We start from the raw sequence: 68,426 nt of genomic DNA on the forward strand, positions 1-68,426 counted from the left end.
ATGATTTGGAGCCACCACATGTACTTAGTATCTCTTCAATCAAATGTAAACAAATCATAATTAGTATGATACGCTATCTTTAAAGACAATGCAAAGATACATCCTTTTGCTAACATCTTCGTCATCCCTTACGAGTACCCCATCGTCAACGCAGTTCTGGCACTCGAGCCGATGCTTGCCCCTGGAGGCATAGTCTGCGACGACGAGCATATCGAGTCGGTCTCGAAGCTAGTAACACAGAATGCCAGAAGATGACACTGCAATGATGATTGTTTAGCTTTTCAGCTACCTGCAGTCATCTATGCACCTTCAGAATTGATATGTCACAAAGAGGCCATTCCAGATACAAACGATCACAACTCAGTTCGAACTTTGAGCGCCAAGTGCAATGCTCCCAAATGCGACTGGTATACCACGTTGGACAGTTGTGAACAAGATACATCATCATGCTTTGCGGATGGTCGGTGCTGCTGATCATTGTATGGAAGCTATCCGAAGCTATACGGAAAAGACTGGTCCTGTATGCGCGAGGATCCGTATTGATGTGCCCCTGCATGGCCAGGTCTGAGGCATTATTGCTACTCATTTGAGAACAATTGAGGCCCGCGCCTAGTTCCCTTTCTCTATGAAGCTCCAGGGTGTCCACACGAGTGAGTGACATGGGTCTATGGCACCAAAAGTTGCTGGCCTTCTAACGGAAATATGGACGCTGATTCTAGAATTCGTCGCCTCGACAGAGATTCCAAGCGTGGAACTAACACGGTAGCTTCCAAGACCTTGCAGCTGTATACAAGTAAAGAGCTGGTTCCGCCGATTCTGTGAATTCTGGCGAGACAAATGGCAGCCTCGCAAGAGATGGCGTTGCTACCACATATCCTATCAAAAGCCTACGGCGCAATCCCCCTCAGCTGCCTCTTCTCAAATACTTTCATCTCGACAAGGCTTCTCTTCAGCCCTATAACGACTGCGTTCAATTTCTTTTGGTACTGTCGAAGTATGGCACGCCATCGACAGCCCTAGCTTCATGGTCGTTCAAGTGAAACTATACGGGAGAAGAACATCCGGATCGCTGTTCTTATCCCGGCGGCCATGCAACCTCGATCAGAGGCTGCTATCAGGTAAAGGGCTGAAAATCCTTCATATCGATATCGAGCCAATTTCCGAGCATTACGCTGCTGCGACTATGCATACGATGACGGACCGACTCCAGCTATCCGTCTCTGCTTGGCGATGCATAGGTCCCGAATGCAATGGTCTTGCCCGTTCGAACAGCACAGTAATGCTGTACCACGAAACACTCATGCTATTGTGGAAGCAAGCAGCAACAATCGTTCTGGGCGAGCTCGAAATCCTCACACAGCTACATGATAGCGTGTCATTTCTGTCGATCGACCGTGCGGGTATGGCTGTCACAAGGCTTTCCCTGTCCAGCCGTGCTGGAAGTGCGCGATTCGTTACAGCACGTTCTACGCGGATCAACGTACGACAGAGCGCTGGCTTCGATGGCTCGAGCTGGAACAAGAAAGCGGGCCAAGGTTGCTGCTGCCAACGAAGCAAGTAGAAATTACCTGTTGTCGCCAAGTATGGCGACTAGACCACTATAGCTGAAGAAGTGGATGGAGGGTCACGAGAATTGTAGGTTACATTATAAGTCTGACCAGTGCAGGTCTAGATCCAGCGTCAGTCTTCTCATCACAATTCTAACCAGTGTATTGGTTTCACTCCTGATGTCCGCTCAGTCGGCGTCGTGGGCAAGGATACAAATGACAATATTTGCCTCGCAATCTTTGGCACATGTGTTAGAGGAGGGCGTAACGACGGAGTCAAGGCAAAGGCTGGCAGCAGTGGTGCAGAGGGTGAGGAGTCCGCCTTCGGACATCGAGGAGAACGACAAAAAGCTGGCTGCACTCGTGTCAGGTACGCAACTTGGGTTGAGAAGGTGGCCCGCAGCGCAGGGCGTGATTTCATCTCAGCAGAGCATCATTCTCAGGTGTTGGTGGATGTTGATTTGTGTAATTTTCGCTTTCTCCCGCTCTCTCTCTTCTTCTCTCTTTCGTGTATGTGAAGGAGGCATGTTTGAAATGTCACAGAGGGGATTACTGGCCGTTTTGTGGAAAGGACTCGTGATCAAAATGCCGATCCACAAGCGGCGGCTGAGGGACTTTGTATCTCACACGCATGATTCATGTGACAGTAGTGACGGGCCGCTTTAAGCAAACTCCAAGATCGTATCTCTGCAGCCAGTTTCAGGGTCACACCGTGTACCGCAAAGCCAGGTGGCTGCGAATGTTGCCCGTGATACAGCTAATCAGTCGCTAACAAGCTCATCTAGAGAGCTTTGCATCAACATTGGCATTGACTATACGGTGGTGAAGATTCACTTCTGCAAAGGAGATGTTCTAGGCTGTTTCGCCGAATCGGATTGGTTTCAGCTACCCGAGTATATGACATCGGGAGACTCCTGCGCATGGATCGAAAGTGCTTGTGTATTAACCATGGCATCCTATTCCATTGGTAGTGGAACTATTATGATATCAACAGATCTCAGCGCTATCGTCGTCGCCGTAGCTCTTAGCACGATTCTGTGGTTACACCCGCACAAATCCGAGACTGTTCTCGGCTTTGCTCTATAACTATGCATATGGGTAGTATCGATCAACGGATGCATCTCGTGCGTGCTGATGCTCAAGGAAATGTATCATTTCGAATAACGTGCAGGGTTGTTGGTTCCTAGTAAGTATAGCACCCTGATTTATTAATGTTCCTCTGGTACAATTTAGGTGGAAGTTCTTTAACGACAGGGGCCAGTCGCCAGGGCCGAGCTATACCAAAACATGTACCAGCGCTATATCAGACTGAAATTGGAAGTGCTTGCTGTGCACTTCTGCAGATTTATGGCAACGCAATGCCGTATATGAAATCGAAGGCATTGACCAGAGAGCTGCCAGCACTACTCAAGCCCCGCTGTTTTCTGGCTCAGTGACACATGGCGGCGAGACCTGTCAGCTGGCTGTATCGATGGACCTCTACCCCGACAGAGAATCGGTATGGAGGCCGATCAAGGTGATTTGGGGTGGTTTCCCGACGCGGCAAGAAGAAGGATGTCCCGACAGCTTCCATTCTATTATACCTACCGACTTCCCAAACAGTCGTGCCACTGTTAGCTGGACCTGGTACAACCGTATTGGATGAAACATATGAGCATTTACTGGCGACTTTCGACGGCATACGTAGCACCTATAGTGACATGCTAACAGATATGAGCAATCGAGAGACATACTAAAATTTTGCCCATATAGAGGTCACCGGTTGATCAAACTCACGCGACTACTTGGAGAACTGACGGGCAGGTATATAGTCAATCTACCGACTACACAGTGCAAGACTGTGGAGAACTATAAATCTATCATTCCTCACGACGGTAGTATCGTGGAAACTCTTGGGCTGTACGAGAAACTTTGGGCGGCGGGACCGGCTTGCGAAGCTATTGCAGAAGGTCAGTTCTCTCAAGGGAACCGCTCTGGCAATTCAGTACCGATGATGGACACGTCAGCCGACAGTATCAGCAATGGAGTCTCTGTCACATCGCCTCAATTGAGCAGTTTAATGCCGCCACAGCCCATAGTGACCATGCCAGGCTCTAGCACAGTGTTGAGCAAGGCTCAGGTGCCAGACGGTGTCGAGGTGTCGGACGATTTGCGATTTGAAGAATTGGTGCCCGGACGGACCAATGATGTGTAATGGACCGAAGCAGTTTGGCTTCTGTCTTGAGGGAAGCGTTATCTGGCAGTCGGTTGCACAAGGCAGCTCATACATTATTCATGCCATCCGCGCGCCACTCAGCGATTCTTAGACGTAGTTTCTGCTGCGTGTCTCCTTTGCTCGCGATGACTAGCAAGTCTTTACTTTCCACGTCTACTGGTTGTTTGTCCAATGCTTATGCTAAGACAGGCATTGGGAGCGCAAGGCGCCTAAGGCCTCGCGTGTACGTTCTGCCATGACCAACGCCAGTTCCAACTGATCTGTCCGGTTTTGGCGAAGCGACTTGTTTCCACGAGTGTCTAGATGTATAGTAGGTCTCCTACAGCAGAATAATGACCTTGCGGCCTCTCGCATCACGCCTGTGGCAGATCACGGGATCTGGTCGGTACTTGCAAGCATAAAACCAGAGAAATCGCACGTCGTACGGCTCTCGAAGCTGCTGCCTAGGACGTGTGATCAAAGCTGCTCTACAGCAAGAGCTCTACGCCTTGACGCAAGAAAACTTGGCGTACTACGTATTGTCCCTGGATACAGAAATCGAAAACACGCGGATTCAAAATGCATCAAAGCGGCTCCAAGATACCGTTTACTACGATAATAGCTCCTGCAAGTCCAAGTCCTTGCCCATCGATACAGTAGACATGACTTCTTCCATAGACCAGGCCGAGATACTGGAACTACAACGTAAGATCGACGTGCTTGAATTTGATATCCAGGGAAATCATACCATGCTCAATCAGGAGCAATGCAGGAGACTGCAGCTGGAGGAACATATCGAAAGCGCAAAGGTCCCACAAGATCAAAAATTACAAGTACAGCAGAAGCGACTGGGCGCCTTGCAGCACCAGGTTGATCATCAGAGGATGCCATTCCATACAAAAGAATTTTTTGAGATTGAGGAATTGAAATCGGACCTTCGTAGCATGCAGCAAAACTACCAAGGGGTGAGATTTGGCTCGTACCACGGCAAGGCCGATACTCATGTCACGAAATATACGCATAGCATGGGCTGTATGTCTCACATAGAGGTCTGGCACGACGTAGGTCAATGTCAGACATCCGGCGACATTGACGGGTTAAGCAAGCAGCTTGTTTAACTGGAGAAGTAACAGGCAGAGATCATAGATCTAGCAGGTACAACAAGATATAACTATGGTTCTCCAGATGCTCATCTTAACTTGCACATACCGTCTTTAAATATGCAAGATTTCTGAAACATCGTGAAAATTCTGTCTATTTTCCAGTGGTAACGTTCAGATTCTAAGGCGCAAAATAACATCTTTGAATCTACTACGACCCGCCTCCGAGAGCCAAAACATACAAGTCTCGTACCGGGACGATCTGTAGAATGCCTAGCACCTAAGTGATTGCCGGTGGGGGTCGCAGTGATAGACGGCTGGCCATATCATCGACCTTTCGTGTACCAATAACAAATTGCTGACATCCTTTGGTCCTGTACTTTGCAGCTTTGCTAATGTGGTCGCTAGACTTCGATACCAGTTTGCAGAGATCCCAGAATTATGTCGAGTAGTAGACCTTTGGCCCCAATTCTGCTGGACTGCACAAACCGTCGATGGCGATTTCAATGATTCTGTCCTCAAACGTGCGGCTAATGCCTTGAGATGCCTTCGTCGATGGGACCGAAAGATTGAGACCAACGCATAGATCGTCGAGGTTACAGAATTGGCTGATAGTGCAGGACACGTTCTTGTCGCAACACGATATGACAGGAATGTCTACATGGCAGTGTGGCCTCAAGCTGCGCTGGTCTGTCGCAGATATCGAGAGAATCGAGCAGATTAAAAATGCCGTGTCGAGCCTCCCAGACGATATCATGTTGCAAGGTGGTACTGCTTTTCAGTCGAGCAATTGTATGCGGCACTCGTGCTTCTCTGGAATATCAGATGGCAAGGCTGAAAAGCCCTTTATTGTCTACGATGATCCAGATTTGGACCGTTCCGGCGATGAGCATTGAATTTGATCTAGATGCATGTAATGCTGAGGCTTGTGGTGGAGCTGGGAACGATCGTCCATGTCTCGTTCGGGACATTTCATGCAACGAGCAAGCCATTGACAAAGCTCAGCTGAATTAACGCCACTGTCACTCAAGAAAGGCCTACACGCATCTAGCAATTGACTTTGATCATAGTCGCTGAAACACAAATCAGAGGCTTGGTTCACGTTGGCAGCTGATGTCACTATATCATTCTAAGTAACATGGAGTATAACCTGTGAGCGATTCAGAATCGTGCTATTGCCGACTTGTCTCATTATTGATAGTGTTAGAGACAGCTCCGACGAGCTCGCACCACGAAGTCCGTCGAACGATAGCTTGGTAAAGAAGCGTGCCATTCGTGGAGACCAATATTGGTTAACCTCCAAATACGCACTGCTTGTTGCTAATAACGCCATGGGACAATGGAAGAAGATGGCCAAACATGACCTGCAAAAAGCTGTCCCGCAACCGGCACTTGACATCGAGAAGAAAACTTCGCCCGAAACTCACATGCCGCTAGAGCTCATGCAGGCATAGCCACCAGCTATGCCTGCCGAGTCGGCTCGGACTACCACTGCCGCACGCTCTACTCGCTAGGGCACACAAGGGTGTTCGACGACAACCCTTCAGCCGATGCCAAGCATGGACAGCCGTCGGTGTGCAAGAATGATACTGTTGCTGATAGTACAATACGGTCCGAGAACTTCGATCCAAACGCTGCTGAGCGGGCTGCGTTCACCGTGCAAGTCGTGGCGTATTGGACGAATATGAACAGGCAGAGTCTGGAAATGCAGGCTCATTTTGTTCTTGACAATCTTTGTCAGACGATTGACACGCGCAACATGTGCGGTAGACATACATTGAGATCTCTGATTGCCTCCCATTCCGCTGAGACGTTGTTGAGCAAGTTTTGGGAGACTAAGAGCATGATGACATTGGAAGGTCTCCTCATAGAGCTCGTTGTGAGTGTCAAAGCTTAGAGAACCTACTGCGAACGTCAAGCTAAGGAAGACTCACCGCATGAGTTTTCGTGCAATGCGTGTTGACATAACCCATTGGCCCGAAAGGTAATTTCTAGCCGCATGCGCTGGCAATTTGATCGTTCGTGATGAAAGCCTCTTGTTTCGGCCAAGGCAGCAAGTGCGTTCTCGTTAGACCCAACAGTCTTGAAGCTTCCAGCAGCAGCACACCACCCGAAGGCTAGAAGATTACTCCAGCGCCTACTTCACGTCGTACCGTGCCATGCGGCTCCTTTGTCCATATTTTGATCGGACGCGAGTATGTGAGGAGGTAGAGTTGGTGTGCGGAGTTGCGTGATTGTGGCCTCGTCATTCGTCTGGTAGGCAGTCCTACTGTAAACCGGCCTAGCTTCGTAAGTCTTAGAACGTCCCGATTTTCGCTCGTCTTCTTCCTGCCATCCTACACTCATCTTCACTGCAGCTTGACTTGAAGAACCCTATGGTTCCACTCGCCGAACTTGGCTTCAATGCGAACGACGATGTTCCGGACATGTTCGATTACAGGGAACAGCCTTACGAGCACACTTGTCTCGTTAGCAGCCTCGAGCGGGCGTCCGCAAACAACGATCCTCCGGCGCTGAAGTCGCAGCCGCTCATGTTGGAAGTGCGACGCTATCGCGAGCCAGAGCAATCGTTCAGCTCCTACCGCAGTACGGATGGCCCATAAACGCGGCCCTCAGCTTGTCAGACTTCCCAGCACTTGCGTAGGTCAATCTTGGTAGCAGGGCAACGGCCCCTACTCATATCGATCACAGATACGCGTGGGAGACTTGGAACTGACCACATGGCTCCTATCCCATAGGGCCGATCCAGATGCTTCCTGTCGGCTCGAAAAGACGCCTCTGTCGGCTGCAGTTCAGCGTGCCCACTTCGATGTAATCCGAACACCGTTCGCGTGTGATGGAAGCGTTGGGCAAGCTCAGCTTCTTCATTGCGCAATCTGGCGCAACAACCCCGACCGCCTGGCTATCGTGAATTACATGATACCGCAAGGCGCACCTATAAACCCACTGATATACCATCAACATTCCCGCTGATTCAGACAGCGAGGGGCGGCTCGGACCGGGCTTTGTCTGTAGTATGTTCAGTGGTAGCTCGAAGATTTGAACAAAGACAGAACAGAATGTCAAATCGCGATGACGACGGGCAGTTCTCGGTCAGGGATAGGCCTTGCAGGAGAAGTTGCTGGGTTGGAGAGTTCTGGAGGCTCCAGGCCGCGGCAGATGTTGCCACGACACTGATGCCCCCCTTCCACATCAGTCCAGATCAGAAGCTTGCGACTAAATATGGTTATGTCTCGCGACTTTTCTTTGACAACTGATGCTTCAGGTGGGGGGCCTGAGGCCAACTTGAATTGTAGAAGAAGGGATCTGGAGATTGCAAAGTGGTCAATGAAGTGGTCAGTGTCTTCAAATGGAGTGGGAATACTTCCATCGGGTGAGTTACGATGCGACACTTGCTGAGACGGAGGCCTGTTGAAGGCGGCTGGGATGGACGCTTGCTGAGAAGGAGGCTTGTTGAGATGGAGCGTTGCTCAGATGGAGGCTTGGTGAGAAGGAGGCTTGGTGAGATGGAGCGTTGCTGAGAAGGAGGCTTGCTGAGAAGGAGGCTTGCTGAGATGGACACCTGCTGGGATGGACGCTTGCTGAGATGGACACTTGCTGAGATGTAGCGTTGCTGAGATGAAGACTTGCTGAGATGTAGCGTTGCTGAAAGGTGCGACAGGCATCGTGAAGGCTGTAAAGTTGATCAAAGTAACGAACGTGATACGTTGGAAGAGGTAGGTGTGGTGCGACTTGCACAGCGCAGGCTCAACATCCACGGCGGGTGGCCAGTCCGCCGCAGAGGAGAGACTACGTGGCAAGCAGTGAAAGAGGTTGTGTGTATGTGTGTGTGAGATGTACTCAGCTCTTTCATTTCCAAGTCCAAGTAGGCCGGAAGAGGGTGAGAATGTGTCGAGGGTACGTGTCGTGTGCAAGCTGCAAGAGGTGTCTTCGATCGTTTGCTGGATTCGGAAGCAGCTCGTGCTGTCGAAGTGCGCCGGCTCGAGAAAGGTTGGCTGAATTCGGAAGCGGCTCGTGCTGTAGGAGTGCGTGAGCTCGAGGAAGAAGGTCACTGCGCAGGTGTTGGAGGGTGGATTGGTGTGGCGATCAGTTCGGCGGTCGGGGTGATCAGGCCTTTCCGCCTCGACCATCATCTCGCCGAAGGAGGTGCTGTTGCGGGTGGCGGTCAGGGAAGACTCAGCTTGACGTGCCTGACGGCATTGACTGGAGAGCGGTGGTCGCGAGGGTGCCGCCGCCCTCGACTCGATGCGTTGGGGAGAGAGTGGGCGTTCGCTGCCGCTGAAGATTGGAGTCAGTCCGCTGCCACAAAAGACACGTCGGCGAGTTGCTGTGGGGGAGGTGCGCAGGGCGGTGGGAGAATCAAGTTCGCCGAGAGGGTGATCAGGCCCCTCAGCTCCCCCATCTTCTCCTCCGTTGCAAGGTCAGGAGTTGTTGTGAGCAGGTGAGACTTAGCTTTGAGCCATGTCGCCGCCCGAGTTGGGACTGGCCTGGCCGGCGCCGTCGCCGCGGTGATGAGGTTGATGGCAGCGAGGTCAAGTGCAAAGTCACGCGGCGATGGACGCCGGTGAGTGCACGGAATGGAGGGTGGCGGAGGTGGGTCGAGGGAGAAGGAGGATGGAGGATGAAGAAGGTGATGAAGCTGGAGGATGGAGTTGGAGATGAACAAGTGACGAGTCAGCGCGCAAGTCAAGTGGGAAGGAAGTGCGTGACGCGTCGCGTCGGTGTGGAAGGTAACGTTTGTTGTTTACAGCAGTCGCGCTGTGGGCGCGCGTCAAAAGAAGCAAGAGGCAGGAGGCAGGAACCAAGCGCGCACGCGGTCGACAAACACTTCTGCAATTCAAAGATGCGCTCTGCTACACATCTTGGCGTCTCGCGCGAGCATGACCACTGGCAAGTGATTGACTGCGAGGAGGTTTGGGGGCCCGATACCACGGGTTCCATCTACTACTTCTCCCGGAGTTCTCTCGCCTCTGATTGCCTGTGAGCCTACTTCATTTTAGTCACTGACTTCGCCATCAGACTCTTCCTCAGCACGCGGCTGCATAAAGCTGTCGCCAGTGCGCCGTGTGTCCGTGAACAGCATGCTTCTGTCCATCAGCGTCTCGTTCTCATCACGTCCTTTGATATCCTACTTCTTGTTCAGCACTCGGCTGCTTTGGGTCGTCGCCAGTGCCGGCGCCAGTGCGTTGAGTAACAGACTCTTCCGCAATGCCGCCTTGCTGATCGTTGTCCTCTTGATTGCCGCCGGCTCGACTGGCGGCTTGATCGCTCCGGCCATGGGTCATCTGTGTGCCCTGAGGTTCAGGCGTGCTCCGCAGCATGGAAACAGGATCAGACAGTAGCTCGTTCATGTTCAGCTCAAGGCCTGCTTGTGTGCGGTCCTGCATGAGCGTAGCGTCAATTGAGCCGTATGCTATGTTACTACGTGGTGAAGACGAAATGTATTGCTGACTCTGAGGACTGCGAGGCCTCGAATGCTCGTCAAGGCAACGGTCCATGTCATCTCGTCGTGCCAGTCCAACTGTGCCTTGTGTAGATTAGTAAAGAAGGTATCAGGTAGAATATCGCTGTATAGAAGCCACCTGTGAGAGAAGCAGCGCACTGTTCTCCATCAGTTATTGCTCTTCGATTGCTAGGAGAGAGTGACCAATCCATGCTTCAGATCACATTGTCGAGCAACGTAACACGCTCGGAGGGACAGTTTCTTCGTCTTGGATCCACCTAGTAAAGGCCCAACAACACTGGCGATGCTTTGGATCCCGCCGAATAGAGTCAGGTCGATCGGATGCTGCTTCTGTGCGTAGCTGAGCCGGCGGAAGCCGTGTCGCACCGCCATTGCATCCCTCGAGCCGGTGCGCACAATGGTGCATGTGGAGTTCCAGGTCGAAAAGTGTTGTCGGATGCACAGGCATGATATGCTCGGCCCCGAAGCCTTGCCAATGCAGCTGGCCAACCTCCTGTTGATGCACCGCGAACAGTAATTCGGACCAGTGGGTTCCGCAATGAATCTCTCCCGCCCGGACACACGTCCGCAACCAGCTCCTCGAACAGCAGTCCCAGGGACGGTGAATGACGGCTTAAGTCTTGCCATGCATCTTGCCACATCTTTGTCGTAGAGCACCGTCCGATCCAAATAAGCTCGCGATATCGACTCCGATCGCATCATTGTGCAACGTAGAGAACTCCAAATCCAGCAATCAACCGGGTCATGACGACCTCATCGTGTCGCCTTTTTTTTCGTTTTTCATCAACGCCTCTCTGTAGCCAGCTCACAACAGAGACCCGATTGCCTGAACCTCAAACCTGTGTAAGATGTCTTCTCTACCCACAAGCGCGCTTTGACGCCTCGCCATTCTGACTTTACAACAATCGGAAGCGGGCTATAAGCACAGCCAATATGAGCGAAGGATGTTTGTCAAAAATGGTGTTGGAGGCGCGTTGAAGGCAGGCAAAAATGGGTATCGATGTGGTCGGCATCGGCGGGCCTCATGGCGTTGGCGAGGATGAGCAGATGGTGCTTCTCGGTGTGACCGACTGTGACAGATCGAGCGATTGTGGCGAGTCCATCGGCGTACTGCCAGCGCATCGGAGAGTGGCATGGTACCTCGTTCATCTTCGTTCTACTCAACAAGGTGCTACCTGGATCGTAGACCTGTTGCGGAGTATCCGAAGGTGGCTCAGGAAAAACTGGCGATGGCACGATGTCTCAATATCAAGCTGCTTGCCACATAGATCTGTGGGTCGCCTGCGAGCGCCAATAGATGCACGTCTTGCGTGGTGAAGCCCGCTGTAATATCAATGCTGTCATCGGAGCAGCACAATGAGCAGCAGGAGCGTCGTGGAATTACCCGTGCTATGATGAGCCGAGTCTCCTGGTGTTGCTCATCAAGAGTACCCACTTCATCGCCGACTCTACTCCGTGTATTTATCCTCTGCCAATATCCGCTGCACGTTCTGTGATGACATCTTCCACTAACACCCGTTGCAAGTCCAACTCCGTGTCGTAAGTCCTCCCCCCTCCATTTCCATCTCTATTCATGAAGACACCTTCCCGCTCCCTCACTTGCATGTTCTCCTTGTCCTATCCATTCCATGTGCTGTGAAACGGTAGTCATGTGAGGAGATTGCATGTCTTTCCGTCACCTGATCGTCGACTTCATGGTCTCTGGTGAGGAGATATTGTTGCCTACTGACAGCCTCCACGGAGTCGCAACGGCATCGCTGATTCATAACTTAGAGGCGACCCTCATCGCAGACAGGTTGGCTGGCTGGAAGATCGGGGTTCGTTCTGTGGCAGTCCGTCGGCAATCATGAGGGCCAAGTCGAGCGGAGGCTTTGTTCGTTGTAGTGTGGTAAGGTTTCGGTCGTTTCGTTTCGTGGCACGTGGATACAGTGGCAGACTTTGAGGCCAATGCGATATGATGAGAGAGGGAGATTCGCAGGGTCTTTGGATCCCACGCGATGCGCCGCTGTCCTGCGCCTGGTGGCCTTGCGGTGTGTTGCGATGTCGTGGGGTGTGAAGTGGGAAGACTTGCCATCTGAACAATGCTCGGAGCGGAACTTGGCAAGCGGGCCGGGCTTGACTTCACCTCCTAAACCAAAATGACCGTGTTGCCCGTCCTTCTGGCCACCTTCCGCGCTGCACACTATCGCTTGACGGGCGTCGACAATGGGGTGATTGGAACGCCAGTCGCCAACCGCGAGCGGAAAGAAGTGTATAACTTGATCGGGTTGTTCGTGTACCTGTAGTGCATTCGCATCGAAATCGATGCGCCAACACCACATTGCACACACTAGTCGAGCAGGCCCGGGATCGGGTGGTGAGATCCATGCAGCACCAGGATCTGCTAGCAACGGGGCAGCGCCAAACAGTATTATGCAATAACTTCTTGACCAGAGGATCTCTAGCAGGTTTATTTGGGAGTGGGCTGCCATGTGTTCGTCTGCGACGAGGAACTACATCGCGGTAACGTTGCTGCTCTCTGCCGTTCCGACATCTCCTATCTCTGGCGAGCAAAATGACTACGGGCACTAAGAGGTCAAAGCGAATCTGCTGGCTTATTGCTAAGTCCCACCTGCTTTGCGTGCAATCACCGACGACGTAAAGCCTTCACTCTCTCTATCTGTCGAGGAACACTCCAGACGCTTTCTGCAATTCCGAGGAGACGAAAAGGCGCCCCAACGACTCTCTCGGATAACCGGAATATCTTGACCACTGCGCAAGATATCGAAACTCAAATCGGGGAGGATCCTGTCCGAGGGGAATCGAAAGACGCTGCCACAAGACCTGTTGACTTCTTTCATTCTCGAATTTATCTGGATTCTCCATGGCCGCAGAGAAGTACAGCCGTTGAACAATCTCCCGTTGGCCTAGCATACATTTCGCTGCCACTACTCGAGCAGTTCCAAGGGACTTCCGCAGGCCATTCCCCGTACAAGCTTTGGGTACTTCTGAACAGGTGTTACAAGCATCGTGGCATGCTGCGCACGGGCAATGGTCTCCAGCTCGACGGCAACACCTCCTCAAAGCTATTCTGTGCTTGTCAATACGTTAGCACTCCGTTAGGTTGCTCGACCACTTTTCTCTCCTGTCGTTGTTGAGGCCTTGCATTTCCCAGTCATTGTCGCATCATCAGCACCCTCTCGACACCTTCTTTCGCTATGCAGAGCTTGAAACAACTTCAAACACTGTCATGGCTTGACCTCTGGGAGTCCGTCAACTTCCGACTGTCACTGTCGTGTTGCAATTTTGGTCAGGACCCTCGGCTGCAATCTATCTCACCCACTGTCGACAACCGTGACACTTACAGTTGTGTGCTCGGCTAGCAGCCTTCTCAGACTGCACTCGATTCTGAGTCTTTCTGAAAGCAAGTATGGACGCGACCCGCTGAAACGGGCGGCGATTGATACCATTCTCATACTCGGAAATGCTGCAATCACCAATGTGTAATTTGCCTTCACACTGGAACTGTCTATTGGGAACGATCGCCGTCACTTTACTTTTCAGCACTGCCCTGGAAATGTTTGGATTCGTACTTGGGAGCAGTAGGTTTTATTCCTTCATCCGATGGTACCTCCCCATGCTCCTCTCACGATGGCATCATTGTTCGACTGCCGCATGTTCGTCGTCCGGACCCTCGCCAACGATGAGTTGATCGATGGTGGTGCTACTGCCCTCCATAGCTGTGACTCGTCCACATCCCATGGACAATACCCTCAGTGCCCGTAATCACGCTTTTTGCTGCGCCATTCGCATTCGATGCATTGCAAAACCTTTCCTATTGTTGGGAACAAGGACCATCGAAGGCCTGGAAATCAGCGGATCTCGCTTGAGCATTCGAGTGAGCTGTCTCACGTCCATGAGCCTCCGTGATCTCCTTCCAGCTGATCCATGATACGCATGCCTCTGATCACGGTCAAAGGTTGAACAGCGAGCCATCCTCCAGTCAAAACCTGCCGTGGGCTGACTGTAATTCGGCATCCTCTCGTGGCTGCCGCGCTACTTGTTAAAGCACGTATGCTTCTCGTTCAAAGAAGCAACGATGGCCGGTCCCAAGTTGGAAAGTCGTGGCACTACGCAGAAGTTGGAACGGGCCACACTCCTCTAGGTGCACTCCAACAAGTATCTGCACCAGGACTTGTTGGTCAATCTGACTTGGGGATTGGCGGGCGGCATGCTGCCACTCTCATTCGATCAAGCTTGTCTGCATGCGTCCTGATCGATCCAGCGCTTGTTCAGAAAGCTCCACGTCTCCTCGTTCCGTCTATACATCTTGCGTAGATCGAAAGCTGCTATGTACTGCACGGTGTCGACGGGTCAGCCGCAGTGACGCGGCGACGGTGACGGTGAGCACCGTGGTGATGGTGAGAAGTCTGATCCGTAGCTAGCTGAAAACATGATCGACAGAGTGAAGGAACAAGAGAGCAATGCAGCTAACGTAGAGCAGATTCGCCAGCTCTCTATAAGCTACAATACACCTCTGTAGCTTCAGACTATGAGAGCAGACGCCAGTGTATCATCTACGGACGTCCGCAGAATAGGCACGCTTTTGCTTCAGCTGGTCACGACCGATGGGATTCGAAAGCGTGAACACTAAGGCATGAGACATGACAACACGCCTGACCGCAGCAACTCCAACATGAACGCAGCCGGCTTAGCTTCCAAGCTCAGCTAATATTCACATGACATGCAAAAGTGGCAGGCTATACAGGAGACGCCTTGAAGGGAGTCGGAGAACAGAAAGGCAAGGCACTGTTCAAGGAACGGCTTGAGTTATTCTAGTAGAGCGAGCTTAACTTGCTGATGTGCACTTGATCCCGTCAGGAGTAACGATGCACGAAAACGAAGGGCGAAAGCGACCGAGGAGACAATAGAAGCCGATCTTCGGGAAGAGATTGGCGCTTCTCCGTAGGCTATTGCAACAGAACGTCGCTTGCCTTGGAACAAACGCGTCACTCCAGAAATACATTGATGCTTTGAGTCTGCAATGCCACGCCTACTATTAAAATTCTCAAGCAACACTCCTCGGATGCAGTGCCATGGCGTCGTTCAAGTAATGGTCGTCAAGCGGGTCGATGTTGAAAGACGTTTTCGTGGAGGTTCGCAATGAAGTTAGCGCCGACATTGCAAAAGCAAGGAACACGAAAGCCGCTGTATCCTCGTCTCTGCATCTTACGTCTCCAGGTCTCAATCAAGCAACTACACTGCCAGATCACATGCTCCAACCCAACGGTCTTGTGCACTTGTAACTTTGCCGTCTCTGCTACTGAGAATTACAATGGCCGCTTTGGGAGCTCCCAACGCGACTGCGCAGGAATGAGCAGCACAGTCGCTTTCTACAGACGGCAGAATTCGCTCACCAACATTGATTGTAGAAGCTTCTCGTCCATCCTCCTAAGAGTACAAGAATGCTACGTTTCCTCTGCCCTGCGAATGCTCTCTTGTAGTCACGATCAGCCATTCCGTAGCACATCTGGGCATTGTCGGAGCATATGGTTGATGGGCGCGCGAAGTGACATCGGGTGGTTCAGGCTCACGCTGTCAATGGTTATCGAGCGCGGTATTTGGCTGTTGTCGATGTTCATCCTTCCAAGTGAACGAACAAGCAGAAGTACAATACGGACCGAAAGGATATGCAAGATGCCAGCAGTCCAGATTTCGCAGTTAACGCTGATCTTGACACTACCTCTGGGGCTGACAGAGTCGAAACGGTGTACGAATCGCCGGCCACTTGGCAGAGTATCGTTGAGCTACGTTGGCTTGGCCATCCAAGGGCTTTGCTCAGGCAAGACAGAGCATAGCCTTCCTCGAATCCAACAACATCGAGACTGGAGAAGCCATCATCAGCGTATCGAAAGGTATTGTCGATCAATCGCCATACTCGTATTAACACCGCTTCCAGACATCGTAAATCCACTGGAGATTGTGCATGCTTGATTTGGGGTTTTGCGTTTGCGCCATGTGATACTCGGTCTGTGTTGAAGTCTGGCTCGATTTTGGTGCTTCCATTCCCCGATTAGCTACAGAAGCAGAATGTTTGAGCTTTTCCCATTAATCTATGGGTTGCACTGAGTAATGCGTATCATGCATCGCGCGGTCGTGTCATGGGACAAGACGAAATCTGAAGAAGTCAATACGGCCATGAAAGAGCATCAGACATCGATCCTTGCAATCACATCAGCTTCAACGGGAACATGAACAAACAGGTAGTAATGGTTGTAAAGGCCCTTGTGCAGGTTCGCTCCCGAGACTACAGGATTTGGAGCTCCATTTTGGTTGTATCTGTGACCACTGTCTTTCGTACGTGAATGAGGAGTATTTCGCAATCACCATGGAAGAGAACACTATCCTCGGCAAGAATATCCAGATAGCCTAGGCAAGCTACCCAGATGTGAAGCCTTGCCAGCATGAATTCGTCACCGGTTCAAACGAGGTTGGCCCGAAAGTTCCGATTCGATGATGGCAATAGCTCGTACCTGGAGGCCTATGCTCGACATTTGCTTTGCACAGTGCTTGATACAACAAACATGACCTGGAACAAGTGAGCAACGGACCGTGCTCCTCAGTGTTACCGAAAGTCCACATTCGCCTTGGGGCCAAGCATGGATTCCGATTCAATGGAGGAAGCGACTTGGGAGATCCGTGGCCAAGTAGCGGTCGTGATACCCAGCGATGGTCTTGCTTGGCGGGCTCATATTCGTGATACTATGTTCATCAGAAATACAAATGGTGTTGCTATTGATCTTGCTCTGACGTCGCAAGAGACTGTGAAGGCCCCGACCATTACAGAGCTCCAGCTTTCAGACTTATTTCAGCTTCAGTAGACCGGCCCAGCTCGATTGCAGCACCCCTCGAAAGACTTGCCAATCGTCCAAGCAGTCTACCAGAAACAATAGCCGTTTGTCCATCGTTGCTCCAGTCACGCCGATCTCGTGCATGGTGCTGCACTTCATCTTGTCCTGGCTTTTCTCGCTGATGGCTTCCACCTTGTGATGGAACCTGATCGTGGCGAGGCGCGGCATCATTTACAAACGGGGTGTGTTAGGCTTAGGGACAGCCGATTTTGTGGCAGTGCTGCCGTAATGGGCGGCTGAGTTCGAAAGACGCATCCTGCATACCCGGCGCCCAGGGCGCTGATGCACTTTCAGGAAGTTCACGCAAGTGGAGGCGAGATCTGGAAGGCTAGTGGGCATGGGATGCCCATGGAAGTGATACGTGTCGGGTGATGGTATTGCGATGGTGGGCTAGTAGCTAGAATGCATGTGGAAGGCAGCTGCCAGCATTATATTACCGAAGTATGCGGAGCAGAACGTTGTTGTCGCAACACTCGTTGAGGTTGAGGGGCTCGAAGACAGGCCTTCGAATAACGAGTCGTGCTCGCGCTCGTCTTGCACGTGAATTAAGCTGTCAGAGTGCCGGCTGCTCTAGGGGTCCGCGGATCGTTGCTGTACGTGGCGATGACGGATGGCGAAGGCGTGTTGTCATGCTTAGTCCTCGACCTAAGCGATTGATGGCGTCCGTCAGGTTTAGGACATCTGTAGCTGCACATGCTGGTACTGGAAGATTCGTCGAAGCGTAGCTGAGTGCAGGCACTATGGGCGACAAACACATGGTGTCGCATCTTTGATAGCACTCTCGCTCAACGACAAAGCGTAGCTCTTACCCTTGAATCACTTCTTCATGCGAAGGTCTTTGTTGTTAATTGTCCATTCTTCGTGTCCAACTTCCCGGCATCTCCATTGCCTTGGCCGTTCCCTGATTCCTTCTTTATTGTACGACTTGGGGTCATTCTCTGCGCGATCGTTACAGAACTGCTGGAGCGTGCCTGCACACGCAGTGCAGACATGAGACTGGTCCCGCACGCAACGTGTGACGCGCAGCGGTTTCCTGCCCGAAACATTGACACACTGCAAAGTCTGGCTCTATGGCAGCCGACTGCACACTCTGCAAGACCACGTCAGTGAAGATCAAATCTGAAAAGCCAGTAGGTCGGGGATGCGACAGGTATCTGATGCCGGCGTTGCGATGGTGTGCTAGTGACCGGGCTGCGTGTGGAAGGCAGCTGCCAACGTTGTGTATCAGATGCGGGCGATTCGCATGGCTGAAAGATGGGGAGGATGGGGAGCCTCGAAATGTCTAAGATGGCCAGATGAGCTCGGGTCGGCGTATCGAGGCAGGGAAAGCGGTGATCGGGAGGCGCGAGGCAATATGAGAAGGACGTGACGTTGGGTGGCTCCGCGGCGCCGTGTCTGCCCCAGCCGTTAATGAAGGGGTATATCGGATCTTCATTTACATCATTGGTTGAAATGCCTGCGAGCGAACATGAGACTTATCTGAAGTCGGTCCATCCTCGCCTTATAGCTGCACTCTTTGCGCTTCCCTCTCCTTCTTCTAAGCCATATCGAATGTTCTTCTCTTCTCCGCTATTACCTGCCATGACGGATCCCGCGCATGTCCAAATTCGCATGTCGCCCGCCAATTCCCTTCTGCGCGGAACATGGTGCCACCGTACCGTCCATGCAGTCCTCTTTCTCTCAGCTCACGAAGGTCCGAGACTCCTGTAGATTCTCACCCAACATCGCGCTTCCTTCTCTGCCGTCCATGCAAAGCTGGTCGTTTCTGACTTGCACGCAGCTCCATGAGCGGGTTTGTCGCAACGTTGTTGTCCCGCGGATTGGTCTGCCAACTCTTTCCACGACCTGACCTGCGCCCAGACTTGGTCCATAGCTCTCGTCTGCAGCTGCCGCAAAAGCAGCACTCCCAAGTCTGCTCCTTCGGTGGCATTTGGTGTCTGCTGCTGCCACTGAGCTTGGAAGTGGGAACTCTCGACGGCGATGCGTAGCATCTCCCACAATTTACTCGCGCGAAGGAAGGCGAAGTCTACTGGGCCGAGCGTGGTCTCGAGCGTCTGAAAATGCAATCGGCGGCTCGAGTGGTATGCTTCGGCTTTCGCAAGCGCCAGGTCAAGGGCGGGATCGGCGTGGGAAGAAGACGGTGCGTCGGAGTTGCTGTAAAGAAGCGATGGAGCGGAGCGGAGGAGGTTCAGCAGAGTGCGTTCCCAGCGCAGGACCTGCAAATATAGCGCTGTGGTCCATGCTGCCGGGATGGGAGGATGGGGGGCGTTGGTGCTCTTGAGATTGGTGATGGCAGTGGTCGTGGCCGCAGCGGCGAGCTGGGTGTCGATGAAGGCGAGTTCGACGCGCAGATCATGGCCGAGGGTGGAGGATATGGAGAGGTATGCGCGCAGAGCGGGCGAGTCGGAGATGATGGTGTCGAAGGCGGCGAGGACCGTAGGCTCGTCGGGGACTGCGGTGGGCAGCATGGTGTCGCTTGGCACGCTGCGATAGGCGGGCAGTGATCGGCATCGTTCGGCGCGCAAGTGGTCCACCACGTCCCAGTACTCCATCCTGTGAGATACTCCGCGCGCAAGCATATACAGCATCGCCGCCATCAAGACCATCAGCACCACCATCACTGCCGCACGCGTCCGCGTGGCCACCGTGCTACGCTGCCCGTGCACGCGATCCCCGCCGCGCCGCCAGGTCCGCCTCTTCGCGCGCTTCTCCTCCAGCAGCTGTATCTTGGCCCGCAGGCCATGCGGCTCCGGCGGAGCGCGGGGCAGACGGTGGAGGAGGTCATCCCCTGCCACGAATGTGACGCGGCGCGGGAGGGTGGCAAACTCGACGGCAGTCGACGGAGGCGCTGCTTCGGGCATCTCGGCGAGAGGAGAAGACTGGGGTGGAGGCGGGTGGACGATGACAAGAGCGAGGACAAGACAAGGGCGAGGGCGGACGATTGGAAGGAGTGAGGGTGACTGCAAACAAGGCGGGCGTTGGTGAGGGAGGGGGTGGAGCATGCTGTGAGCGGGATGGTCGTTTGTCGTCCCCCCCCCCGACTACGAACGCTATCTCGGATCAAGTCCTCAATCCTCCCACTCGTCCTCGCGATCATCGTCGTCGCTCTCCTCATCATCGGCATCACCGCTTTCCACCTCATGGCCGTCACTGCCCTCCTCCTCCTTCTCATCGCTCTCCGCCTTCGCCATGGCACGACGGTGCAAAGCGGCGGCGGCGGCAGCCAGCTGCGATGCGCTCATGGCGTGCCGGAGACCAAACGCTGGGCGCACGCGCATCTCGTGCTCCTCCACATCGTCAGGCTCTCGCACATCTCCGTCCCAGTCGTGCTGAAGCCAGCGCTTGCTCCACTCTTTCCACGTGCACACCCAGACCCGATCGCTTCCTGGGACTTCGCGCAGTGCTTGGTTTTGGACATTGTTGCTCACGTGGTAGTCGATTGCCCGGAGCACTTTGCCGCCCATCGCCTCCCACGCCCGCACCGAAGCATCGTGGGGTGCGTCGAGAGCATGAAGGAGCGAGTTCAACAGTGCAGGAGTGGGCTTGTTTCGTGCCGAGACTTGCTGTCTTGCGCAAAAGGCCTGGATCGTGCGGATGCTGCGAGTGGAGAAGCGGATCGCTTTGCCCCCGCCGAGAAGGTCTGTCTTGGTGAGGTTCTCAAAGTACTGCAGCGCTCCCGTCAGTCATTGTTGCACACGCGAGGCGCTCGCTCGGCACCCACCAGTTCAGCTTGCGACCACTGCATGGCATGGTGGACGTCCTGAGCGCTCTCGTCCACGTAGCTGCCCGAATCGTCGTCGTCGTCGAATTCGCTGCCGTCAATGGAGTAGATGTCGAAGTCGTCCGATGCGATCGAATACTCCGACTCGGAAGTTGCGCTCCCTGCTTGTGACATGATGTGTTGCCGGACCGCAGGAATACGGCTTGTTCTGACCACAGCGCCGACTCCCTCTTTCTTTTGGTTCCGTGCCGCAGTACAATCGAAGGTGCTGGCCAAAATTGCAGGACATGGGCCAGATTCCACCCGGAGCATGGTACGACCCACAGATGGGTGCCTTGAGCATGGTATGACACACAGACGGGTGTCTACCATGCCATGGGCCATGACCCATGCACGGGTGGCCACATGTGCTGGCCATGCGTGAGACCCAGTACCCCTCGTGTCACGACAGGACAAACGACGATGCCATGGCCTTTGGTGATGCTCATATCGTCTTTCAACGTTGCCGGCGACATTCGTGTCATATGCAAAGATCGCCAGCGCCGCTTTGGTCACACGTATTGCACTCTGCACCCGCATCTGCGCCGACCCTACACTTTTCCTTCGTGCCAACCACGCCACGCCTGCGATCCAACGGACATACGAACTCAAGATGCCACCCAAAGCAAGCTACAAGCCATACCTCCCTCAGATCGAGGCCTTCTTCAAAGAAAACGAGCTCAGCTCCCCGTACGACTTGAACGCCACACTCTTCAACCAGGCCTACGATCTCGCTCGACTCGCCCGTCCCGCTTCTGACAAGCAAATGGCCAACTTCTTCAAATATCTCAACACCACTTTCCGAAGCGACGCTCAGGTCTCTGGCAAAGGCAAGCTGGAGGCCGAGCTCATCAAGGAGAGCCTCGCATCCTACTCTGCTGACGCCCCAGCCGCCTCCGCGGTCGAGAGAGTTGCGGCACCAGAGCCTGCTATGCCCATTTCAGACGACTACGTTGATGATGACATGTCCGATGCCCACGACCTTGCTGGCCACGGAGATCCCCTTGAGCCTCAGCATGCTGGCTTTGAAGCCTCGAGAATGTCCTCTGTTGAGTGCGAGGCCAATCTCAAGCAGAAAGAAAAGGCCCTGGAGCTGGAGGTTAGCGCCCAGATCGCACACTGGAAGCAGGAGGTGGAGCAACAGAGATCAGAGAATCAGGCTCTGAAGAGCAAGACGGAAGCTCTGAGCAACGCAAACGCCGCGTACAAGCAGCAGGTCACTGTCCACCTGCAAAAAGTCGCGAGCCTCACCGATTCCAATGCCGGACTTGTGCTCGAGATTTCTGACCTCACCAAAGCAAATGATGCTCTTTCCAAGCTGGCCGCGGAGAATGAGAAACTCACCAAGGCAAACGCTGCCATCACCAAGCAGAAGCTCGAACTTGCGGAGAAGGCCACCAGCCTGGTCAGGAAGCAGGCCGAATCCGACTCCAAAATTGGCACGCTCGAAATGAATCTCGCATCCGAAGCTGCCCAGCTCTGCTGCCAGCGCGACAAAGCCGCCACCCTGACGCGTGAGAAGAACGAGCTGCAGCAGGCTCTCGAGCAGTACCAATCGGCTGTCGTTCTCCCTGCTTCCTTCATCCCAGCGGCGGTCCGCGAGCACGCGCAAGAGCTTCGCGCCCATGGCAGCGAGGAAGCGAAGCTCGAATTCCGACAGGCGTGTGAGGGCGCTGCGAGCGGCATGGACTGCAAGGCTTTGCAGAGTATGCTGTTGCGTGCTCGAGCCGGCGTGGATGGGGGGATGGTCTTTCAGAGTCTGAAGGAGATCAAGAGCATCGCTGACATGCTGCGTGGAGCTCTGCCTCTTCAGGAGTAGCGCGCGCGACGCCATGGTAGGACTAACATTCACAACTTTCGCTGCCGCTCACAGCATGACGAGGCAGAATGGCGAGCGACAAGATACCATCCGTTGAAAAGCGCCAAATGCACTCACGCTCTGCATTCGGTCATGCAGAGGCATGATGTATTGGCATGGTCCTCGTCTGCAGGGTCATCTACATTCCTCAGACGTAGATAGCACACGGACACACATTCACTTGTTGACGATTCTTGTCACCACTCCTGTGCAGATTTTCTTTTTCCTTTTTTTCCCATTTGCTCGTTGAGAATCGCAATCTCGCTTTGCTTGCTTCCCGTCGGACAATTTCCACTCCGGACGCCAATCTATGAGACATATCACCATCCAATGGTCCCACATGCATGGGGCCATGCCATGGCCGATGGGCGATGGAAGACATGCTCCATTCTATGTGCGATGAAAGGCGTGCTCCGTCCTATGTCGGATGAGAGACATGCCCCGTCCCATGCCCGACGAGAGGCATGCTCCTTTCCGCCTACCAGACGACGCCAATGTGGCGGCACCCCTGTCCTTTGATATGATCTCCGCCACCATCAATCCTTTACAGCGAACTGCCGGCAAGAAGGAAAAGAACAAAAAAGAAAAGAATCATTCTCTCTGTTGCCAAACCCACACCTCTCCTGGGACTGTCTTCTCCCATTCACACTTTCCTCTCCCTCGCAACCTTCACCACCTCAGGGGAAAAAACTCCCGAAGCCCATCATCATGACCTGGACTGGTGTGTTCGAAAACCTTAGCGTTCAAGACCTCAGTCGTCCACATTCCCGCATCAGCTGGTCCGCCGGCACTCTCAAGGCGATACTTTCGTTTTGCGCCGAGCACCAAGTCTCCGATCGGAACCGTCCAAGCCCAGAGCAGCTGGTTCAACTACTCAACAAAATTGACGCGCCAACGAGCGATGTTGATGCGTGGAAGGCGGCAGGCACCAAGACTTTGGCTTGTATTGCTTCGCGTACGGCGCAGCTGGCTAAGGCGGGAGATGTGTTGAAAGAGGTGAAGAGCAAGGATGGAAAGTGGGTTTGTCAGTGGGCGCAGTATAGCCTGTTGTGGACGGATAAGGAGTGGACGGGAGAGACGGTGGTTGTGGAAACTGAGCTTTCGCCTGCCGAGGCGAAGATGCTGAGGGAATTTCGCCCTGTAGTTGCTCGTCGCCATGAGTTGGGACATAAGCGTCTTGTTGATGCTGCTGCGCATGTCTACCAGCAACGTCTCAAGGCTGGAGAGGCATTTGCTGCATTGGTGAAGGAGGAGGACAGCGCCGGGCTGACGATGAAGAAGAGCAAGAAGCCGAAGAAGGATATTCATCTTCGCAACAACAGCACACCGTCCAAAACCGATACCAACGCCGGCGTCAGCACTCCAAACTCCACCTCCAGCAGCCCGGCTGCTGTCAAGACCCCCGTCCTCCCGTCGACTATGGTGGCCTTGCCACGCCCACGCCAATCGCCAGTGGCCATCCCATCGCCAATTGTTACGGATTCCGAATGCTCCTTCACGGACTTCATCGAAGCATCAGTTCGCAAGAACGCGAAGCTGAAGAAAGCGGCAACCACTTCCACGTCCATCGATCCCATCAATATCCCAGCTCGCAAGGAGAACGAAGCAGCAGCCACCACCGCCTTCTCCTCCGTCCATTTTACCGACGTCCCAGCTCGCAAGAAGACCAAAACGCCTACCTCTGAGAAGGGACTGACCCCCCTATCGCCACCAGCAACGCCTCGACCATCTCAGTCACCACTCTTGCCAGCAGTAGCTACAGCTCCATTGAACGCGAGCGTCGTCGACAACGATGACTGGTTGAACATCTGAGCAAACGCCAAAGGAGCGGGAAAGATACCGAAGACCAGTCTTTTGGTTGCGTGGATCGCTCAGAAAGCAAAGTTGCGATTGAGGGCATTCTATTTGCCACACGGACGTTTAGCCAAAGACAAAAGAACGAAGAAAAAAACAAAAGACGCTCTGACGCAACGACTCGAATTGCTACTGTCGAGCCATCTCGAAGGTTGCTTGTTCTGTTAGCTTACCAGGGCATTTTGCTACAAATCATAACACGTTGATATCTTTACTCACAGTCCGTGTCCAAATCCGTGTTCACTCGCCGGGCCTGCAGGCTGCAGGGAACGAAGTGAAGCGTTCTGTCGCCGCGATATTCCCCTGCTCTGCCTACAAAATATCGACCTCTTTGTCATAGAGCCCAACTTGTATCCTTTGTTCTTTCGTCGTAAGCAAATGTATTATGCATGCTCTAGACTTTTCTCGCCATGTCAGTTCGAAGGAGACAGAGAGACAGGCCTGATTCCAAGACTGAACAAGCAGCTTTGAGAGTTGCCATGAGTTTGAAGAATCCTGCTGAATTATAAGCGGTACGGCGGATCGATCAATCAAGTAGAACTCCTCGCATAGCTGGGGCGTGGGAGACACGTGCCCATAGTAGCGTGAAGAGGACAATGCGCCTGTAGTGGACCAGATGCAGTAGATCTTGCTGGGTATGTGTCCTATTGCTGTCTTCGAAGACCAAGTAGTCGAGCCCGTCGCGCCAGTCTGCTGTCGTGGAGCACAACGCGCAGGGGTCTCATCAGAACACGACGCTGGTTACGGCCAGATTCACCACCTTCTTCGGCTTGAAGACATGCTGGCGACATATTGAAGGAGCTCATTCTCATTGACTTCTTGACCATGGCCATCACCTGTGTTTCTCGTTCGTCATGGTGTAGTGCCCCATGCACTTCACAATTCACTCGTTCTTTGCCATCGTGGCCGAGTCGTTCGCGCTCCTCAGAAGGGCTCTGACCATCTTGGACGTCTACTACGTTGCGAGTCTGATCAAGACGCCGTACACCAGCGTTCTGATCCTGTCTCCCAACTTTGACTGCGGCGTGGAGCGACCAGGCCGGCCCGTCAGGTGGGAGCGTCCGTGATGGAGCTTCGCGCTGTGTTCCGTCAGCTCACCGTCGCTGCGTCTGCGAAGTTTCTGGAAGGTAGTGGGTTCGCCGCGACGGCCGGTGGGGAAGCTCGTGAGTCGAGCGTCTGAGGAATATTCAAGGCTGCTCGTCGAGGTCGGCGTCTTTCGATGCCGTCCAAGAGGCACGCGACTCCTTGCAAGCCTTCGATCTGAAGATTGGTGCGTGAGAGGGAAGCTGAGGGAAACGTCCAGCAGGGCGGAAATTCGACTCTCGATGTTTGCTGCCGAAGACGGTGACTGGTGCGCGCTGGTCATCACCGCTTCCACATCAACCTCATCACCGCCGCTTCCACATCGACTTCATCCTCACAACACCCCCAGCAACTTCGTCACCACTTCATCACCGCCACCCCCCGACTACCGGTGCTCTCTTCGCAAAGCTCAGCGCCCACGTCACTACCACCTTCGCAAAGCTCAACGCCCACATCACTACCACCTTCACAAAGGTCAGCGCCTACGGAAAAAGACACCGCCATCCCTCGTTTCGAAGAGGTCGCCAACGCAATCGGCAGAGAGCTGAGAAGGATGGTCGGCACCGCATGCGAGGCCTTGGCAGGGATGAAGGGTAACAAGGAAGAGAGTGGCGCAGCGCTGCAGCCTGAGCCCTCGCACAAGCTCGCATCTGCAACCGACTGCGACTGGGTCCTGATCACAAAGAAGCAAAACGCTCCAGCTGCACTGGGCGAGAGCGCAGACCAGAAGACCGGATGAGAACAGAAGAGTGGGTCTATCACAGGTCGCTTGAACGGCCGCACTGGGTGCGTTTCCGAAGGTGTCGACATTGTCCTGCACAATGTTGCGCTTCTGCCGGTCTTGTTCGTACAGCGATAGATTGATGGCACGTCTGGCGGCATGTCCAGCAGCGATGGCATGTCCGGTAAGCTTCTCTGTATCGTAGCGAGAGGCCATTAAAGTGTTTGGTCAGCGAGTGTCACAGATAGCCTAGTGTCGCAAGCCAAGATTGCTCGATTTTCGTACGTGCGGCATAACAACGTAAGGACGCAAAGCTTCGAGAGATGTGCCTTAGGAATTTCGTCGCAAAGAGAGGAATTTACTCGCAAAGAGGGAAATTCAGTCGCAAAGAGGGGAATTCAGTCTCGCAAAGAGGGGAATTCAGTCTCGCAAAGGGAGGAATTCAGTCGCAAAGAGCGGAATTTCCTCGCAAAGAGAGGAATTTAGTCGCAAAGAGAGGAATTCAATTAAGAAAGGAATTACTGCCTGCGTTGCTAAGAACACAGGCACGAGTCCGCAGGGGCATGACTTCGAATGTCGATTCGTAGCTCGAATGCTTTAGCTATCCTCTTTGCATCTCTAGAAAGATTCAGTCTGCGGAGGATAGAACTTTTAGCTAGCCTGCGGAAGACCGTCCAGGATGAGGGTGGCGTTCAAGAGAGCTACATCTGAAGAGCGTAATCTTTTGACGAGATGGTTGGTATTGTGGTCGAGATGAGACAGGACGAAACGTTGCGAATTCACGGCGATTGGTGGGGAAAAGTACGAAAATTGAAAAGCATATTGGCAAGGGAATAGAAAATTCCACGCTGGTATTCCTCGGCCAAGCTTCCTGGTCTCTGTTTGACATCCCTATCCTTGCTCGCGGTCTCGACATATCGATCCGAGCCTCTTGGCTGAATTGTACAACAATGGTCACAAGGGGATCGAAGCATTTAGCTGCTACGCCGACACCCTATGCGATGCACATGTACGTCCGTATGATTGCCATTTGTACAGAATTGGGCAGAGGTGCATGCACTGGCAACGTGACCTTTAGAACGCTTCAGTAGCCTTAGGAGAGGTCGATGCAGATTTGGAGCTCTAGAGACTGTATCCTAGCTGGTTCCAAATCACGAAGCGGCATAGCCAATGCGGAATATGGACCGGATGACCGCCACGGGGACAGTGTGCAGAGGTTAATCTCCTAGCAACAAACTTTGCGTGCTTTGGAAAGCGGATGAACATCTTGTGTTTCCTTTCGGAGACGACCATCATGAGCTGACTGGTCACGGCGGTCGACGGGGATAAGCAATGGCTCAAGGAGAAATCTCAAGCTGCGTGCGTTGGGAAGACATTTAGGGCGCTGCGGGATAGTAAGACCTATCCGGTTTGTGAGACGGAATGGAGGAGATGCGCCAAAGGCGGTGATTGCGGCTACGAAGGAGCAGACAGGGTAGTGGTAGTAGAAGTGGTGGCTGGAGATGGACGAATGGCGATGCGTACCATGGCACGTGAACGGCACTTGACCGGTGGCTGTCGGGCTGCATTGGCGGCGAGTGGTTGTTGCAAGCTATGGAGTACAAAGTAATGTGGGCAGATGATGCGAATGACCCTTCGCTGAGCACGTTGCCGGCAATGCCTCGCGCTCAATGACATGAGGGTGTCTCCGCGAGAATGCTGCGCAGAAGCCTCGGGTTCAGGTCGGCGAGAAGGCGTGAGATGTGCTCTGAGCGGGTCGCAAGGGCTGACGTCCTGCCGGTGGGGAAAACATTAGTTCGCTGGCAAGAGTGCTGGTCGGTCGTGCTCTGGCTTACCTGGCATCGTTGCGTCGTAAGTCGTGATGTTCGTACCGCTGCATTTGTGCGGTGGTGTGCTTCTGTGCTGTCCAAGATCTACGGGAGAAGAAGAGCAGCGCAGGTGATGGTCTCAAAGCCGCGCCGGCAGTCCCGCCAGCAGCAGCTCATGCACCTTGCCCAAGCCATCCAAGGCCGCGTAGGTGCGTCTGTCGCGTACTGCAGTGGATATGGCACGCACCTGCTCCTCCACCGCAGCGACATCGAGGCCTTCGCGCGCCGCCGCCTTGCATGCCTGCTGAAATGCCTTCTTGTCGCTCGAGCTGCCCGTATTGCGCAATTGCTGGATGTACACGCGGTGCCCTTTGGGAAGCAGATCGAGCTGCTGCTCCTCCTCTTGCTGCTGCTCCTCTTGCTGCTGCTCCTCTTGCCGTTGCTTGTTCTGCTCCTCCCATCGCCGCTGCTCCGCCAGGAGCTGCGCGCGCTCGACATCCAGTTTGTCCTGCAGCTCTGCGGCGGCGACACGTTGCTTCTGGAGTCGGCGCTGCTCCGCTTCCACGAGCGCTGCGTGCGCTCGCAACTGCTCTCGCCATCGTACCAGCTCGCGATATACGTCGTGGAATGCAGCTGCTTCGTCGCTCTCGCTCGAACTGGGGCTGTTGATGGGGTGTGGGAGCTGCTGTGCAGCAGCAGGACGAGTGAGGATTTGGGTGCTGTTCGGACGCGTATGGGGGCGATGCGATGCTGCCGTTGTTACCGCTACTGTTTGATGGTCCATGGCGGCGGTGGAGATACGTGGAGGATTGGTTGGGGTGGTCATCCGTTGTCAACTTGGGTCTTGGGGATGCAATGACGATTCCGGAAGAAAGATGAAGCGCAATCGGCGCCGACATCATCCTCCGTCAGGTACCCATTGCCGCACCGCACACAACGCACAACATGTGATTCGCCTGGAGCAGCCAGGATGAATGCATAATTTCTCGTCTTGTCGCCGTTCTGGGCTCCCAAATCACTGTAAAGGCAGGCAGCTAGCAGGCCACCACCAGACACTCCATTGCCATCGCCATCCGCAGCCATGGATCCGCGTTCGCCGAGCATGAAGGCTTCTCCCACGTCTGCACCGGCCATGGACATGGCTGTGGCCCAGTCTCCGCACGCTGAGAGCACGAAGCTGGAGCAGAAACCCACATCTTTCCAATCGCCGGACATGAAGATGGACATGCCACTCATCTCCACCACCGCAGCGTCACCATCCATGAAGAATGAGCCCTCTTCTCCTGCTTTCTCCGCAAAATCACCAGCCATGAAGGCCCCGATCGCAGCTACGGACAGTCAACAACAACACGACGCTATGAGTCCGTTGCACCTTCCAGCTCCACGTTATGCTGCTCACAAAAACAACAACAACAACGATAACGCGGCACCATTCGCGAGTGCACCAAATCTGCCGTCTAACAACAGCACATCCCACCCGACCACAAGCCCTGAGAAGTTGGAGAAGATGTCTGACGCAAGGCGATCGATTCCCGCACGCATTGGGCTCATCCTTCGCAACGCAGCTCTATCTCTCTTTGCTCTCTACACAATCTCCACCTTCGTCCCATGGAGTTCGCAATGGGCGCGCGCGACGCACAACCCAACCACACAAGTGCCATGTCTCGCACCCGTGAAAGAGTACGCAAGCGTGAGCATGGAAGAAGATCCAAGTCACTGGCTCCTGCGCCAATTTCCCGAGCATGCAGACATGGCAGCGTGCACGAATGCGGAAACCTGGTGCCAGCTTCCATCATCATCCGCGTCCAACTCCTCGACCACCAACGTATTGAACTCGGCCATTCTCGCCAAGGGCTGCGCATCAATGGAGCCCTTACTCCTCCTCCTCAACATGCACCCTGCACTCGTCATCAACAATCACAACACCTCCTCAGCAGTCCCGTCCGGCTTCGACTGGACGCAAATCGGATCAAGCGACCAAGAACTCCTTCGCTTGTGGACAGCTCTGCTCGCTCCCGACTCCTTGCTTCCGAGCAATCAGCAAAATCAATGCGAGCGGGCGATTCTGCAGGCCATGAGAGGGCTTTTGTGGTGTGAAGATTTTCGATTTGCGCGTACGAGGTAGTACACGTCGTCCTCACGCGACTTTCTTCTAGATGAAAAGTGTTGTGTTTGGGGGCAAAGAGGGAAAGGCAAGGAACCGAGCGAGCAGTGAATCAATGGATAAATGGATGATGAATGCCTGGATGGGACGAATGAATCGATTCCCATTTCCATTTCTTTGGTAGCCAAGTAGTATTGGCCAATGAACCGCTCGCGAAGAAAGCAGGAAAGGAAAGCACAGTGGTACTTACTGTACCACCACGCCAATTGAATGTCATGATATCCCGTCCATCTTCAGCTGATGTATGATCGCCGCCCAATCCATCTCCGCGCTCCTGTATCTTTTTGTTTCTTCGACGCGCGCCATTCCCGCAAAAGCCATGGCCTTGCCGTTCGGCCGCTGCTTGACGTGTGCACGACATCAAATTCCTGCGGTTGGGAGTGGTAATGTGCTCGAAGAGGAGAAGCGCAGTAAATCGCAGAGATACATCGTCTTTGGTGTTTTGGTGGGTGTTTCTTTTTTCGGTGGCTTCCGCCGACATGCTAACAAATTCATCTTTGGCTGCAGATGGCGGGAGAGCTTTCAGGCATAGCGGGCGATGTTGTGATGAATGGCCTCAACTTCGAACAAGATGGCAGCGTGGCATGCCAGCCACTGCGATTGCGTGAGGTGGGATGCTGGCGTCGAGGAATTGTACAGTGCGGACCAGAGGGTCACGATAGGATCCATGTCGCGTAAGTAGGCGGTGTGCGTGGGAGGTTGGTGTGGTGGTGATGGTGCTGCTGGTGGGATCATGACCGGACGGGTGAACAGTAGGGCGGTGGAGCAGGAGTGCAGCGTAGCTGGTGGGTCCGAGTCGTAGGAAGAAGGAGAAGAAGGGCGAAGTGGTGGTCGGTGGGCCAAGAAGACAGCGGCGGCAAGTGCGACAGTCGAAAGGATGATGGCGGCGACAATGAGACACCAGAATGCCGGCGGAGGCTGGGAGGGAAGTGGGAGACGGTGGTCGACTTGGACCGGGGAGGATGAAGCTGGACTTGCTGGTTGTCTTGGCCATGTGTTGCGGCGGCGGCGGTGGCGGCTGGGATGCTCGCGCGTGACGAGAACGAGGGGCAGCGAGAGGGGTTGGCTATGTCGGCGAGGGCGTGGAGGCAGCCCGTCTGGCAGCTCATTGGCCAGCGTTGGTCCGTGGGAGGCTCGTCGCGCGCGAAGCAGCGGAGAGGGCGAGGTGGAGAGGCACGACGTGCTTTCGTCGGGAAGCCAGGCCGTGTTCTTGACTGCACCACGACGTTCGGCATGTGTATGTTTGGCGGCGGCGGCGTTGCCCTCTTCAGGGTGCAAGGCGGCGGTCGCCGGCGACAGCTCCAGCTCTGAGGCAGCGAGCACCATCTCGCCCTTCTGCTGCGAGATGGCCGTCTGTCGCATCTGATGGCCTGGTGAAGCAGCACGATGATTGTTGCTGCTGCGCGAGAGCGATGGGCGCGCCCCAGGTTGCACCCACACTGTTTGCTGTCCCTCCATCAAGCATTCTGATGCTGGGTCCCGTTCTTCCTCCTCCACCTCCTCCTCCTCCTCCTTCCCCTCCCCTCCCCTCATTTCTCCGACGCATGGCTCACGAATGTCGGGACATCGACGGCTCGACGTGTGCTCTGATCCAACAGCGCCTGGCGGAGCAAGTGACGCAACGCAACAACGACATTTACGAGCTCGAGCTGCAGCTCCAGACGGCGCGTGCCGAGACGGCCCAGGCGCAGCGGGCCCGGGGCCACAGTCGGCGAGAGATGAGCCGACTGGAGCATGATCAGGCGGAGCCCATCGCAGTCAATGCCAATCCCGCCCCTCCGCCGACCAGCGGCGTTCCCACCTCACGCTCCGCCCTTCTGCACCTCGCCCGTCGCTTGCTCATCGACCTGCACACCGCAATCGCCGACCGTGACAAGTGGCGCCGCCGAGACGCCTTCAAAATTGCGCGCATGAAGCTGTGGCGCGAACGACATGGCGTCGAGTGTGCATTGCGCGACGACGTGCTGCTGGACACCAATGAAGCCGTAGCAATGATGGTGCCATCTCGACGTCGCGCGAGCGTGTGAAGAAAAAGCGCGCAATCTCGGGCACCTGCAGCAGCAGCAGCAGCAGCAGCAGCAGCATCTACCACCACCATCGCCTGTCGTTTTTCGTGTTTGGCTCTCAATACGCACCACCATACCTGGAAAAAAAAAAAAGACATTCCTCCGCACCCTTCTCCTCCTCCTCCCTCTCCGCCTTCATGGGCCCTCGACCGACCAAGCGCGCGCGAACCTCGCAGCAGCAGCAACGTGGGCCCCCACCATCAACAGCCGCTATGATGATTCAAACGCTCCACGAAATCCTCTGGGACAACAAGTTCGTCTCTGCATGCTGCGCTCTCATCCTCCTTCTGCTCTTCGTCTGGTATGCTCGGTCTTCTGTCTTTGCTAGCCACAACGCTCCATCCACACCTCCCTCTCCTCACATCGGTCATGCCCATCAGCCTCTTTGTCCCTCGGTCAAGTCGAACGGAGAAGTCGTCACGGCCGATCCTGTCCGCTGTGGCTTCAGAGTGCCCCCGGCATCATCAACGTCACTCTGGGACAACAGGAAAAGAGAGTTGTGACGGGCAAGCGGCATGGTAATGGCAGGAGAAAAACGGACAAGTGTACACGGAATTTGAAAGCTTCTGCGGGCGACAGAAGCATGCAAGTGCCCTCTCATCCGCTCTTGCACTTTGCAAATCAGAAATATGAGTACCGAGGAGTAGGTGCCTCACGAGGAACATGAGCGAGATATTCAAGGGTGTGTGTGATGGAAATGCTCACAAGAACGCAGCTTCTCCTGGCTAATCTTCTCAGCCTCGTAAACCACGCCGTCACTCCGCTCCTGCCATTCCTCACGCCCCATCGCTCGCACATCTGTAGAGTTCCGCTCTCTCAAGACCCGTGCTTCCCACACCCAAGGACCTTTGGATCATCGAGATTTGTTGTTCTAAGCGGCTCACGTTGCTACTTTTTGAGCTTGATCGTTCATCATGAAATTCCAGCTTCCTTTCTCAGCTCTCTCTAGCCTAGCCGGTGCCATCTGAGCTTCTCCGCGAATGGCGTGGAGCTGTCAAAATGACGCGTGTGTCGCGGTCAGAAGGTCGTCTCGAAGTTGTTGTTTGAGTCTGTCTATCTGTGTCTGTCTAGGGTAACTACCATCTGAGGCTGAATTCCTGGCCTCCCGCCTTCTTAACCTGTCCATCGTCTTCATTGCAGACTTCTGCTGCTCAATGCATGTGATGTGTCGGAACTGGCTGAGATATTCGAAGGCCACCGTTATCCTCATCCGATGAGAACTCCTTCAGGAGCGCTGCTGGGAGTGTGAGAACACGGCCAACGCCACCCTTTCTCGCATAGTCCGATGCTTGTGGCTCTGCTCTTACGACGTTTTCCAAAGAGAAGCCGCAGATATAGGCGTTGCGAGATCAGTATTGCGTGAACAGCGAGGGCAGGCTGGTCGTAGAAAGTAGCTCTGCCATCCCAAAGGTCTTCACGGCAGCCTTCGTTGCAGAGTTAGCAGAACAAGGGTGGAGGTGAACGCTAGCATGCGGCGATATACAGAAGCGCGAGCAATCTCATATGTGTCGACGCGAGTATTTTCCAAGGAAGACTAGCCCTATGTACCCGGCCGTGTTGCCGCGCCTCCATCGAATCGTGACCTGTAGTCGGGGTCGGAAAAAGTCTGCAATGGATGGAGTTACAACTGCTTGGCGATCCCTTCGTCAGGCTGCGTGAACATAAAGCCCAATCCCATTTGTGCCCCGCTCGTCGTTCTCTGCTTCTATAAGTAGCAGTCCGTGGACCCATTCCTGCCTAGCTGAGGTAGGGCTGACTAACCGCAGACTGAGAGTCATCGATAGCGAGACGCTCGCGGTCAGATGGGCGAGGAAAGCACAGTCGTTTCGGGACCGATAGTATTTCGAAGGTGAGCAATCATGCTTCGACGCACGAAGAAAAGCATGTTCGAGAAAGAGCTCGTTTTGAGCTCGCCCGAACGCAGTCTCAAATGCATATCAGCAGATCTGCGCACCGGGAGTCGTCGGTGAGTGTTCCGGTGTTGTTCTCGCATCTGCGGCGGGTATGCTGCCACCCTCGTTTGATTCAGAAGTGGAGTTGTTCGGGATGGGGCAGTACTATCGATAGACTCGATGACCTTGGCCGCTCGTCAAGTGCCAGACACGGTGCCAAATGGGCATCACTTTCAGAAGCGCCATATTGCCAGACGCGGACACCTCGGGCGGAGGGTTGAAAGCTGGCTGGCTGAACAGTACTGCGACTTGGTCGACGCCGACACCAGGTACCAATACGAAGATTCTAGTCGTTCCTCAAAACGAAAGTAGGATGAAGGTTTATGGTTGTCCTGATTGTTAGTGAGGACTGGGTTGAGGAGAGCTGGATTGAAGAGAACTGGTAGTGACGGTTTGGGATAAAAGCTTTGCGGATCAGAGACACTGCACAGGTGAAGAGACCAGGTCGAAACGGTCATGCGCTGAGCTGGAAGTTTTTCGTAATGCAGCATTCGATGCAAGTTTGATCCAGCAACGTGGAGAGATATCCTTCTCATTGGACTGCTCTTGCCAGAGCTCCAGGGAATGAGCTCTGGTGGATCATCCTCCGTGACAGCCGTTATATTTCTGGGCGATTCACCGACGGCAATGATCTCCCTGCAAGCGACGGCCGCAGCCCACACAATAACCTCCACAGTCCCTGAAGTGGCTGTTCGCCAGGAGTATACGCATCTAACATTCAGAGAATTTCGAAATCATGATATTTTAAAGATGTGGTCAGGTCGAGGATGACAACGCTGGCTTGACTGCAACTTCGTGGCTTGCAGATTGTCCATCGGGAGTAATTGTCGTTGTCGGATGGCTCGTTTCGATTCGTCAAATTCGAGGAAAGTTTCGTGCACATAAATCTACGGATGCAGCCCTGTTGTCACTATACCTACTGAGCGATTCCAGTCGCGTCACTCTGGTTTCGGGCTGGGGAGATCGACCACCAAACGAGACCAATCTGAAGCCAGGGAAGGTTGCGCTCCCCATAAGTGGTGGCCGGTATGAGGGCTGCCCGGGAGCCTTTAATCTTCGCGCAGGCTTTCACTGTCCGCTGTGCAGGAATCGCTGTCGTCCTCACCGGTTGTGCTGTTTCTGGCCGCGCTTGTGCAGCTGTTTACGGACCGCTAGTTCGCATGTGTCCAGTCAATGCCGTAGTCATGTAGGCACCTGACCTCTCCCTGCAGCTCTTCATCGCTGCCTTGGCTGGTCGTCAGGTTGGACCTCGTGCATCGTGACGCGGATGCCGGAGAAGGAGAAGGCGATTGACGAGATGGTGGACAGTTTTCGATGAGTGCGGGAATTCGCAAGGTCGCCGTCGCGACGCTGAGGCTCGGCATCGTCAAACAGGGGAACGAATGGCGCGCGTTCGTCGCTGCGGTATCCTGTTCGGGAGAGTCGGCGCCGTGCTCGTCGTGTGATGGAGGTGCGAGTGTTCTTGGGCGCAGACGAAGTGCGAGGGGGGAATGAGAGGTGTCGCCAAGCTCGGGCCGACTGGAGACTCGACAGCCCAATAAAACTCGAGCTCAAAAACTACAACCCAATCAAACTCAAGCTCAATCTTCTTCGAAGCGATAGAAGACTTCTCACAGTCCATGTCCTTCGGAAGCTGCGCAAGTACTTTGCGCGATGCCTTTTTCTTGAGTATCCGACTCCTCCCGCAACTTGTCCCGGTCTGACTTTGTGGGGCTCACATCATGATGTGCCTTCTCCACCTTGTCGGTGGCAGCTCGAGAGCTCGAAGAGCAGCAGTGTTGGCCCGATACTACCAGGTGCTCTACGGGACTGTTCAACTCAGACGCGCAGATTTGGCACTTCAGCGGGGCGGGACGGACTGGGAAAGACGCTGCAAGCGTGCTGTGAAGAGCTTGTGGACGGCACAAGACTTCCGGGACTCATCTTCTCCTGCCGTCTTCTCCGGTGCACTAACTAGCGGTTTGTGGTCCCATTGGCTTTGCGATTTTCCGACTACTGAGATTGCTCGGACATTGTCTAGAATGCCTTGCCCGCGACTCCTCGATCGCAGGCCGCTGCTGTCGTCCATGCTTAACATACTAGCAGGCTTCGCTCTCGTAGACTAATCCACAGAGTTGATCTCTCCTCATAAAGCCGTAGTGCTTGAGTTATCGTCTATGGTAACCGTGTTCGATGAAGATCAAGAGTCAGGGACCGGCTCATATTCTAGAGAATTTTGCCGCAGTCGATTGCACTTTGCAGCCTCGTACACAATGCATAAATGTTGATTAAGCTGAAAAAGCTCATCTGCTTACCACTCTTTGGCAGTATCGTCTCAGGAGGACTGGGGTACGGTCAAGCAGGCATTTCCAGCGAGAATTGCATGATGCCACAAGTTGCGTCAGCTCTTGCATGCTTGAATGCAGCCAAAGTCGAAGTAGGAATCGCTCATCGAGCAGGAAGTGGGTTTGATCAAGGGCATGATCCGTCCTCATTCCAGAGCCCGTATGCATGCGACTTTACCGAAGCGTGTTCGTTTGTCCTTGTACCCTTATCAAATGCACGTGCCTCGTTAGATTTGCAACTTAGATTGTAACTGTTTCTAGAGCTGGTCCACAGCCCGACGCGGCCGCGAATTGAATGGGTTTGCGCCGCCAACGGTTACTCTCTTCAGCATCGTGTTCGGTGCACGATTGTTCGATGGATCGTGCCCACGTCTCGGCCTTCCAAGAGTCCGTGGATGCATCCTCGACCAGTGTACCGATTGGGGGTATATTGAGCAAGCCACGCACTACGCGAGAGCTCAATGTGTATCCATCATCACTGAAAGTACCCATCATCAATTCTTCTGGGTGGGTTAAGCTAGTGAACGCCAATAACACACCCTGGTTCGATACGCTTTCCTTGACCTCCTGTGACCAACAGCCACACGTCCAGTACTCCCAAACCCGGTAATCAAACTGACTGAGCTTAATTGCATGGGCCACAACTCGAAAGTAACTGTCATTCGCAACTTGGCGTATCACGAAGGTAAAATGCCCAGCTTGTATTAAGATGTCCCCTGGCTTGACTTCAGGCCACGCGATCGCAGACACCGTGTCGCCCGTGTATATCTGAGAGGGTTTTTGTTCGTTGCTAAAAGGCAACGCTGTGGCATTCGCGCCATCCATCTGGGCCGCAGACTTCAGCAGACGACTGACCTCGGTCGCGGACTCCACCTCTTCTTCTTCTGCTAGCTCGAGGTCAGCAGAGAGCCGCCCAAGACAGTCTTGCCGCAAAAGACAGATGCCACGAGGTTGATGTGGCCACAGATACCAATCGACATCCACCGGCTGCTTGAGATGTTGCGACGCTTGGTACTGGGCAACAAGATCGCGCGTTGGGAGTTTGCCGAGCTCTAGCAAATCGATCACAATCGCTGCGCTTACTGGATGCTCATCGCGAGTATGCGACATCAAGTGAAGCGCCAGATCGAAGACGGAGGTCTCGTAATTGGGCTTGGGCTTTTGCATACCATTTCCTTCCCAGTCAAAAATCTCAAGGACGCCGTAGACGCGATCACGGACATCTTCACAGAGGAATTGCCCCGGTATGGACCAGAAGTCACTAAGATCCAATTTCCACGGCCCTCCCCCCCTAGAAACGATCAGATCGTTCAGAGTAACAAGCCTTCCATCGTAGCCGTGCTCGCCGACCAAATCGGGCTCAAATCCCCAACTGGTAAATCGGGATTCCAGGGCAATGATGTAATTCCAGTCCATAAGGGAGTCGCCACATAAAACCAGTCGCTCGTGGGCACTATACAACTCTTGTATGATCCATAGCCGAGAGAAATATCTGCGCGCAGAGAAGGTCTTCCAATGCTCGATCACACGATTCGCTGTTTTGGCTCCTAATAACAGCTCCAGCATTTCCCGCCGCTGAGGCATAGGTACTTCGTCGCTATCTTCGTATAGTGGAATCAGCTTAGAATGAGGATGAGAAGCTTCATAAATTAAGTTACTAGAAAGATCGCTTGGACCTATGCATGCAAGTACTGTCGCGGCGCTGGCATATATCCTAGCCATTATCGTTACTTGTGCAGTCTTCTCTGGCAGATCTGTCTGATTAATACACACAGAATCGATCCAAAGATAAGATCCCGGAAAATGTAGCCTGGCTTGCCAGAGAGCGTATCGAGCGTTCTCTCGCACTCTGACACGGTTACAGTTAGCGACTTCAAAACTATATCCCCTAGAAGAAGGTGTTATCGATGTAACGTTAATGAAAGCCTCTGGATCTGGCAAGCCCCAAGCGTAAGAGATTGCTCGATATTCTGGTGCGTCTTCGAGATCCTATATAGACACGGTACAGCGTATATCGTCTTCTTCGTTGTCGGGATGAATCCAGAGCAGTCGGATTTGAGAGTTCGAGTCGCTCAGAGGAGGCGGTTTCCAGGCGCGTGGAACTTGGCGGGTCATCTCCATCCTAGCTGCAGAGTAGCGACATGTGCAGTCAAGATCTCTGGATCGGAGGTCGACAACAGCAGAGAAATGTGGTGTTTGTTGCGCAGCTTCCGCGGGACGGAGAGCTACATACGGTGTGCTCAACTGGTCTGAAGTACCTCCTACGCAAGGCTGAGCTTTGCACAGCCCGCAAGCTATGCAGCCACCCGCGAAGGTGGCTTCGCACAATACACCTGAACGACGTCCGCTGCAGGCGGCTTAGGGCACAGAGGCTGCGCGAGCAAAAGTGCTGCCTTTGGGCGGGCGAGCTAGATCCGGGAGGAAAAGGCGAGGAATGCTAATGATGTCTTTGCTGCGACAGCGGAAGCAGAAGCAACGAAAGCAAAGAGAGATGATAAGACGAAAGATTTCAAGCTTGATCCCAATTGACTAACTGTTCTGAAATTTTCAAAAGACCATCAAAGCCACAAGCCACCCTTCCCCTAGCAGAGGTAATATCTAGGAACACGCTATGCGTGCGGTGCCGCTTCCATCATGCCTGCGACGTCGCAGGTTTCCGAACTTCTTTCTCGATTTGACGCTGCCAGACCTCAAAATATCCCAGAAGTAGTGCAGCCTCGAGGTTGGCAGGTGTCCGGTGCATCTAGTTGTGGTGCTCAACACATCTTTCTGGTAACAGGAACGCTTCTCCAAAGGATTTTCAGCCAGCGTGTGCTATATCGTGTTTCATCTAAGTAAGCCTGTTTGTAGGACAGGAATGCCATCTTCGCGATAAACGTAGGAGTGCTTGTCTGCAAAGCTACCAGCGCATTCGCAGTCGCAGTCGGTCGCGCAAAACCCTACGTATTGACGCTGAAGATGATCGGAGCCGCTGTGGTGCCGCTTCTGTTCCTGCGACGACGCAAGCCTTCGCAGAGTTCCCACACTGTAGAATCAGCAACGTAGCTTGACGCACTTCCTGGAGCAAGGAATGCACTTTGTGAGAGAGGAAAGTGCAAGATCTCTCCTTCCTTGGTGACTGGTCCTCTATCTCCAACTCATGAAGATACGATCGACAAGGATTCCTCTTCCCACGAATCGAATCTGCCGCGCAGCTGCATCTGAACCAGAAGCGAGGCGATATTGATCAGAGCCGACGCAAGGCGGTGTATGTCTGAGACTCAGATCGACAACGGCATGACCGGGCAAGAATTCGAGAACACTCCAGGGGAACTTTCGGTCAGTAATCGGCCGCTATCTACGCAGCCCGCTTTTCTCGGCAGCCATAGACTGGTGGCGATAGAGTGGTGCCATGACCACCCGACTCGCCGTGGGAATGACCCGTCACCCACCAGCCGGTCCTTGGGCGGAGGGGACAGGAATTGAAAGCGTAGAGCGTGGGCCATCGAAAGCCACGCTGGCCATGCACTTTGGGCGGACTCGGAGAAAGTGCCCAGCAAAATATCGTATTTGGCGATCTGTGTCCCGTACACAAATCCTCGTATCCTTCCCTTCTCACTTGGAGTTGTTCAGAATACGATGGTACAGTCTTAGTCGCATGTATCTGTAGCGTTCATTGAGCAGACGCGGCCCGGGATCGCCGACAATGAGATTTCGGATTCAAGCGGTGCGTGCTAGTGGCATGGTTGACACCAACATGGTCTTCTCCTTGTAGAATTGGGCCAACGAGCGACGGGATCATAAGCTTTGCTCTCCTTGAAGATGAAAGCGAGGCGAGGCCACATCTTCCATCAGCCTGTGTCCACAATCTTTGTCCGCTTCGATCTTGTCAAGCGAGAGGGAAGGCCGGGGCGAGGTGGGTCCGCTGGAGTGGCACCGACAACAACGGAAGTCCGGTCGGGTGAATATTCTGAGGCAGAAGTAGTGCTCCCGAAGCTCTGGTCGGCTGAGGCAGGTAGAGGCAGGCTGTCAGTCTGTTCGGACGGGCTGCTCGTCGGTTCGGAGTCCTCGCGTTCATGCACCCCAAGGACAGCCGTGGCAAAGAGGTCGTCAACTGCGCTTCCCGGTGATGGCCTGTCGCAAAGGTCAGCAGGGGAATTTCATGCCGAAAACAGGATCGCCACGTCAAACTTACGGATTGCGGAATTTGTTAGCTTGATTGATCACGTCTCGGAACAGACGAGACGGAAAGGTGACATTGCCTACAGCGTCACTCCATGTTTGGAAATGAGGATGTTTGGCAGAGACATTCCACGGCACAAAGTCGGACAGACGAAGCGTAAAAACCCAGTCTCGGGAGATGTCCTTGGGACCCCACTTTGCAAGACCATACTCTCCATCCCGAAAGTAGCGGCGATAACGCAGCACTTTCGTCGGCGGCGCCGTTGTCTTCTCCACTGCAGAATAGTCGGACGAGATGCCTAGTACAGTACGTACGTCGGTCGTCGTGTCCAGCACATATCTCTCCGACTTCTCCTTCAAATGGCGGAGCTGTTCTGACCAAGCGAATTCGAGTACAAAGACGGCTGTCTTCGCGTTGCCAAAGGTCCACGACTTGTCAGGACTGTCCTTGCCGCCGGCGGAGAGTACTGTTCCTTCGGAATAGCCGTGCTGCACATCGGCGCTGCCTGTGCTGCAGATATCGGTCGTGAAACAGTGTAAAGCGCGTTCGCGATCCTCTGGCGGCAGTGGAGAGTTACGGATGGCGTCGCGCATGTACTTGCGAATCTTGCGCTCGATTGATTCGCAGATACTCTCGTGAAAGGCGCTCACCATGCGGAAGCGCAGTTGCTTCGTCGCAGCGTTGTACTCCCAGCGCGTTCTTTCCTGCACGTTGTGCCACGTCTCGGGCTCGTGGGCTCGGAGGTGGTCGAGTGCCTCGGTAAGGACTGCGCGTTCGACGTCGTCACGCACAATATCGTTCTCGGCCCTCGCGTTCCCGTGCTGGCGGAAGAGACGAACGATATCTCGAGCGCTGTCGGAGGTAAGAGCGGAGAGCGAGGAGGATGCGGGCGGCGGAGATGGAGTGATGGTCAGCGGCGGAGAGATGGGCCGCGATTGCGTCGGAGCGGAGCACGCGAGATTGGGCGACTGCGGTGGCGGTGTATGGGGGTTGATGTCGGCGGTAGCGGAAGAGGACATTGCTTGGAATAAGAGAGTCACATAGTTGAAGGTCGACTGAAGACTGAAGTGTGGTTACTAGAAGTGCGCGAAGTGGACATGGTCACGTGGCGCAGCGAGGACGGACGGGACGCAGGTACTAAGATAATAACTATAGAGGTTTGCTTCCGAACTAAAGACGAGGGTCTACTTATTCGTTATTCCTCCTTATACCTACCGCGCTCCTATAGTGCTCCGCTAGTTAGCCTATATATAGTAGTTCTACTATAAAGAATAGTAGAATAATTAGTATATAGTACTATATTAAATAGAATTTTAATCTATAGTAGAGTTCTTCTAGTTATAGGCTATATAGTAGAAATTTCTACTTCGCTTTCTTAAATAGAGTACTTTAGATATATAGAAGTAGAGTTCGATAAAATAGTATATATTATAAATAGAAATAAATAAAGAAAATAAGTAAAGTTATAATAGATATAGATACTATAAATAGGCTTTATAAATACTATACTACTATATAGGTAGCTTATAAAGTAAGTAGTAGATATAAGAGTATATAAATACTATTTTAAAATTATAGTAATATAGTAGCTTTAGATTATATATAAGAATAATTCTATTTCTTTCTTTTTTCTTTTTAAAAGAAATATATAGAAGTCTACTAGAAGTCTACTAGGCCTCTACTAGCTATTTATCTTTTTATTTAAAGTTCTATAAACTTTAAACTTAAGTCTATTAGAGTACTACTAGAAGTTTCTAAAAGAATTACTTTTCTTTCTATTTATTTAGATTATTATATTAATAGAGATATATCTACTAACTATCGAGACTCTCTTTATAGTAAGCTAGCTATTTCTTATATAATAGTTACTTTCTTTTAGAGCTAAGATTCTTAGAAGTTTTACTAGAAGTTTATTTAGAGTTATTTACTTTCTTTATAGAAGAATATTTATTATACTTCTTCTAAGATTTATAATCGAGCTATTATTAATAGACTATAGAACTTTATATCTTCTAGCTAGTTATATTAGCTAGTTTCTTAAAAGTATTATATTATAGTTTCTAAATAGAAAGAAAATTAAAGTATAGTAGTATAATAGTAGAAATATAGTAGTATTACTAGTAGTAAAGTAAAAACTTCTACTATTATTCTACTAGTAGAGTATATAGTAAATATAAGTAATAAGTTTATAGTTATACTTAACCTATATTATTTTCTTATTTATATACTTATATATATATATCTATATATCTATAAGAGCTAGAAGTATATAGCTTAAAAAGTATAGCTTATTAGGCGTTAAAGTATAATAGCTAGTACTACTTATACTTAGTATAGAATAAAAGTATATAGAATATATATAAACTAACGAAGTAAGAATTATTTTTAATATTTCTAGATAGAGAGTCTAGAGGCGCTTAATATATTACTATATTCTACTCTTATAATTATAATTCTTCTACTTTATTAAGAGTAGCGATCTATTAAAGCCTATTATACTTATATAAAATATATCTACTTAGTAGACTAATTATAATAATAATATACTAAATAATAGATAGCTATTAAGCTATATTAAAAAAATATTAGAATCTAGAATAGTATAAGCTAAAAAGAAATAGAACGAGAATATAAATAATACTAATAATACTAGTAATATATATATAATATATAGATATCTCTAAGCTAAAAATAATATATTATATAAATAGCTAGAAATCTATACTCTTAAAGCTAAGAACGAACGCTTACTAAAAGAAGTATAAATAATTAAATTACTAGTATAGTTAAGTATAATAGTACTAGGCCTCGGATAGCTAATACTTTAGTAAAGCGATATATCTATAAGTTATATAAGTAGTATATATTCTAAAAGTAATAAGTATAGCTTATATAAGTCTATTAAGCTATATATACTTAAGCTCTTTAAGAATAAAACTATAAAGAAAGTATATAAATTTATTTATACTTTCGAGGTAAACTTTATAGCTATACTAAAGAGGTTTCTAATAGATTACTAGAAAGTAATTATAAGTATTATATATCTTATAAGTAAAGTATAAAAAATATAGTATAATAAATACTTAAATATTCTATTTATAGGATATACTTAGTCTTAGTTCTATTAATTTCTATATAATATTATTAGAGATTAAGTAAACTATATACTTCTTATAACTATAGAATATAAGAATATATACTAGAGTAAGAGCTAGAATATATAATAGATCTTAGTAACCTAGAGTTTTAGTTAGATAATTATACTAAGATATAGCTAGTATACTAGTTCTTTATAAAACTAAAGCTATTACTATATAAGGATATTATTAAGAACTATATTATTTCTAATAAGTATACTAACTTTATTACTCTAGTAAGATACTTTAAGTAAGCTAAGAAAACTATATCTTATAAGCTATATTATAGTAATACTAAGAATAAGTAGGCTAAGTATAAGTATATCGATAGTAATACTTCTTATAAAGAAGCTTCTAGTTCGACTAGTAACTAATATAATACTTATAGTAGTAAGCTAAAGAGTAAATATAGAAATAAAAGTAAAAGTAAAAGTTAGTAACCTATATACTTTATATATAATAAAGTTAGCTATATTAGTTCTAACTACTTAAACTCTAGAAAAGATAGTAATAAGCTAGCTATTTATAGAGTAACTATAGTAAAGAAGTAGTTTAGAGTAAAAAAAGCTAAAGTACTAGAAATAATATATAAGTTACTAGTACTAAACTAGATAGTAATAACTCTCTACTAGTTTAGAGTATACTAGTAATATATATAGAAGAAGAAGTCGAAATATAATTAGATAGTAAGCTAGCTACTTTTCTTCTTAATAATACTATAGATATTAATATAATATTAAGAGCCTTTATACTATAGTATAACTTACTAATAAAGCCGAATATAGCTCTACTACTAGTTACTATCTTTATAGGTAAATTAGAGTACTATTATAGTATATACTATATATATATATAGATTATAGACTCTAGTAGTAAGAAGTAATCTATAGATAGTATCTTCTATATATATAATATACTAACTTCTAATATAATCTTAAGCTATTTATAGTAACGTACTTAGTATATACTAGCTAGTAGTACTATAGATAAATAGCTATATAGTAACGATTATTTTAGTAAGTTCGAAGTCCGAGAAGCTTATAAGTTCTTTAAGAATTTTTAGAAAATACTAGTAGTATTTATAGTAAGCTTAAGTAAAATAGATAGTAAAGTTAAGTCTATTTCTAAGAAGTTCTATTATTTTAATAATATTCTTAATCCGATAGAGAAAATAAGAAGTAAGCTAGTTAATAGTATAGAGTATATAATTAACTTATAGCCTAGAACTATACTACTATTCTATCTATTATATTACTAGTTAAAGTAAGAACTAAATAAGTTTAAGAAATACTTAAAAATAGAACTCGAGTATAATTAGATCGAGTATTCTAATAGTAAAGTAAGTATACTTATTCTATTTATACTAAAGAAGAATAATAAGCTATAGTTATATATCGACTACTATAAGCTAAACGAAATTACTATTAAGAACTAGTATCTACTACTTCTAATTAGTAAAATACTAGATAGACTTATAGAAGCTATATAGTTTATATCTTTAGACTTAGCTAATATATACTACTATATTCGGATTAAGCTAAGTAACTACTAGAAGACTATATTCTATATATACTATAGCTATTTCTAGTATAAAGTAATACTTTTCGGCTTAATAAATATACTAGTAATATTCTAAGTATATATTAACTATATACTAGTAGAGCTAGTCGATATAAGCTATATAGTATATCTAGACGATATTCTAATTTATAGTAGAATATATAAGAAATATATATAAGATATATATACTATACTTAAAAGGCTCTATAAGTTTAGACTCTATATATAGCGTTCTAAGTATAAGTTCTTCTAGAAAAAAGTCGACTTTCTTAGATTTATAGTAACTACTAGTAGTATTATAATAGATCTAAGTAGAGTAGCTATAATTACTTTATAGCTAACTCTAACTATACTAATAGAAATTTAATTCTTCTTTAGATTTATAAACTTCTACTATTAATTTATTTTCGGATATTCGAGAGTTATAGTATCTTTAATAGCGCTATTAAAAAGTATAAAGGATAGAAAGAAACTAGAGCTAATTAAGTAGAAAGTAGCTAAGAAGTAAGTATTCTATAAGCTAAAGAATTAATTTTAAACTATACTACTACTAAGGTACTTTAACTTTATACTATACTTATAAGTTAAAACCGACGCTTCCGACTTTATAGTAGCTAGTATTCTAAGCTAACTATTCGAAGTAGAATAGTATCTAATTACTTTCTTCTTATAGAAGATAATTAATACTAAATATAACTATAAAGTTTATAATAAGAAACTACTTATAGTAGTTAAAGTATTTAAAGTATAGTAACTATATTTCGAAAATACTATATATAAAGTTAAGGTACTTATTAATTATACTAACTTTAAGAGATTTATAAACGTTAAGTAGTTAATAGATAGATAAGTAAAGTAGATAATATTTCTTACTTTCTTTAATTTTACTATTAGCTATTAAGCTAGTAAGCTTAATCTAGCTAATATACTATCTAGATATAGTAACTATATATAAGAGATAAAGGAAATAAATAACCTCCTACTATTACTATAGTAGAAACTCTAAATATAGAGTACTATATTTATAAGTAGCCTAGTTATTATCTATATAAAAGCTATATACTAGGCTTAGTTAGATACTCTAAAAGTAGTTATAGTAGTAGTTAAGAGTAGAGAGATAGTACTATCTAATAGTAGATATATTATAATAGTAGCTAACTATTTAGTTTATTAGTTTAGCTTTACTCTACTTTTATAAGTTACTAGTACTATTACTATATAAGAGTAGCTATATACTAATATCTTAGATATAATTTTTAGGTATACTACTATATTAGTATAGCTCGATCTAAAAGTAAAAGTACTATATAAGTAGGCCGAATATAAAGATATAGTAAGCGAGAAATATACTATTAAGAATAGCTATATATACTATAAAGAAGCTCTATATCTACCGAACGACCTAGTATTATAGATATAAGTAATCTATATATACTATAACGATATTCTAGTAAGCTATTTTAGTAAGAATAAAATAGTAGAATTAGTTAAATAGAAGTACTAGTAGTTAGAAGTTAGTAATAATATAAAGTAGTATATCGAGTAGTATAGTAACTATTAGAAAGTAAAAGTAAAGCGCTATTATCTCTATAGTAAGAAAGCTATACTTCTACTACCTAACTATTTTTAGAAGAATTTATTTATAGACTTTATTATAGATCTTCTATTTAGTAAATAGAATAGCTATATTTTCGATATAATTCTTATAATTATAGATCGTTACTCGAAGATAGTAACTTTCGTCTAAATAATAAAGTACTATACTAGTATAGAGCTTATAAATATTCTAATTAATAAAATAATATAACTATATAGTATACTAGCTAGTATTATAAGTAATAGAAGCTTAGTTTTTACTAGCTAGTTCTAGTTAGACTTCTACTATAAAATATATATTAAATATAAGCTAAGTACTATATTCTACTTATAGACTAATAGTTAAACTAAGTATATAAACTAAACGCTTAAGTAGTATCTATATATCTATTATAGTAAGTAATAGAACGACTAGGCGTCTATTCTATTATTAGTAGAATTTATATATAATAATAGTATAAATACTATACTTAAAATATTACTATTTCGAGTAGTATATAAGTTTAATCTAGACCTTTCTATAGAAATATATAAGAGAGATATAAGTAAAGCTCGAAATATACTTCTTCGAAGAAAAGTACTAATAGTAAAGAATACTATAGAAAAGTTAAAGTAGAACTATAAAGAGCTAACTAAGTACTAGTAATAAGTAAACGAATCTTAAGCTAAGTACTTTAATTAGAAGTACTAGCTAATAGAATTTAAGATTAGCGACTTAGTTCTATTATTTATAAAGAACTTCTAGTTAAAAGTACTATTAAAGAAGCTAGTAAATAAATTTACTAAACTATTTAAAGTTATTAATATAGTTAGAAAGTAGGCGTACTACCTAGCTCTACTAACTAGCTTATAGATTTATAATATCTTTTATATATTCTCTTAGAACTCTAGTAAAGTAGTAATATATAGAATACTAGCCTACTACTTATAAATAAGTAAAGTAAATAGAAAATTAAAAGAATACTAGAAAGCTATATAAAGAAAGATATAAAGAAGTATTTAGTTTAATAGTATAAATAGCTAGAGAAATATAATATTTAGAAGCTAGTAGAATATATTAGAGATTATAAGATATTTAATATATTCGAAGTATAATATAAAACTAAATAGCCTATATATAAAATAAAACTATAGAAGAAATAGTAATACTAGTAGTTAGTAGAATAGTAAAGAATTCTAAGAATTCTAAATACTAAGTATTACTAAAATATAAGAACTACTAAAATATAAGAATTTAGAAAACTAAAATATTATAAAAGAAAAGAAAGTATTTATTTATAGTATTTATAAGTATAGTATATACTATATATAATAGAAGTATATAGCTTAGAGCTAGCGAGATATAAGAGTACTATAAGAGCCTAGTAGAAGAAAAGTATAAGGTCTATAGACTACTTACTATCTATATTTAAGTCTATATTATTATTCTTCTTTTTACTTTTCTTTTTATTATTTATTTCGAGCTTAGAGAGCTCTTCTTTATTCTAAGTAAACTAGCTAGAGTAAATAGAAGTAATAGTAAGATCTAGAGCTTTACTAGAAGTACTAAGTAAATAGAGCTTCTATTATATAAATTAGTACTATATAAAAGAAGTAAGTAACTAGTAGAATATAAAATATATTTTATACTCTAGCTCGAATATACTATACTAGATAGTAAGACCTATACTTATTACTATAAGCTTATTAGTAGAAAGTATACTAGTAGCTAGTACTTTACTAGCTTTTTTTAGTATAAAGAAAATACTAGTAGATTTACTTAAGTTACTCTATAGATACTTAAAAGTAGTAGCGATAGTTTTACTTATATTATTAAAGTATTAGTAGAGCTACTATATTTAGGATCTAAGTAGTAAGACCTCGATACTTAGAGTTAAGTAGAAGTAGCGCTTCCTCTAGCTCTAAGTAATATCTCGCTATATAGTACCTTGCTACTTAGCTTAATTAGCTATATTAACTCTACTATATTATTATAATCCGCTACTTATCTCTTAGTTCTAGAAGTATTATTATTATATATCGCGCGTTTATACTCGTCTATACTACTCGTCGTATTACTACTTATTATATTACTACTCGTTATATATTCGCTTATTATATATTCGCTTATTATATATTCGTATACTACTCGTTATATACTACTCGTTATATACTACTCGTTATATACTACTCGTTATATACTACTCGTTATATACTACTCGTTATACGTTATATATTATATATTATATACTACTTATTATATACTACTTATCGTACGTTATATATTATATATTATCTACTCTATATAAAACTTCTATATACTATCGAGATACTTTTACTACTATCGAAGCGGATATTATCCGCTTACTAAGCTTTCTATAAACTAGATATCTTCGCTTTAAAGTCTATCTAAGAATATAGTATTAATTACTATAGTAGACTATATAGATATCTAGATAAATAACTAGAAACTCTATTAGTAGAGTTTATAGTCTTATTCTTATTAAGTCTATTAGTCTACTAACGATAATACGATTAATTTTACTAAAAATAATAATAAAGTAATTAAGTAGAGATCTTAGTAAGTTATAGCTTCTAAAGCTAAGGAAGATAAAGAAGTCTATTTTAGAATATTAGATACTAATTATAATATTTTCTATATTTCTAGTATATTTAAACTAGTAAGTCGAATAAATTATCTATAGCTTTAGAAAAGAAAGTATTTTTAGTAAAGTCTCGAATAAGATAATAATTAACTACCTACTCTATTATATTTATAATAAAAGTAGTACGCTTACTCTATAGTTCTATTAGCAAAATATAAGAATATTTTAGGTAGATTATATACTTCGTAGAGAGCTAAGAGATAGTCTAGAGCGTTCTTAGAAGTACTATAGATATTATTATTTAAACTAAAATATATACTTAATACTATAATATATATATTATAGTCTAAATATAATAAAGTCTTAGTCGTAGTAAGTTCTTTATCGAGCTTATAGTTAGCTAGCTTCGTTATATTAGCTAGATATAATAGATTATATATAGTATTTAAGTAATTCTTATTATTTATAAGCTAATAAAGCTAGCTCTAAGCCGACTCGAAACGGCGCTATAGGTCGTTATCTATAGAGTCTAGGATCTTATTAATAAGATCGAGTAGAGCTATTATATAGATAACTTTCTTTATAAGGCTAGTATAAGTACTTTCGACTTAGATAATATACTATTTAGCTAGCCTCTTCTATAGCTTAGATTACTTATAGAAGGTATTCTAAACTAGTAGTATACTTAGTATTCTAGGAAGTTTAGAGCTACGTATATACTTATATAGCTTTATAATCTAATTAATAGCTTCCTTATAATCTATATTACTTTTTCTTTTCTCGATACTATTAGCTTTACTCTAGTTATACTTACTTAAAGTATCTATACTAGAAGTAACTCTATTTTAGATAAAGTAGTACTTATATCTAAATACTCTAATCTAGATAGCGAAGTAGTTCTAGAGATCGGCGATAACTATAGAAAGATATTTTAGTTTAATTTTCGAAGTACTTATAATATTTAGATAAAAGAACTCGTTATAGAAGTTTCTAGCTACTATATTATATACGATATTAAAAACCTTAAAGCTAACGTTTCTAAGAATCTTTCGCTATTAATTAGAATCTATACGCTTATCTCCGAGCTCTTATAGCTTATCTATAGTTTTCCTAAGTAGTTTTATAATCTTATTTTATAGTTTAGGAAAGTCGTACTTATATTACTCGACTCTTAATCTAGATACTTAATTATAAAAGGTAGCGATCTCTTTTCTATTAGAAGGAATACTCTTCTAGTAACTAGAGCTAGTAAAAACCTACTCTTAATAGTAGTATAGCTTAAAGTCTTTCTTACTATTAGCGATAGGCTAGTTTATAACTATATACTAGCCGAGCTAAAGTAAAATACTTTTATTTATAAAGAGGTCGAGATATAATTACTCTTACTTCGAACTCGATATTAGTCTATCTAGCTTTATAATAATTCTAAGAGTATAAGCTTCTATTAGATTATACTAGTAGTAGATTATTAAGATCTTATATATAGCTAGATCGATAGTAGTAGGTATTACTACGAGAATAATTACGCAATTATTAGCAAGAATCTCGGTATATAGATCTTTAATAAACTTAAAGTTATTTTTAGTATAAATATCTATAGTTATATAGATTAGGCCTAGCAAATCGAGTAGTAAGAAATAACTATATATCGGGCCTATAATTTTAATATATAGTCTATATACTAAAAAAGTATTATAGCTATTATCTAATTTCTTTAAGCCTATCTATAAGGTTACTTTATCGATTAGTTACTAGAAGTCTTTAAAATCTATAAGCTTCTTATCGAACTTTATAAGCTTCTTATATTCTACTAGAGTACTCTTTAGGCTAGGTATAATTTTAACTATAACCGATTTAAAATCTATATTATATAAAGTAATCTAAGTAGCGAATTATATATAAATACTCTTAGCTTATAGAAATAGGACTTAAGTTAGTCTAGTAAGTAGTAAACTCTTACTAGCTAACTAATCGCTATATATAATAATCTCTAGTAGCTTTAGTAGATCCTCTAAGCTATAGGTCTAAAGCTCGTTTATAACTTTAAAGCTTTTATATACGTCTTTACTTTAAAGTCTATCTAGAAAGATAGTATCGATTACTATAGCTAATTTGTTATTAGCCTCTTCTTTATAAGTACTATATATCTTACTATATACTATTTAAGTAAGGCCGGATAATATTATATACGCTACTAGATTATATATTACTATATCGGTAGATAAGAGGCTAAAGAAAAGTCGCTTTAAAGTCGAAATAAACTATAATTAATAGATTATTAAAAAAATTTAAGTAGATATAAATAGTAGAAGCTATTTTATATACTAGATAGTTAGCTATAACGAAGTAAGTAAACTATTATTAAGTAAAGCCTTTAGCTTTACTAGCCTACTATACTTCTTATATAATAGATAATAGTCTATATTATATAGCTTCTTCTTTCTATATTTCTTATCTACTTTACTACTATCTCTTATATTTTCTAGTAATTAGTAAGCTATCTACTCGAAGCGTATTTATATAGTTAAATAACTAGAAACTCTAATAATAGAGTTTATAGTTTTACTATAGCTAAATCTACTTATCTAAAGTATAGATAGTTATATTATCTAGATATAATACCTATTTATCGATATCCTCTATATCTAGATCTACTACTTTTAGACTATAGTTATAGTATATATCTCTAGCCTCTAAAGCTCTTTATATAGTTATAAGTATCTTATATATTATAGTACTACTATATTAAATAGCTCTAGTTACTACTTTACTTTCTATATTATCTTAGTTACTCTTATCGATACTAGATATCTACTCTTATATTACTATATAGCGCCTCTTTATATTACCTCTCTTTTATACTTTAGTTTATATAGTAGGTAATTAGATTATAGATACGATCTATATAGCCTATAACGCTTTTAATTCTAGCCGATTCTCTTCTAGGTTTAGAAAGAATACTTCTACTATTCGGTAGCTTTCTATACTCTTAGTTCTTATATTTAGCGAAGTAATATCTAAATTAATAATATATTTTAACTTTAGTACTCTACTACGATTCTATCGTTACTAAACTAGATCTAGTTTTTAGGACTAAGTATATATCTAACTAGCTTCTACTTCTTTAAGTATATACTTTCGCTTATAATTTACTACGATCTAGAATAGTAGTTACTTTAGTACTATAGCTAGTAAGTTATACTTTAGTCTATTCTTTAGTCGAAGTTTATCGAACTAGTTCTTCCTCTATACTTTCTTAATAATCTATAAGCTACTTCTTCGTATAGTATCTATAGATTTATCTATTCTAATATTAACTTATACGATTATATTCTAGTCTATATTCTCTAGCTATATCTTACTTATATATATCTCCGGATTCTTATATATTTTCTAAATCTAGTATATCTCTATATACTACTATAGAAGTACTATCTATAGGCCTATATTTTTACTATAGTTAGTAAGTAATTCGAGTACTTCTTAGATAATATCTACTAGTATCTAGCCTCGTTATAGGTTCTAAATATATTCTAATATAGATAGTCTCTTAGTATTAAAGTATAGCTAGAAGAGTTAGTAGTTTATTTTATTATTAGATATAATATCTAGCTAACTTAGAATATTATAGCTAGTTATAGTATTAAATCGCTCTACTTATAAGTATATTATATTCTAGTCTATATTAGTCTATAGATATACTATTACTCTTAATAGATATTCTTAATAATATAATTATAGTATACTATCGAATTATATTCTTATAGGTACTTATCGGATAGGTATAATATAATAGAAGTAGAAATAATAAGTAGGAACTAACCGAGTTAATTATATTAGTTAGTTATAGGTTATATCTTACTCCTAAAATAGATATTAGCTAGGTTATATAACCTAGTATTATATAATCTATATTATCTAATTCTAATCTCTAAAGTATCTCTTAGAATATCGAACTAGACTATACTTTCTAATACTCCTACTTAGGCTAGATAGTCTTCTATTTATATTTCTATATTTAAATCTATTTCTAAATTATAATAAGTTATTAGGTACTATAGTTATATAGTTAGAGCTATATATCTAATCTATCTTAGTTTAACTCCTTAGCCTAGTATCTATAAATCCTTCTTCTAGTATATACTATAAGAGAGATAGCTTCGTTTTTACTTCTCTACTAGGCTTTTCCTTTTAGACTATATATAGATTCCTAGATCCTAATTACTTATTATATATAGTAAGCTACTTCTTCTATAGTATAACTCCTAGGCTTAATATTACCTAATTAAGGATATTATATATCTCTTAATTAAGTATCCTCTTTTATTAATTCTAGGTCTAGAGTTTAATCTATAGTTAGAGCTAGAATCTTTTACTCTTTTCTATATAAGCTAGAGTTATCTTATAAACTTCTAAAACTATAGCCTACTTTTTAGTTTAGTTAGGCTATTAGTAACTATCTCTTTTATTAGAATATATTCTACTATAACTTTCCTCTACTACTAGAGATATCTAATATAGTTATATATAATATTAATATATTTAGATCTCTTATAGGTATATATATCCTTAATAAGAGTTAAAGCTACCTAATTATCTTCTATAATCTATACTAGCTTTAGTTCTCTTACTATATTAGAATATACTTTTATAGTTAGTTAGAATAGATATTCTTCTACTAACTCTATATAGTCTATCTCTCTTAAGAGTACTACTAGAAACTAAGATTACTTTATATATATATTTATAGCTATATACTTAGCTTCTATTATTAATATTATAATAGACTTTTACTTCCTACTTATCTAAGAAACTAGAGCTCTATAAAGGAAGAAAATACTCCTAAGGATTAAGACTCTATCTACTTTATCTATTATATAGTTAGAGTCTAAATATCCTATTAGACTTTCTCTATTTCTTCTAAATATTAGTTCTAAGTCTTAGGATAACTTTAGGTATCTTACTAGTTTCTTTAGAGCTTATATATACCTCTTAGTTAGGTCTAAGATATATAAGCTTAACCTTCTAAGAGAGAAAGTAATATCTAGTCTTATTATAACTATAGGCTATATCTAGGTACTAGTTTAGCTTTAGTACTCTATTTTATTCCTTCTTTTATTATATAAGCCTATTAGTTTTAGGCTATTATAACTATCTATTAGTAAGAGAGTTAGGTTAGCTATCTCCTTAGTTATTCCTAGCTTTATAAGGTTCTCCTAAATAAAGTATTCTTAATTAAGCTTTAAAGTTCTAGCTTATCTATCTCTTATTAACTTTATTCTAAGGATTTTCTCTAGTTCTTTAAGATCTTTAATCTTAAATATCTTACCTAGCTATTCCTTAAACTAAAGTATATCTTCTAGCTTTAGTACTATAATTAGAATATTATCTATATAAGTTAGGATTAGAATATTCCTTTCCTAGTAAATAAGAAAGTATAGGTCTACTTCTAATTATATAAACCTAATCTATTTTAACTTTAAGATATAGAGTTTGTTCTAGTCTCTTACTACTTACTTTAGTCTATATAAGCTTCTTAGGATTTATAGAACTATATTAGGTAGAATCTTAACTCCTAGTAGTAGAATTATAAAGATTTCTTCTTAAAGTTTACTCTTAGTAAATATATTATTTATATCTACTTAGTAGAGTTCTAGATCCTTCTTATAAACTATAGCTATAAATACTCTTAAGGTATTATATCTAACTATTAGTATAAAGGTCTCCTAGAAATTAACTCTAAATTTCTAAAAGAAACCTCTTATAACTAGTCTTACTTTAAACTTCTTAATAGCTCTACTAATTAATCTCTTTATATTAAATACCTACTTAGATATAATAAGGTTTACTCCTTTAGATAGAATAACTTTTATCTAGGTATTATTACTTCTTAATATAGTTAGTTCCTTTTAGACTATATTCTTCTATATATATTTCTATTTAGAATTCTAAATTACTTCTTTATAGAACTTTAGAATAGGTACCTCTTATCTCTATATAGAGACTTAAGAAGTAATTACTATAAATATAGACTTCTAAACTTCTAATAGAGCTTTCTAAATCTACTTCTATTCTTAGCCTTAGACTTAGCTTAGAAATACTTTATAATACTTAGTACTAGGCTTCTCCTTCTATCTATATTCTCTCTATTTCTTCTAAAGTACTTATCTTATTACTATACTATAAGCTTTTAGCTCTAGGCCTAGTTCTTTATCTAAAATAGATCTCCTTCTCTTTTAGCTATAAGTTTAGTTTTAGTTCCTTTTCTAATCTCTATTTCCTTATAGGTCCTACTATATAATATTTAATCCTTTTACTTTAGAATATAGTCTCCTACTAGTACTAGAACTAGCTTATCTATTAACTTCCTAGCTTAGCTTAAGTAGTTTAGTAGTTCTACTTTTCTTCTACTAGAGTTATAGTTCTCTAGAGTTTTCTTCTTCTAGATCTTCTATTCTCTAGTACTTCTTTTTATTCTTTAGTAGAGGTAGTAACTATATAAAAAGTATTTAGCTAGGACCTATAGGTTTAGTTACTATAGCTATAGGTATAGTAGCTATAGAAAGTATAACTACTATTAGCTTCTTTAGAGGTCTACTAACTAGGTTTCTAATAAGTATACTACTTACTTAGTTAAGCTTAGGAATATTTAGCTCTATATCTCCTTCTTTCTTATACTTAAACTAAGTAGTAGTACTATAAGCTTTAATAGCTTTTATATTAGGCTCCTAGAAGAGCTATATTTTAGTAGTATTAGGAATATACCTAATAAATATAGTATCTTTACTTCTATTTATTAGTTTATCTAATCTTATCTCTACTAGCTAGGACTTAGGATCTATATAGACTACTACTTTATAACTCTAAACTCTAAAGTATAATACTAAGAGTTAAATACCTAAAAAGGCTTCCTTAGATAATACTTTAAATCTATTAATTTCTAAGCTATTAGAAAGGGAATTTCTAATAACTATATAGGCTACTAAAGCTTCTAGCTAGAATTTAATAGATATATAGGTATCTTCTAGTATTACTCTTATATAGTCTTTAGAAGTTTAGATTAATCTCTTAACTATTCTATTCTAGATAGAGTTATATACTTTAGTTATATAGAAGGAAATTCTATATTCCTTCTTCTACTACTTTAGTATAGTAAGAAGCTCTCTTACTCTATTACTCCTTATAATCTAGAAAGGATTTTCTAATTATAGCTTAGCTTTTACTTTCTAGTCTCTAAGAATACTTAGTATATTTTCTCTAGACTTTATTAGGAAAGTCTATTTCTTTCTTAAGAAGTTATTAATAATCTTAAGCTACTATTTATATCCTAATCTTAAGATAGGTAAAGGACTATAGATATTAATAGAAACTAGAAATAACCTTTATAGTTTCCTTTTAGTTTCTTTCTTTCTATATTTCTTTATTTTTACTAAGAAATATACTCTATAAAGTTAGTATTCCTTTAGAATAGGAATCTAAGTCTTTAAGTTAGATACTTTATATAGGTTTCTAAGAAGACTCTTTCTAAAATATATAAGTCTCCTATACTAAAGCTTCTACTATTCTTAGGTCTTTTCCTAAGCTTTAAAAGTATAGGCTTTATTCTTTTATTTTTAATTAAAGTATAATATTATAAGCTTCTATAATATATTATTAATCTCCTTAATAAATAGTACTCCTTCTAATAGTTTTATCTAGATAACTAGTTTCCTAAATAATAAAATAAGTATAAATTTTAGTAGTTAAATACTATACTACTAGCTAAATTAGCTCTAAGAAATAAGATTTACTTCTAGACTAGGTATAAAGAGAATATTTTTAAGAATAATTTACTTTTCTCTTTTCCTATCTATTACTATATCTCCTATATATATAGCTATTAGATAGCTACTTCTAACCTTAATCTACTTTTTCTTCTAAAAAGGTTTTAGTTCTCTAAAAAGTAATTCTTAGTTAGTTATATATAATAAAGTATAGAAGTTAAGTAGCTATCTTAATAGTATATACTTACTTTTTACTTCTATAGTTAAGTATATAACTTTATTAATATTATTATTCTCTAATAGAAATTAAGATATATTAGATACTATAGAAGGTTCTATATTTTCTTAGATAGTATATATTTTCTTAGAAAACTTCCTTAAAGTTTATCTCTTCTTAAGAGATTAGACTTTTAAGTTAAGTTTCTTTACTATTTCTTTTAATACTTCTCTATTTAGTAAAAATCTTCTTCTAAATATACTCTTTCTAAGTAGTATTCTTCTCTTCTCTACTCTACTAGCCTATTTTAAGTTAATAGTTCTCTTAGCTTTATTAAGGTATAGATACTTAGTAATACCTCTAAAATATTTCTAATTATATAGATAATATTTTAGCTTTATATCTTAGGTCTCTTTTTCTTTAGTAAATATTACTATTTCTTATAACTAGTATCTATACTATATTAACTTCTCTACTTTAAAAAGTTAGAGGATTTCTTTAGAGTCTAAGTTCTTCTAAGCTTAAATAGTCTATCTTATACTTTTATACTTAGCTAAGAGTATAAAAAGTAGATATTTAATCCTTATATTAGAAGTCTTATAGTATAACTCTCTCTAGTTAATCTCTATAATTCTTCTTCTAAGATTACTAAAATAGACCTATAATTTCCTAATTATATTCTTTAGTTCTATTTTAAAAGTTATAAATTCTTAGATAATAGCTATTATATATATCTATTAGACTTTACTATATTTTCTATATAGCTTTATCTAGATATTATATACTTTTATCTTATCTATTACTTTATCTTAGTTATTTATATAAAGACTTTCTATTAGAATATAGATTATCTTTATATTATCCTTCTACTATTTTAGGCTAAACTCTAAAAAGGTAGTACTTTTCTCTTTACTTAATAAAGCTTTAGATACTTTAGATTTAGCTAGAGTAAGTACTAATAATTCTTTTAAGTCTAAGATTATCTAGAAGATTTCTTTTTCTCTAAGTATATTCTTCTATAGCTTAAACTATAGTCTCTAGTTCTTCTTTATTAGAATTAGTATTCTCCTTCTATCTAATTTACTTATTAAATCTATTTCTATAAAATTAAATAAATAAATCTAAACTCTAGAAATATAAGCTTTTTTAATCTAATTAGTAGCTTCTAGATTTCTACTTTCTCTAGTTACTAAAACTCTTCTCTTTTAGCTAAAGTATCTAAGGACTCTTCTCTTTTAAAAGAGTTAGTTAGGTTCTTAGATAGAGAACTTCTAAAAGATCTACTTTCTTAGAAGAGTACTACTAGCTAGTTCTAAGGTATTAGTAGTACTTAGTACTTAGGCCTAGTCTTATCTACTTAGATACTATAGTCTAAAGCTAATCCTTTCCTTTTTATACTTCTTTAGTATACTTCTCTTTTAAAGTAAAGTATACTTTACTAGGCTTTTCTCTATTTTATCTATTCTTTAGAAACTTCTAGCTTATAACTAGAATCTTCTAAAGCTTCTAGATAGTATAGATAGAATATACTTCTAGTCTCTTTTATACTCTTTTCCTACTTCTTTATCTAATTAATACTATAGGTTCTATAAGAAGTAATATATATTACTTTAAGAATAAGAAGACTAACTCTTACTACTTAGAGCCTCTCTATAAACTTAGGCTTATAACCTATCGAATTATATTCTTATAGGTACTTATTAGATAGGTATAATATAGTAGAAGTAGAGATAATAAGTAGGAACTAACCGAGTTAATTATATTAGTTAGTTATAGGTTATATTTTACTTCTAAGATAGGTATTAGCTAGGTTATATAACCTAGTATTATATAACTTATATTACCTAATTCTAATCTCTAAAGTATCTCTTAGAATATCGAACTAGACTATACTTTCTAATATATACTAGTAAAGTAGAATATATTATACTCGGAGACTTATATTAGATATCGAGCTATAATTAGTTAGTATATCGATATATTATTCTAGCGTTTATAGTATAATATTCTTTTCTAAGAGATAGATATTATTCTATTACTATAATATAATCTAGACCTACTCTACTATTATTTCGATATAATATATATATAGACGACTTAGTTAAGCTATTTAATCGAATCTTCGAGTAGTATATATATAATACTATTCTTATCTATTAGGAATATATTTATACTATACTTTCTATAATAGTTCCGATATATTTTAATAAGAACTATTCGAGTATTATAGTACTTAAGTAAAAGACTTTTAGCGAAATAGTAAATATAATACTCTAGTTAGCTCGATAGGTCGAGAATATTAATTAGTCTATACTAATAGCTAAACTAATACCTATAATTCGAGTTATAACTAGCTTTACTTATTTAGTAGTTAATAAATAGAGTCGAGAATATAGCTATCTTAGTAGTACTTAGAAGATAATAGATATCTATTTATATATCTATTATTAGTAGAAGAGTATATAGAGTAGAGATAGTATAAAGTAGATATAGGAAAAGTATATTTCTAGGAAGCCTTATTAGTATAGCGTATAGTATTAAGAGTAGTTTAGAGTAGCGCTCTAGAAGAGATATATTAAAGTTAGTTATAGAAGTTATATACTTATACTTTAAGTAACTACTTCTACTTCGGTTATAATATTTATAGAAGTAGAGATTAGGTTACTTAAAGCTATAAACGAACTTATCGATATAAGTAATACTATTATCGGTTCGAATAGTAATTATATATCGTTATTAGTACTATAAGTACGTCGGTTAATAATTAATATCTACTTTACTTAGCTATCGAAAGTCGATATCTTTTCTACTATAATATTCTCTTCTAAAGATAGTAATACTATTCTCGAAGCTCTTATTATATATACGCTCGATATAGTAACTATAGTATATAAAGTTACTATAATCTAGGAAGGTATTTTATAGCTATATATAATAGAGCTTAGTATATTCGGTAGCGTTAAGTCCTAGTATATTCTCTTCTATTTAGAACTAAGCAATACTACTTACTATAAATACTTCTATATACTCTAGTAACTAGTATATTATTATAGTCGAGTCGCTATAGTACTAGACCTATACTTTAATACTAAATATAATTCTTAGTATAGATTTATAGTATAGTATAGCTATATATAGTAGAATACTATATTATCTCTATTAGATAAGAATAGCGCTCTTTATAATAATACTAGACCTAGAGCTATAGAGTTATACTATACTATTATTTTATTTATCTTATCTCTTACTATATAGGAAATACTACGCTATCTATTCTAGTTATCTCTCGTTAGTTTCGTAGCTATATTTAGTATTACTTCGGAGACTAGTATCTAAATAGAAGCTTATAACTATAGTAGTACGCTAGGTAGACTAGTCTAGGCTATATAAGTTCTAATTTATTAGAATATAGTAAAGATAGCTAGCGATAGACTAGCTAGTATATTATATAAACTTCGGGAGCGTCGTATATATATACTTAATATAGCTAGATAGAATACTATATCGGAGATACTATATTAGAGAGGCTACTTAATATAAGTTAGTAGAGAGGTAGTAGCCTAGTATTATATAATATAGAATAATAACTATACTACTCTTATATATACTAGCGTAGAGTATTAGATAAGCTATTTCCGGACTCTTATAAAAAGCGAATTCTAGAAGTATTTATAGCTATTCTATAACGAACTTTTAATAGATATAGCGTATATATAGCTATAGCCTATATACTTATATAATATAGATACGAATTTATAGCCTAGATTTAGCTTTATAAAATATACTACTAACTTTCCTTTACTTACTAGTATAGGTAAGCTTATACTAAGTAAGATTATATCGGTCTCTACTATAGCTAATATATTCCTTTATAATATAGAAAGAACGATACTCTACTAGTAGTATACTATACTATATTTATATAAAGTAAGTACCTAGGCCTTCTTATAGAGTATAGCTATCCTATTATATATTACTAGTAGATAGCTAGTATAATAAACCGAATTCTTATATATAATATAGCGTAATACTAATATAAACCGAAATATCTCTCTTATAAATAGTCGAGTTATAATATATCTACGCTATTATAAAAGCTAGATAATTACTAAGTACTCGAAGTATAATATCTATTTCGTCTCTTCTATACTAGTATATCTACTTATCGACTATATTATATATATTCTTCCTATATATTAGAAGGTACTATAGAAGCTATTTCTAGAATATAAGCTATCTCTTTATTTATTTAAGTCTTATAGAGAACTATAGGATAGTAAAAGCCTCTTATATTTCTTAGAAGCTACTTCTATCTAGTACTATATTCCTATACTAAAGATTACTAACTAGTAATAGCTTATAGTTACTATTATAAAGTCTCTTTTAGCTATAGATATAATCTATTTCGATATATCTACTAACGTTAATAACGACTAAAAATATAATACTAATAGCGATATATTTGCTCTTACTATATAGTATAACTATATAATCTTTATAGTTAATTATTTATATACTAATTAAACTAAAGCTACTAATATCTAGAATAAGCTAATTAGTATAGGTCGATAGGTATTTAAAATCTAGTATATATTATAGAGTATAGATTAGTTATTCGAGTAGAGTATAAGTAATAATTATTACTCTATTAATACTAAAGCTTAATCCGATATAGTCTAGTAGTTAAATACTTATTATAAATATAGATATATTATATCTAGTAGTAATATTCTTCTAGATATTAGTCGAAAGCTTACTAGCTAGTACGACTTTAGATAGTAATTCTAATATTAGCTACTAGTACTCGAGGCTATTATATCTAGCTATAAGAAGATAGTTATAATTATAGTAACTAGAATAGAGAAGTCGCTTCTTTTTATACTCTTTTACTTTCTTTCTATAGCTACTATTATAATTATAATTCTTCTACTTATATCTCTATAAATAGATATAGTATAGAAGCTATAGAAATATAGATTATTATATATAGAATAGTCGATAGGCTAGAGGCCTAACTATCCGCTAGTACTTATTAGTACTAAAGTAGCTATATCTTTCGACTTTCTTAAGTATATCTAGTATCTTATTACTAATAATCGCTTAGACTATATTATAATAGACGAATATTACTTTATAGTAGTCGCTATATATTATTATAAATATATCCTATAACTACTATAGATCTAGATAGTATAGATATAGTTTATTTACTTTACTATATTACTACTACTAATAATAGAATAGGAGTTTAAGTAATAGAACTTTCTAAAAGACTCTTTAATTCTCTATATATCTACAAACTATCTAAATATTTAGTATACTATATAAACGAGACTAGCTAGAAGTCTTTAGAATAACTTAGATAATAAACTTAACTAGTTATAGAATATTATCTAGAAGTATATATATCCTCTATATATCTTTATAGCTAGAAAGAATAAAGTAATTATATATATAAATTACTACTTATAGGCTATATATATTATATTTTAGTTCGAGTACTACTTATATATATCCGAGTCTAGCTTACTTAAAAAGAAAGCTAATATTATCGACTATTAGCTTATAGATAATAGGTCTAGACTATTAATTATAATATAGGCGCTAGCCGAGAGCTTCGATTATCTCTATATATATATTATTATCTATTTTAGAAAAATTAACTTATTATTACGTTTTAGTTAGAAGACTAGCTAAGCTAGATAAAATAGTATACTTATAATAAGTATTATACTACTCTCTACTTTATAGTAGCTTTCTTCGACTATTATAGTTAGTAATAATTATAACTATATATCTAACTATATAAACTTCTTACTCCGATCTTAATATAAAGTCTAAGTAATCGATATATTTCTATCTAAATATATCTATTATTATAGTATATTAAGTATCTACTTTAATAGCTCTATTATATCTTATATATATTCTAGTCCCGACGACGCGCTATATAGTATATATATATATACTATAAGCGATAATATAATAGATATCTCTAATTCTACTAATAACTCTCTACTATATAGAAGTATAAAGGAAATAGCCTAATAGCTTACTATAGATACTACTTTAATTAAATAGTATTAGATCTATTTCGCTATATATATCGGGCGATATATATACTATATAGTCTATAGCGTCGACGCTAAATATAATTTCGAGTATTATACTAACTTTAGTATAGTTCTAAATATCTAGAGATATACTAACTATTACTATAATAGTATCTATTTTATACTATACTTCTATTACTTCTAGTACTTATAGCTCTAGCCTATTATCTATAGGTTATACTTATAGACTAGCTTAATATATTATTTCTATAATATTATATTTCCTATATATATTACTATATTCTAAATCTAGCGCCTATAGTTACTTTCTACTTTTATTTATACTTCTACTAATTTAGACTAGTATTTTAACTAGATTTATATAAAGGTCCTTTTTAGAGATAGAAATACTATTTAAAGTATTATTATTATTACTTTTACTTTTATAGAGCTTTTTAAATAATCTAATTATATAATACTAAATATAATTAATAAATATAATAGACTAGGAACTATAATAGAGATATAATTACTAATATTCGACTAAAGTTTAGAGTTATAAAACCGACTAGTAACCGAAATCGACTAGAAACTCTATTATTAGAGTTTAGTTTCTAAGTAATAAGTAAGTATTCTACTAGTAGGATATCTAGTTAATTTATATTATATAGGCCTAGTTTCGCTTTATAAATATAGTCGTATACTATTCTCGTAGCTTATAGTACTCGATATACTACTATAGCTCTCTATAGTATATATAATATTTCTATAGTAGTAACTAGAAACTCTATCGATAGAGAATATTAGTTATCTAAGTACCTTTTAGCCTAACTTTAGTTATAATTATAATAGCTTTATAGCTTTATTTTCTAGATAGCTATAGTAGCTATATTACTCTAATTAGCTCGTAGTAGAAGCTATAGTATATATAAGTAGCTTCTAGATATAGAGTAGAGCTATTAGTAATTCTAATTAGTAGATAGTATATACCGATATATATACTAAATATAAGTAAATAAAATTTATTTACTTACTACTAGTAGTATATATACTCTTCTATAGTATAAATACTTACTATTACTATATTTAGGATCTAAGTAGTAAGACCTCGATACTTAGAATTAAGTAGAAGTAGTACTTCCTCTAGCTCTTAGTAATACCTCGCTATATAGTACCTCGCTACTTAGCTTAATTAGCTATATTAACTTATCGTATACTATATATTTATACCTATCGTATATCGCCGTATATTTATATATTATATATTCGCTCGTCGTATATCGTCGTATATTCGCTCGTTATATATTCGCTTATTATATATTCGCTCGTTATATATTTGCTTATTATATATTTGCTCGTCGTATATTCGCTCGTCGTATATTCGCTTATCGTATATTCGCTTATCGTATACTACTCGTCGTATACCGCTCGTTATATACCGCTTATCGTATTACTACTTATTATATTACTACTTCGTACGCTATATATTACCTACTCTATATAAAACCTCTATATACTATTAGGATACTTTCGCTACTATCGAAGCGGATATTATCCGCTTACTAAGCTCTCTATAAACTAAATATCTTCGCCTTAAAGCCCGTCTAAGAATATAGTATCGATTACTATAGTAAACTATATAGGTATCTAAATAAATAACTAGAAACTCTATTAGTAGAGTTTATAGTCTTATTCTTATTAAGTCTATTAGTCTACTAACGATAATACGATTAATCTTACTAAAGATAATAATAAAGTAGTTAAGTAGAGATCTCGGTAAGTTATAGCCTCTAAAGCTAAGGAAAATAAGGTTTCGAATAAGATAATAATTAACTACCTACTCCGTTACGTTTATAATAAAAGTAGTACGCTTGCTCTACGGTTCTATTAGTAAAATACGAGGATATTTTAAGTAGATTATATACCTTATAGAGAGCTAAGAGATAGTCTAGAGCGTTCTCGGAAGTACTATAGATATTATTATTTAAACCGAAATATATACTTAATACTATAATATATATATTATAGTCTAAATATAATAAAGTCTCGGTCGTAGTAAGTTCTTTATCGAGCTTATAGTTAGCTAGCTTCGTTATATTAGCTAGATACGACGGATTATATATAGTATTCGAGTAATTTTTATTATCTATAAGCTAATAAAGCTAGCTCTAAGCTAACTCGAAATAGCGCTATAGGTCGTTATCTATAGAGTCTAGGATCTTATTAATAAGATCGGGCGGAGCTATCGCGTAGATAACCTCCTTTATAAAGCTAGTATAAGCGCTTTCGACTTAGATAATATACTATTTAGCTAGCCTCTTCTATAGCTTAAATTACTTATAGAAGGTATTCTAAACTAGTAGTATACTTAGTATTCCGGGAAGTTTAGAGCCGCGCGTACGCTTATATAGCTTTATAATCTAATTAATAGCTTCCTTACGATCTATATTACTCCTTCTCTTCTCGATACTATTAGCTTTACTCTAGTTATACTTACTTAAAGTATCCGTACTAGAAGTAACTCTATCCTAGACGAAGTAGTACTTATATCTAAATACTCTAATCTAGGTAGTAAAGTAGTCCTAGAGGTCGGCGATAACTATAGAAAAATATTTTAGTTTAATTTCCGAAGTACTTATAATATTTAGGTAAAAGAACTCGTTATAGAAGTTTCTAGCTACTATATCGCGCACGATATTAAAAACCTTAAAGCTAATATTTCTAAGGATCTTTTACTATTAATTAGGATCTATATACTTACCTCCGAGCTCTTATAGCTTATCTATAGTCTTTCTAAGTAGTTTCGTAATCTTATCTTATAGTTTAGGAAGATCGCGCTTATATTACTCGACTCTTAATCTAGATACTTAATTACGAAGAGTAGCGATCTCTTTTCTATTAGAGAGAATACTCTTCTAGTAACTAGAGCTAGTAAAAACCTACTCTTAATAGTAGCGTAGCTTAAAGTCTTCCTTACTACTAATAATAGGCTAGTTTATAACTATATACTAGCCGAGCTAAAGTAAAATACCTTTATTTATAAAGAGGTCGAAATATAATTACTTTTACTTCGAACTCGATATTAGTCTATCTAGCTTTATAATAATTCTAAGAGTATAAGCTCCTATTAGATTATACTAGTAGCAGATTATTAAGATCTTATATATAGCTAGATCGATAGTAGTAGGTATTATTATAAGAATAATCGCGCGATTATTAGTAAGGACCTCGGTATATAGATCTCTAATAAACTTAAAGTCGTTTTTAGTATAAATATCTATAGTTATATAGATTAAGCCTAGTAAATCGAGTAGTAAGAAATAACTACGCGTTAGGCCTATAATCTTAATATATAGTCTATATACCGAAAAAGTATTATAGCCGTCGCCTAATTTCTTTAAGCCTATTTATAAAGTTACTTTATTAATTAGTTACTAGAAGTCTTTAAAATCTATAAGCTCCTTATCGAACTTTATAAGCTTCTTATATTCTACTAGAGTACTTTTTAGGCTAGGTATAATTTTAACTATAACCGATTTAAAATCTATATTATATAAAGTAATCTAAGTAGCGAATCGTATATAAATATCCTTAGCTTATAGAAATAGAACTTAGGTTAGTCTAGTAAGTAGTAAACTCTTACTAGCTAACTAATCGCTATATATAATAATCTCTAGTAGCTTTAGTAGATTCTTTAAGCTATAGGTCTAAAGCTTATTTATAACTTTAAAGCTTTTATATACGTCTTTGCTTTAAAGTCTATTTAGAAAAATAGTATCGATTACTATAGCTAATTTATTATTAGCTTCTTCTTTATAAGCGCTACGCGTATTACTATATACTATTTAAACGAGGCCGGATAACGTTATATACGCTACTAGATTATATATTACTATATCGGTAGGTAAGAGGCTAAAGAAGAGTCGCTTTAGAGTCGAGATAAACTATAATCGATAGATTATTAAAGAAATTCGAGTAGATATAGGTAGTAGAAGCTATTTTATATACTAGGTAGTTAGCTATAACGAAGTAAATAAACTATTATTAAGTAAAGTCTTTAGCTTTACTAGCCTACTATACTTCTTATATAATAGATAATAGTCTATATTATATAGCTTCTTCTTTCTATATTTCTTACTTACTTTACTACTATCTCTTATATTCTCTAGTAATCGGTAAGCTATCTACTCGAAGTATATTTATATAGTTAAACGACTAGAAACTCTAACGATAGAGTTTATAGTCTTACTATAGCTAAATCTACCTATCTAAAATATAGATAGTTATATTACTTAGATATAATATCTATTTATCGATATCCTCTATATCTAGGTCTACTACTCTTAGACTATAGTTATAGTATATATCTCTTAGGGTTAGGGTTAGGGTTAGGGTTAGGGTTAGGGTTAGGGTTAGGGTTAGGGTTAGGGTTAGGGTTAGGGTTAGGGTTAGGGTTAGGGTTAGGGTTAGGGTTAGGGTTAGGGTTAGGGTTAGGGTTAGGGTTAGGGTTAGGGTTAGGGTTAGGGTTAGGGTTAGGGTTAGGGTTAGGGTTAGGGTTAGGGTTAGGG

At 42.7% G+C, this 68,426-nt stretch overlaps 13 protein-coding genes across 13 annotated transcripts; 6 read left to right on the forward strand and 7 right to left on the reverse strand.

Moving 5' to 3' along the window:
• Positions 1-3,018: 3,018 nt before the first annotated feature.
• On the forward strand, positions 3,019-3,741 carry RHO25_013200 (uncharacterized protein; the record flags this gene model as incomplete). The annotated part of the gene is made up of 2 exons (XM_065603682.1): positions 3,019-3,045; positions 3,379-3,741. The coding sequence occupies 2 exons, from the start codon at positions 3,019-3,021 to the stop codon at positions 3,739-3,741; spliced, it is 390 nt and encodes a 129-aa protein (XP_065459754.1).
• A 662-nt stretch (positions 3,742-4,403) lies between these two features.
• On the forward strand, positions 4,404-5,427 carry RHO25_013201 (uncharacterized protein; the record flags this gene model as incomplete). Its single annotated transcript, XM_065603683.1, has 2 exons — positions 4,404-4,773; positions 5,297-5,427. The coding sequence occupies 2 exons, from the start codon at positions 4,404-4,406 to the stop codon at positions 5,425-5,427; spliced, it is 501 nt and encodes a 166-aa protein (XP_065459755.1).
• A 4,525-nt stretch (positions 5,428-9,952) lies between these two features.
• Positions 9,953-10,228, reverse strand: RHO25_013202 (uncharacterized protein; the record flags this gene model as incomplete). The annotated part of the gene is made up of 1 exon (XM_023600704.2): positions 9,953-10,228. One exon carries the CDS (start codon positions 10,226-10,228, stop codon positions 9,953-9,955), a length of 276 nt encoding a protein of 91 aa, XP_023449552.2.
• An 8,652-nt stretch (positions 10,229-18,880) lies between these two features.
• On the reverse strand, positions 18,881-20,197 carry RHO25_013203 (uncharacterized protein; the record flags this gene model as incomplete). The annotated part of the gene is made up of 1 exon (XM_023600705.2): positions 18,881-20,197. The coding sequence occupies one exon, from the start codon at positions 20,195-20,197 to the stop codon at positions 18,881-18,883; it is 1,317 nt and encodes a 438-aa protein (XP_023449549.1).
• A 66-nt stretch (positions 20,198-20,263) lies between these two features.
• RHO25_013204 (uncharacterized protein) lies at positions 20,264-21,090 on the reverse strand (the record flags this gene model as incomplete). Its single annotated transcript, XM_023600706.1, has 2 exons — positions 20,264-20,860; positions 20,917-21,090. 2 exons carry the CDS (start codon positions 21,088-21,090, stop codon positions 20,264-20,266), a joined length of 771 nt encoding a protein of 256 aa, XP_023449550.1.
• A 478-nt stretch (positions 21,091-21,568) lies between these two features.
• RHO25_013205 (uncharacterized protein) lies at positions 21,569-22,774 on the forward strand (the record flags this gene model as incomplete). The annotated part of the gene is made up of 1 exon (XM_023600707.1): positions 21,569-22,774. One exon carries the CDS (start codon positions 21,569-21,571, stop codon positions 22,772-22,774), a length of 1,206 nt encoding a protein of 401 aa, XP_023449553.1.
• A 747-nt stretch (positions 22,775-23,521) lies between these two features.
• RHO25_013206 (uncharacterized protein) lies at positions 23,522-24,625 on the forward strand (the record flags this gene model as incomplete). Its single annotated transcript, XM_023600708.2, has 1 exon — positions 23,522-24,625. The coding sequence occupies one exon, from the start codon at positions 23,522-23,524 to the stop codon at positions 24,623-24,625; it is 1,104 nt and encodes a 367-aa protein (XP_023449554.1).
• Positions 24,626-26,336: 1,711 nt separating this feature from the next.
• On the forward strand, positions 26,337-26,489 carry RHO25_013207 (uncharacterized protein; the record flags this gene model as incomplete). The annotated part of the gene is made up of 1 exon (XM_065603684.1): positions 26,337-26,489. One exon carries the CDS (start codon positions 26,337-26,339, stop codon positions 26,487-26,489), a length of 153 nt encoding a protein of 50 aa, XP_065459756.1.
• Positions 26,490-28,418: 1,929 nt separating this feature from the next.
• On the reverse strand, positions 28,419-29,063 carry RHO25_013208 (uncharacterized protein; the record flags this gene model as incomplete). The annotated part of the gene is made up of 1 exon (XM_023600709.2): positions 28,419-29,063. One exon carries the CDS (start codon positions 29,061-29,063, stop codon positions 28,419-28,421), a length of 645 nt encoding a protein of 214 aa, XP_023448875.2.
• A 297-nt stretch (positions 29,064-29,360) lies between these two features.
• Positions 29,361-30,404, forward strand: RHO25_013209 (uncharacterized protein; the record flags this gene model as incomplete). Its single annotated transcript, XM_065603685.1, has 1 exon — positions 29,361-30,404. One exon carries the CDS (start codon positions 29,361-29,363, stop codon positions 30,402-30,404), a length of 1,044 nt encoding a protein of 347 aa, XP_065459757.1.
• A 561-nt stretch (positions 30,405-30,965) lies between these two features.
• RHO25_013210 (uncharacterized protein) lies at positions 30,966-31,976 on the reverse strand (the record flags this gene model as incomplete). The annotated part of the gene is made up of 1 exon (XM_023600711.1): positions 30,966-31,976. The coding sequence occupies one exon, from the start codon at positions 31,974-31,976 to the stop codon at positions 30,966-30,968; it is 1,011 nt and encodes a 336-aa protein (XP_023448873.1).
• A 5,049-nt stretch (positions 31,977-37,025) lies between these two features.
• RHO25_013211 (uncharacterized protein) lies at positions 37,026-38,201 on the reverse strand (the record flags this gene model as incomplete). The annotated part of the gene is made up of 1 exon (XM_023600712.2): positions 37,026-38,201. The coding sequence occupies one exon, from the start codon at positions 38,199-38,201 to the stop codon at positions 37,026-37,028; it is 1,176 nt and encodes a 391-aa protein (XP_023448872.2).
• A 2,414-nt stretch (positions 38,202-40,615) lies between these two features.
• Positions 40,616-41,966, reverse strand: RHO25_013212 (uncharacterized protein; the record flags this gene model as incomplete). The annotated part of the gene is made up of 2 exons (XM_023600713.2): positions 40,616-40,898; positions 40,960-41,966. 2 exons carry the CDS (start codon positions 41,964-41,966, stop codon positions 40,616-40,618), a joined length of 1,290 nt encoding a protein of 429 aa, XP_023448876.1.
• Between the last annotated feature and the right edge of the window lie 26,460 nt (positions 41,967-68,426).

This window comes from Cercospora beticola, chromosome 10 (genome assembly GCF_033473495.1).
Source record: "Cercospora beticola chromosome 10, complete sequence".
NCBI classification, from domain to species: domain Eukaryota; kingdom Fungi; phylum Ascomycota; class Dothideomycetes; order Mycosphaerellales; family Mycosphaerellaceae; genus Cercospora; species Cercospora beticola.